Source organism: Acipenser ruthenus, chromosome 1 (assembly GCF_902713425.1).
Source record: "Acipenser ruthenus chromosome 1, fAciRut3.2 maternal haplotype, whole genome shotgun sequence".
Taxonomy (NCBI): Eukaryota; Metazoa; Chordata; class Actinopteri; order Acipenseriformes; family Acipenseridae; genus Acipenser; species Acipenser ruthenus.
Genome location: NC_081189.1, coordinates 111273481 through 111341194, shown reverse-complemented (window position 1 = coordinate 111341194; position 67714 = coordinate 111273481). Strand labels below are relative to the sequence as shown.

At 39.3% G+C, this 67714-nt stretch overlaps 1 protein-coding gene across 2 annotated transcripts; it reads left to right on the top strand.

The window, feature by feature from the left end:
• Positions 1 to 12882: 12882 nt before the first annotated feature.
• On the top strand, positions 12883 to 54032 carry npm1b (nucleophosmin 1b). Of its 2 annotated transcripts, none has more exons than XM_059034059.1 (11): positions 12883 to 12986; positions 14381 to 14463; positions 14790 to 14909; positions 16069 to 16162; positions 16289 to 16404; positions 18492 to 18547; positions 18760 to 18850; positions 36503 to 36604; positions 50242 to 50331; positions 50929 to 51003; positions 52358 to 54032. In XM_059034059.1, the coding sequence occupies exons 1-11, from the start codon at positions 12929 to 12931 to the stop codon at positions 52409 to 52411; spliced, it is 939 nt and encodes a 312-aa protein (XP_058890042.1). In that variant the 5' UTR covers positions 12883 to 12928; the 3' UTR covers positions 52412 to 54032. The 2 variants fall into 2 exon arrangements, with proteins under 2 accessions (XP_058890042.1, XP_034774159.2); XM_034918268.2 differs by having other exon boundaries at positions 18489 to 18547.
• The last annotated feature ends 13682 nt before the right edge of the window (positions 54033 to 67714 follow it).

Below are 67714 nucleotides of genomic sequence, written 5' to 3'. Positions count from 1 at the left end.
CCACTCCTTCACCAGTACCTGTGCTACTGTGCTGGCCCTTTGGTCCTTGGTTGGAATGGCCTGAGTGTACTTAGAAAAGACATTAGTTAGTACAAGAATGTTCTCTTTCCCATCCCGAGAAGGTTCCAACACAGTAAAATCAATTGCCAAAATCTCAAATGGCTGTGAAGCTAACAAGTTCCCCATAAAAGTTCGTACCTGGACTGCTTTAGATCAAATACAACGCTCACACTCCTTACACCTTTGTGCCACACCCTTTCCCATACCCGACCAATAGCAGTATCTTCGCACTAATTGCAATGTTCGCTCTATTCCCTGATGGCTGTGCTCATCATGGAGACTTGTAAGGACCTGAGCCTGTAAGGTTTTAGGCAATACTAGCTGTTCAATTTCCTTATCTCCATCAACCTTGGTTCTACGATACAATATGCCATCATTCATGGCGAGGCCATTCCATTGATGCAGCAACTCCAAGGTCTCTTGGCAACAGAGGTGCAATCACTGGATACAGTGCCTGCAGAGTACTTAAGTCTGCCTTAGGCCGGGTAGGGAAAGCAACAATAGCACACTGACTTGCCTCCCTCTGCTCCAAGCACTGTAGTTGACGTTCCAGTGCTGGCCATAGCAGGTCATCAGGTGCCCTTGATCCATGAGCGATGCTCTCACCATCTCCCCATGCCTCCATATACTGTCTGGACAGCGCATCAGCATTGCCGTTAACTCTACCGGGCTTATACTTAATCTAAATGAAGCCAGTTGAGCTGCCCAACACTGCTCTACCACCCCAAGCTTGGTTTATGCAAGTGGCTAAGGGGATTGTTGTCTGTATAAACAGTACAATAATTCCCCAGCAAGTAGCCCCGAAATTTCCCCATGAGAGCCCATTTAAGAGCTAAACACCCCAACTTCATCGAACTATAATTAGTCATATTATGCTCTTTGGGTCTCAACCCTCGACTTGCATAGGTCACTGGGCGTAACTTTCCCTCATGCAACTGGGACAAAACTGCTCCTAGACCGCAATAACTTGCATCTGTTTCCAAGGTGAGAGGGAGAAGCTCTGCCAGTCTCCAGCGAGAGAGGGAGCGGCCCTGCTCTCTTCAGCAAGACAGGAAGAAGCGCCACGGGTGTGGAGTCTACAGGACAACAGCCGGGCAAACCTCAGCAGGCTGCTAGCATTTCCGCTGCCAGGATTGTCCCAGCTGAACGAGCCAGCCTGTGCGCTGTTAGCATGGTCACTGCCAGCCTGGCCACCGATAACACTGTCACCCGTCAGCCCCTTGATGCCTCCACTCATGGCCCAGGACTATGGGCAAGACTTTTTGAAAGGGGGAGACGGCCATGGAGGCCATGTGTGCTATGTATATGAGGGGAGGTGTGCGAGAGGGATAGGGTTAATGTCTCTGCCAACAACCACAGGTGTGGTCACTCTCTGGTGCTAATTGGGGAGTGTCCACCTGCATAAAAGTAGGCAGAAATCCTGTGTCTGTGAGAGGGAGTGGGTGAGTTACACTGTTTGTGTTGGTATCTGTGTTTTGGTCTGTGAAGGCAAATACCCAGCCAGCCTGATATTAGTGTTTTGTTTAACTATTTATTTTAGCCCTTGTGCCTGCTCCTTTGTTCCGGTTTTTGTGTTATTTTGTGTATTGAAGTGCGCGTTTGCACTTTAAACCCCAGCATCCTTGCCTCCAAGTCTTTCTTGTTGCAACCCTGTACAGTGTATAATACTTATTTTTGTATATTAAACATGTTAATAGACTTCTTTGTTTTAATTAGACTTAGTCTAACTTACAAATCTTTGAAATAAAATTAATTAACTTAATATGGTGTGTACATATTTAATGAATACATACTTCTACATAGAGCTGTGAGTCTGGTACCAGCCTGTTCAGGTGTAACTGATCTAACTCTAGAACTTAAATGGATCATGACACAAAAAAAAACATGATCTTCCAAAACAAGTAAGTATAAGGTGTTAAAAGTGCCAAACAAAAATAAAATAAAAAAACATTATAAAAACTTTGTCATGCAGAGAGAGCAACTTTAACACACAAAGGAGTGGAACGGTTAAATACAGTATTGCGGTCTTCTGGAAAAAATAAATCTGTTCTTAGCACAGGATGCTTTGTAGAATGCTCTAATTGATGCGGATCATTGCCTTCTAAAGTGCCATCGGTTTTAGTGTTTTGTCAGCCTAGAACGGACGTGAAAGGTCCACACCCGCTCTCAGTCCAGCAGGGGGCCATCACTCGTAGAGAGTACTGTAATCCATGAAATCTCCCAATGTAGAATCGTCTCTAACTCCTCCGTGGTCCTCGGTCCCGGGTGCCTGTAGAGAATCGAATAGCAAAAACCCGAATTACCACACGTAACAGCCATGTTAAAGCATAGCGTTAAGACATTCTTTGAATTGTAATTGGAAGGGTTTTCATACAATCCATGTATACTTTAAGCATAAACAAATGCTGTACCGTCCCTGTAACCTCCTGCTTCACACTTTACCTGGCACGTCCAACAGCAACGAAAGTTAAATGCTTCTAACAGTAACTTTGTTTTAAATCACTGTTTACACAAATTTAATAAAGCCTTTACTTGCCTCTGCGTAACAACAGCTCCCGCTGTTTAATCAGTCTGTTTCTCCTTTCGCTCAGTCTCATCCCGAGTCTGCTGAGCCTAGCTTCCCAGTTCCTTTCTTCGGTCTCTGGCTTCTCGTCCAGCTGCAGCTTCTGTCTTGCTTCAGCCTTAAGAACATAAGAACATAAGAAAGTTTACAAAGGAGAGGAGGCCATTCAGCCCATCTTGTTCATTTGGTTGTTAGTAGCTTATTGATCCCAGAATCTCATCAAGCAGCTTCAACAACATTACTGGGGAGTTGGTGCCAGACCCACACAATTCTCTGTGTAAAAAAGTGCCTTCTATTTTCTGTTCTGAATGCCCCTTTATCTAATCTCCATTTGTGACCCCTGGTCCTTGTTTCTTTTTACAGGTCAAAAAAGTCCCCTGGGTTGACATTGTCAATACCTTTTAGGATTTTGAATGTTTGAATGAGATCGCCACATAGTCTTCTTTGTTCAAGACTGAATAGATTCAATTCTTTTAGCCTGTCTGCATACGACATGCCTTTTAAACCCGGGATAATTCTGGTTGCTCTTCTTTGCACTCTTTCTAGAGCAGCAATATCCTTTTTGTAACGAGGTGACCAGAACTGAACACAATATTCTAGGTGAGGTCTTACTAATGCATTGTAAAGTTTTAACATTACTTCCTTGATTTAAATTCAACACTTCTTATAATATATCCAAGCATCTTGTTGGCCTTTTTATAGCTTCCCCACATTGTCTAGATGAAGACATTTCTGAGTCAACATAAACTCCTAGGTCTTTTTCATAGATTCCTTCTTCAATTTCAGTATCTCCCATATGATATTTATAATGCACATTTTTATTCCCTGCATGCAATACTTTACACTTTTCTCTATTAAATGTAATTTGCCATGTGTCTGCCCAGTTCTGAATGCTGTCTAGATCATTTTAAATGACCTTTGCTGCTGCAACAGTGTTTGCAACTCCTCCTATTTTTGTGTCGTCTGCAAATTTAACAAGCTTGCTTACTATACCAGAATCTAAATCATTAATGTAGATCAGGAATATCAGAGGACCTAATACTGATCCCTGTGGTACACCACTGGTTACCTCACTCCATTTTGAGGTTTTTCCTCTAATCAGTACTTTCTGTTTTCTACATGTTAACCACTCCCTAATCCATGTGCATGCATTTCCTTGAATCCCTACTGCGTTCAGTTTGAGAATTAATCTTTTATGCAAGACTTTGTCAAAAGCTTTCTGGAAATCTAAATAAACCATGTCGTATGCTTTGCAATTATCCATTGTCAATGTTGCATCCTCAAAAAAGTCAAGCAGGTTAGTTAGACACGATCTCCCTTTCCTAAAACCATGCTGACTGTCTCCCAGGATATTGTAAACATATAGGTAATTTTCCATTTTAGATCTTATTATAGTTTCCATAAGTTTACATATAAGAAGTCAGGCTTATTGGTCTGTAGTTACCTGGTTTGGTTTTGTCTCCCTTTTTGTGGATCGGTATTACGTTTGCAATTTTCCAGTCTTTCAGTACAACCCCTGTGTCAAGAGACTGTTGCATGATCTTGGTTAGCGGTTTGTAAATAACTTCTTTCATTTCTTTGAGTACTATTGGGAGGATCACATCCGGCCCAGGGGATTTGTTTATTTTAAGAGCTCCTAGTCCCTTTAACACTTCTGCCTCTGTTATGCTAAAGTTATTTAAAACTGGATAGGAACAGGTCGACATGTCGGACATGTTGTCCGTGTCCTCCTTTGTAAAAACCTGTGAAAAGTAATCATTTAATATATTTGCTATTTTTTTTTCTTCGTCTATGATTTTGCCATTTGTGCCTCTTAAGCCCGCCGCACACAGCCCGACTCAAGCCGTCCCGACTCATCTCATCTCAACTGGCCGTACAGAGTCTGGATGAATCGTAGCAGTGTGCGTGTCTTTAAAACCAAGATTATGCAGATTTCAGTCGGGATGTCTTCAGATTTGAGTGAACATCTTGAATCTTTTTCAAACGCAGTTTCGTTCAGATGTGATCAGTCTGTCTGTGTGCGGCGGTTGCCGACCGAGATTGACTGAGACCGATTAGTCATAAGGGTGTCAACCAATGGTGAAGCAGGTTTAAGTGACGTAGCTTGTTATGTAACTTGTCATACAAGATGGCGGAATATTGACAGCTTTAGTTCCACAGGTAAAAATACATTAGTCTTGAATTGCTCCGGGTGTCCCGAATTCAAAAATACCAGATATGTGCACATTTGAATAGTTTTTTTTTAGCGTTTACTAATCAAAGGTAAATTATCAATTTTCCTTGTTATTATCAATCTACTGGCAGCCTATATTTTCTTACTGCGCTAAAACAGAAGTAACTGGTGCGTCGATCTCCAGGTCACAAACCACAAGCCCCAAGATCCACACGCTGAGAAAAAAACGCCAAAGTCAAATAAAAAAAATCAACAGGTTGGATTTTATTTACTACAGGCTAAAGTGTAGTAGACAAGCTATACAAAAAGTCAAATACTGCCTGAAACGTTTGCACGGTGTACATAGTCAATTAATTAATAGGCTAATAAGCGCTTTTTTTGGTTGCCTCGCGGCGCTGTCTCCGCTGTCTAATCAGCATACGATGCCATGCATAATATGAGGGTCGCTATGTTGAGCTAAGTTAATACAAAAATGTGTACAGGGCAGTATTAATTAAATCAGCATACATAGTAATCACCAGGATCTAGATGTGGTCAGTCTAAGTCTTAGCAGTGTGCGACACCCAGTTGGGAAAAACTCAATTGTGACGTCAAACCAAAAACTGAGCGCAACTGATCGCAGAATCTGTGCAAACTCAGATGAGATGAGTTGGGACGGCTTGAGTCGGGCTGTGTGCAGCGGGCTTTAGACATTTAACCTCCTCTTTGAATGTTCTCTTGCTGTTATAATATTGGAAAAATATTTTGGAATTGGTTTTAGCCCCCTTAGCAATATTGATTTCTATCTTTCTCTTGGCCTTTCTAACTTCCTTTTTGACTTGTGTTTGCAGTTCCAAGTACTCTTTCTGAGTACTTTGTTTTTTGTCCCTTTTAAACGCTCTGTAAAGTGCCTTTTTTCACTGAATATTTTTTCAATTGATCTATTAAACCATTTTGGCCATTTTGTTTTAGATTTAGATTTGTCTACTTTTGGGATGTAATTGTTTTGCGCCTCTAGTACTACATTTTTAAAAAACAGCCACCCTTTTTCTGTGGATGTTTTCTCTATTTTACTCCAATCTACTTCTGTTAGTCTCTGTTTCATACCTTCATAGTTTGCTTTGGAGGCAGCACACTGTTGTAGTAAGGGGGTCCAAACTGTGAACTGAACTTGCTGTGTTTCTCAATATGGAGTCCCCAACAATCATGACCTCCCTTCTTTTTGCTGCCTGGCCATCACTGTTTATAGGGTCCTGGATGTTGTTTCTTTCATTCTCTTGATGTTGGTTTTGGTCATCTAAATGTTGAAGTGGCTCAAATTTGTTGAATGTTTGGATTTCTGGTGGTTGTGTTTGTCAAAGTTTCTTTTTTCCCCTGCTTCTGCCTATCTGAACCCAGCTGTTTCGACTCTCTTCCATCTCCCTGGTGGCTTTCAGTCTGCTAGGGGTGCAGACTTCCATGAATTGTGGGTGTGTCAGCTCCTCAAGCTCCTGTTGCTGTCTCATTTCCTTCAGCTCCATTTCTAACAGACTTACTTGTTGAAGCAAGTCCTGGATCGTGCGGCACTTTACACACACTTGGTTGAGCTCTGTTGGGTTTTCTCGGATTTCCCACATCATGCAGTTGTCACAGATTACTGGCTTGGAATTTCAGTTTAGCTTCTGCAGCTGTCAACCTGCTTTCAAACTGCTGCTAACTGTGATGTACTTGTCCACTTGTACTTCTCACACACTGTCACAGTGAACACTGGCTGCCTTTTGTTTGTTTGTGCGTTGTGCTGCGGGCTCCGCCCCTCCCTCGTGTCTCAGAACGGCGTGGAATTTCAATCAGCTGCTCCGAGTTTCAGCTCGTTATCAGAAAAAGACACGCAGCTGTTAGACTCTAAGCTGCAATGTTTTCTGATTAAAGCAATTCAAGATGTCATTTAAAGATGTAATTCCTCCTTACTGATTCTAACTGTGATGTTCTTGTCCACTCGTACTTCTGCCACGCTGTCGCAGTGAACACTGGCTGCCTTTTGTTTGTTTGTGCGTTGTGCTGCTGGATCCTCCCTGCTTACTGGTTACTCGTCCCGAGGAATCTCTATAACTTTACTCTAGATACCTGGCTGGAGTGTAGCCTTTGACATGATCAGAGAAAGTTTCCATCTTGAACTCTGTTATTTGATGTCCAGGCCAGGTGTTTAATGCACTTACTGGTGCTTCTTTCCTGTGTAATTCCTCTTATGTGACAGTGTTGTGTTTGTATATTCATGCTTCAAGGGTTACGTTATTGTGCACTGTATCTACTGAATTAGTATGTTGCACTCTTGCGACAGGGAATGTGTGCATCATAATGTATGTTTGAGTTCCTGCAGTTGTATGTTTGTATGCTACAAGGCTACCAATTAAACACTTGTCAAATAATGTGAGCCATGGCCAATGCTAATAATAGGTAAAAAAAAAAAAGAATGTATCTTAGAACCTGGTTAGCTTGGTTAGAAACACAGGCAGAGGTTAGAAAAACAATAATGTAACTACATACTGTACATAAAATACATACTCCAATTCTATTATCATTCGAGTGTGGCCTTCAGAAAGGGTGAGGACGTCAATTGTGCGCAGGTTGTCTGATTGTTACAGTGGTGTGACAGCGCCATCTAATGTTCATCTTAAGAAATGTCACAGATCATTTAGTAACTGGAACAGACACAGTTTAACTCTCAGTTAATATGCCATGCAGGTATCCTGTAGACAACATCTGTGATAATGCTAATGCTAACACAAGAAAAAGGATCTTCATCATAACTCTTTTAAAAAAGTGTGTTAATGGTTCTTTTTTTAAACTGCAATACTGAATTGAGGTAAACCGTGTGTGTAGCAGTCTATGGTTTGTTAAAAACTGAGTAGACCTCAATTAAATTAGGTGCACGTGTCTTTATTTATCGCACAATTATTTGTCCCGTTGCTCAAATTCTGTCTCTTTTTTTGTGAAGTATTAAGTAATGAAAGAAATCCAGTCTTTTAAAGTTCAATGCAGTATACCATGTTGAAAGCATAGCAAGTTCTAGTAAAACTCAAGCGTAACAGGGTGAAATCAGCAATTGTGCACATCACAAGCAAGCATCTTCTCCAAAATGCAAAGAGCAAGACTGCATGTGTGGTTATAGTGCTTTTACCCTCAACGACAGGGGTCCGAATCTGTTAAATCTGGTAAATCACAGAAAACCAGTTGTATTTGTTAACCCTGAGGTCCCCAAAGAATCTTATCTCACATAGAGTGTTTTAAATGCCAGTTCCTAAAGTTAAAAAGGTCACAGATTTTAATGGAAGTCGGTTGCATGCTGCTTTCACTCTGCGTGCGACTTCATCTTAATCAGCTATCTGGCGACTGGTTGCTGTGCTGTGCTGTCAATGGGAGCATTTCTGATGTCCCTGTATACCTATTTGGAATCCTAATGAAAGCCACTTGTTATATACTGCAGCATGCCACAGTTTTTATTTCCAACTCTGTCCAACGGCAGAAACCCTACTCTTCAAATTACTCTTTAAGAAAGACTGATTAAGGCTGTAATTGCCCAACTACTTCCAGAAGTTTTTATTTTATTATAGTCTTGCCCACATCTTGGAAAGGGTGAGAAGGGAGAGCTTATTGGGAAAAGGGACTCTCCCCTGGGAAATCAGCTGTGCCCACAGAAATTCCCACATTTTTCATATCTGCTTGTTTTAATCAGATCCTGCAGAAAACACATTTATTGGCTGATAGCTGTTCTGGTATGGTAATGTTGTTGTTTTCCTTTCCCCCTGCAGTGTTAAAATATCAGGTTTCCATGAAAAAACTATAACAAATGTGTGGGACTTAATCAAAAAATATTAAAATACCACATAATTCTAAGATGTAACTTGTTAAACTCCTTCATGAATCTGTTCAATAGTTTCCAAATCCTCCAGCTGATTTGTGAAGGCCTGCTTAAGAAATTAAGTAAAATAAGAAGGCTTTATTTAGAAACGTGTGTTAGTGTTACCTCCTTAGCTATCTCTAGGGCAAAAGTGATTGACTCCTACACCATTGTGAATGTGACTGGTGAATGGTGGGTGTGTGTCCATGTGTTACCAGTTTTGTAAGCATGCAAAAAAGAAGATTGTTCTTTAAAAAGTATTGCAGTCAATTAGGCCCGATGAGTGGCATTACCAGATTTCTGGAGTGAAAAAATTGACTTCAATTAATTGAAGCTGTAGCACCTCTGAAGCAGTACAAGAAGTATATAATAACACAATCATAATTAAAAAAAAAAAAAAAAAAAACATTGGGTGTACTGTACATATTTTTTAAATCAGTTATAAAAATGGCTGTGTTACTCAAGACACAAATAGGGACTAACTTAAAAAAGGTTAACTGGTGGCATTTCCAAGATACAAAAAAAAAAAAAAAAAAATACTATCCATGGTCCAGGAAGTTAAACAGAATATTAATTATTAAACACATAATCAGAATGATTAAACAAGTAATCCATACATTTATTTTTTATTTTTGTAAAATATATTATTGTGCTGTCAACTTGCTGAGCACACTGCTTCAGTTTAGTACTTATACGAATGTGAATACAAAATAGGAAAACTGGGACGGTTTAACAATTTTACTATTTCTGAAGGCTGAAAACCAGGACAATCACAGTTTTTACAGGACGTCTGGTAACCCTACCGATGAGTCCAGCTGAAGAAATCCCAGGAAGGGCCTGCCTGTGCCTACAGGGTGCAGAGGCTTGATAACATCCATTACTATGGTTTGAAAATATGCAATTAGCAGCAGGAGTAAAATTGATTAAAACCATTATCAAAATAAATAAATAAATAAATAAAAATCCCCAAAAGCCCTAACTGAGGCTGCAAGTACTTTGCTGACAAGTTTAAGAGCTCAAATTCAAACAAGGCAGGGTTTTATTTTATATACTACTACTACTACTAACCATCTACAAGACCAGGAAGCGTAAGATGATCGGGGAGGGTCTCTTTGACTGTTGGGCCATGTTCAGGGTCCTTATCCGATCCCGGATTCAGTTAGAGCACGCCCACGCGGAGTCCGCTGGCGACATGACATCTTTTGTCGACCAGTGGGCTCTAGGGGGCGTGCTCTGTACCACCCCCCCCATTTGTTTTGAACATTTAATTTACAGTCCTTTTACATTTTTTTAGTTAAAATTAGTTAAGGTAGATCTTTTTTAGCATCCTCAAGGGTGCTAAGTAGAATTTTTTTCCAAATGTACCTTAAATAGGACTACAACTACTACTACTACTAATAATAATAATAATGATACAATTTAAAAAGAATACTTTAAACTATAAAAACATAGAAAAAATGGCAAGGGAAACACAACACAAGAACTTACTTGGTTATTAAAAATTAAGGACATAGTAAGATGTCCCTTTTTATACAGTGTAAGGTTTGTTTACTTCTTAAAAATAATAAGTCAGTCTTTTTCCGGTAATCTGCAATAAAAACAGTTTAATTCAGGAACAAAGCAAATCTAAAAGACAGTACAGAACACAATCACATGCAGAAGCTGCAAGTAAAATCTTGAACAAACAAAGCTGTAGGATTCCAAAACAACCCCCCCCCCCCCCCTCCCCCCTCGGAGGCGTGCCAGCTGGCACCCCATGACAACACCTTTAGCCAAAGCTTTGTATGTTAGAACCAGTTTCAGTGGGCTTGATTGTGGTTTGTACCTGTGATTAAAATCAGCATTTTAAGTAGAAACAAAAAATTCTAAACAAAGATCAAAAGGGCTTTTTTGAACCATAAAAAGAACCGGTTTGTTATCATATCTCCTAGACAAGAAGGCGCATTTGTCTGGGTGCAAATTTACATAACTATAAGAATATCTCACTTCTCTGCCATTTAAAGGAGTATAACATTATTACAATTTCTATAAAACCTTACAACAGATATAGCCATTTTTTTAACTACTCTATTTTATATTTTGCTCATTTTTTTTGTAGATATAACCTTATTTACGGCAGATCCTTTTGGTGTAATTAGCTATTCCTGAGGCTAATTCCTGAGGCTGTGGTGCTTTTGTGCAATGCTTTGGTCAGATAAACTGTTTAACAGAGTAACTGCTTTACAGAAATCTCAATAAAATCAAGAAATGGCTGCATACCTAAACTCAACCTGTTTTCAGCGTTGTCAAAAGATCAAGCAACTACAACAATTCAACTTCCTTTTCTGCCGTGCTTCACTCTTGGCCGGTGCTGGATGTCCAGCTCATAGGACTGGAGCATTTCGAGCCAGCGGGCTACCTGTCCCTCGGGTTCCCTGAACCGTAGCAACCACTGCAGTGCGGCGTGATCAGTGTGAAGCACAAACTGGTGACCATAGAGGTAGGGGTGGTGATGTTTGATGACTTTTATTATTGCCAATAGCTCCCTCCGGGTCACACAGTAATTGCACTCCACTTTGTTCAGAGCATGGCTGAAGTACGCCACGACTCTCTCCGTCTTCAGGGCTGCCTTGGGACAGCACCGCGCTGATACCCTCGTTGCTGGCATCGATGTCCAGGATGAAGGAGCTGTTGTGGACGGGGCTGCGAGCACAGGAGCGCTGGTCAGGGCATGGCGCAGTTGGGAGAAAGCTGCCTCGTGTTCGGGGGCCCACTGGAAGTGATGATTTTTGTTCACGAGGCGGTGAATGGGGCTGGTGATGGTGGCGAACCCTTGGATGGCTCAATCACCCCCACCTCCTGCATCTCCTGGATGATCTCCGCAGCCGCCTCATGTCGGAACAGGGGCAGCTGGTGGGGTGGTTCCCGACTGGGTGGGGATGATGTGGTGTTGAACCATCCCAGTCCGTCCCCCATCCTCCGGCCTGACTGCAAAGAGTTGCTCAAACTCCTGCAGTAAGGCGCGGAGTTGGTCACTCTCTGGCTCCTGGTACACCCCTCCATGCCTTCACTAAGGCGGCTTCCTGACGCTTCCAGGCGGGGAGCGGCTGCTGTGGTTTCTTTTACCCCCCGATGCTCTGCTCTTGGCTCGCGCCCGTTGCAGGAGCCCTTGGAAGGGCTGGAGCTTGCTGGGATCCGGGGGGAGGTACTGGGGGCTGTTGCTGCTCTTTCGCTCTGCTTGCGCCCTTTGCAGAAGCCTTTGAAAGGGCTGGTGCTTACCAGGTTTCCCGCGAAGACTGTCGGGTGGGGGGGGGGGGGGGGGGGGTGGTAGGTGGTTGGTGCTTCTAGAAGGAGTGCGGTCCTGCTCCAAAGGTGACTGTAACTTTCGCCAGATCTAGCTGCCCTCTTACCTGTTGAAGGAAGAATGCACTGGTCCTGGATGTCCGCGACCCAGACCTGGTTGAAGGCAGTCACCCCCAGGCGCATCTGCAGTAGCCCTCTCCTTGGCATTGAAGATAGTTGTCCCGTCACCGTCTGCAGTTGCACTGCCATGGGTGCCACTTTAGCCTGGCTGGTCTTACCGGCCTGCTGGAGGATGTCGGGCCTGACGATATAACACTAGTCCGGTCCCATTTGTGAATGAGTTTCTATTGAGGGGTTGCACAAAACATCCATGTTGGCTAATGCAAAAACAGTATCTTCCACACAAAAATGTAATGTATTTGCAACCACTGAGCACACTTCTCACCTCGTCACAGGAATTATATACATAATGACATGTGCCAGATACTTGGAATTTGTGACCTGTACTGTATATATTTGTGAATACATCAATTTTAGTCAGTTACATCAGTTTTATTATTTATTTTTAATTAATGTTTATACAGAAATTAAATTAATTCGTTCATTATATTATACTAAATCATTGCTATAATGCATTTTTACATTTTGCATTTGAGTGTTATTAATGGTCTTTAGCCCTGTTATCAAAAAACAATATTTCATAAAACTTTCTCGTCATCAGTTTCTTCTTGGATTCACTATCTGATATACCCATTAACTTAATTATTATTATTATTATTATTATTCGCATTGTCGATTACAGCATATAGCGGACCTTGTAAAGAGTTCACCAAACCGTCGTGAACTTTCTTCAGCCCGCCCCTGAACTGATCCAACAGGAGAACATCAACGTCAAAATCTCAATTCCGTCTTCCCATTCGCCAGCACATCTCGCGCACGCCCATTGAGCTCATTTCCTTTCCCCGTTGCACTTTCTAGAAATCCGTGAGTGAACATGGCCGAGGATCAGGAAAACGCGTATGGGCTGTACAGACCCCAAATATACCTGTTTGGTAAGCGCTGTACTTATAGTACCATTCATAGGAAACGCTGTTCAGTGTTATACAGTGCATCATAGGTGGTGTTTGGTCCCACTGTGGATGTAAATTACTCCTTAAAACTCAGTTGTACCTGCGCACTGCATTTATTGTGCTAAGCATTGCTGTGCTGAGTACGAATACAAAAAAAAGCTTATATCAATAAGCATGGTATTTAAAAAAAATAAAGAAATGTTGATTTCCCCCTCGAGTTACTAACTAATGAAACTGCACAATGAGACCTCATCATTATATACACAGAACGAGGTAACAAACACGCTTTAAAAAGTATTTTTTAACAATGGTTGCAATACACCATCTGTATGATACGTATAGAAACATGCATCTACAAAATATATAATTACATTTTAAATATACGGTGTGTTTAATAGTTATTGTAAACACGTGACCGTGATTGTATGTGATTTGTGGTATGTCAGTTATGATTGTACACTACAGCATTGTTTTAGTAATGTAGTACTGTATTTACTATCCTGCTCTTAACAACAATAACAAGTTAAAAAAAAATGTTAAAATGTTGCTGGTTTGTTTACAAGGTGAGCAGCATGACATGCGACCTGCTGTATTACTGGGGAATATCTATCTATCTATCTATCTATCTATCTATCTATCTATCAATCATTCTGCATTCCTCCATATGAAAATGCACATTTTGTTTCATCACAGTGTTACTTTTTCATAGTAATCTTAGTAGCAGAGACAGGTTTGATCAGTTGCATAAAGTTTCTACGTGTTAAAGTTGTTATATTGTAAGTGCATGCCAGCACTCTTGTGCACAGCAGTATATTGCCAGAGAAATGCAAGAAAATGTACGTGGCAGATCACTGGATGACACGGGCCCTTACTCTACTTATATGAAGACACTTTGTCGGATCTAGCTTATGTTACAGATATCTGTGGCAGTGTCTAGAACTGAAAATTAGCTGCAGCTTAACACACATTTAAATAAATACATTTGAATTTAACTTGTTAACTATATAACATATAGGGCAGCAGTGTGGAGTAGTGGTTAGGACTCTGGACTCTTGACCGGAGGGTTGTGGGTTAAATCCCAGGTGGGGGACACTGCTGCTGTACCCTTGAGCAATGTACTTTACCTAGATTGCTCCAGTAAAAAACCCAACTGTGTAAATGGGTAATTGTATGTAAAATAATGTGTAAAAAACAATGTAATTGTATGTAAAAATAATGTGATATCTTGTAACAATTGTAAGTCGCCCTGGATAAGGGCGTCTGCTAAGAAATAAATAATAATAATATAACCACTTTGTACCATTGCATGTGATTTTGCACCCAACCTGTTGGATCGTTCTTTAATCTGTCCCTGGATTTGTTTTGTCCATGTCCAGGTTGTGCGCTGAAGCCTGAGAAAAAGGAATACAAATTTGATGTTGTAGATGAGGAAGCAGAACATCAGCTGTGTCTCAAGTCGGTGAGTGCCTTACCAAGGAGATATTATGTTTCCATTTTTTGCCATTATTTGATTGCATTTGCTTTCTCTTTATGACTAGTTAGTTATGCCAAAGTTGGACTAAATACATAAATAAAACTAAAATTAGTTTGGAATCAAATTTGCGGGTCAGTGATACAACGACTAGGAAAAATAAATCAGTTTTCTTGTATTTTGGTTTATACTGGTTTAAGGAATTCATTTACCTAAGAACCCCCCAAAAATACATGCTCCAAACCAAACAATAGCACAATTTGATTAAAGCAGTCCCATATGTTTAAAAAAGAAATGACCCTTTCTTTTTACAGATATGTTTGGGAGCAGAGGCAGCAGATGAGTTTCACACAGTAGAAATTGAAGGCCTGAACTATGAAGGAACAATGATAAAAGTCCAACTTGCAGTTCTTAAACCATCGGTTATTCCAACTGTAAGTACATAAGGGGGTTAGCTTTGGGTATGCAGGAAACAGCATTGATACAGCCCCTGTCTTGGATAAAGGTAATGGGTCAGTGCACATTCAGTCCTTGGGATTTGAATACCCTGGTTTCAAGGACATATGTGTGTTACTGTGTGTAGCTTCTGTTTACTTACTGTTTACTTACTGCTGCAACTTCTAAAGGAATCTTTTTTTTTTTTATGTACATGTTTTAAACCTTTTAGTAATGTGGTTGTTTTTTCTCAATAGGTTTACTACATGTGTATCTGTCTCTCCTTTTCTCTCACCTTTTCCCTCTCCTATATGTCCTGGTATCTGTACACTAAAAAATATATATTAGTGGGTTTGACCAGAATATACACATTTAGTAATGGCACACTAATAAAAAAAATGGTTTACAGTATTAATAAAAGCTACCCACCAAAATGCCAATTCCGTTACCAAAGCCTAATTCCACGATTCCGTCCGTGATTCCGCAATCGTGGAAAATCAGTAGCCCTATTTACAGTATTAACAAAAGCACCAACTACCCACCTTTTTTCCTAGCCCTAAATGTTTTACAGCTGAAATCAAGAGAGGAATTAGTGAAGAATTGTTCTATGCTGATTGACTGGTGAAAGTTGCTGTCCTATCTGTGATAGTCGGAAGGGCAGCCCTGAATGCTATGATATGATTGTGTGCCAATGTTCCAGCAAAATATGTATTTATCTACATGGCCAACTACTCTGAAATTCAGAGAATGTTTAGCATACCGGTCCACTTTGAGCTAGTGCGTGCACACACGCAGGGTCCTAATAATCGCACAGTGCGGGAACTATTAGTTATTTTTTATTTAAAGTCTATAGAGGCTAGGAGTGTATGATGAAAGTTTGGGGAAGATTGGTACAAATAACAGCAGTTCTCCTGATCACCATGTAGAATGTGACAGATGGACAGAAGACCCTAAAAAAAAGTATGACTTTCTTCACCTCATGTTTGATTTAAACACTTCTTTGTTGAGGTTTGGAATGTATTTGTGTCTACTGTCAAAGAAACCAGCTGCATTCTACAACACTTCATTAAGTCTTTAAATGCAAAACAAAAAGTATTGTGGTTCTGTTAAACGCCAGCACCACTGTAATGGCTGTTTCGTGTTGCGTCTGTTTTCCAGATAAGTCTAGGAGGCTTTGAAATCACACCTCCAGTCACATTCCGTCTCAAGTCTGGCTCGGGTCCCGTATTTATCAGTGGCCAGCACTTTATCAGTAAGTGGCCTCTTTTTCCCTATGTTAGTATGTAGTCGGAGCGGTCTGGAGTTTTTAAAAGTCCTACATTTGTTCATAGGGTTATCCAGGGTAACCCTATGACTGTATCTTTGCTGTTTTATGCAGGTGCAAAGGAGGAAGAGGATGATGGAGAAGAGGAAGAGGAGGAGGAGGAGGAGGAGAATAATACATCTCCAGTGAAGAGGCTTTCAAACTCCCCTTCAAACTCCCTTCCTGTATCGGTACTGCATTGATGTGCTCCTTGTTTTCTTCAATTAGGATTAGGGGTGCTAGGCGCTACAGTTCTGGAAGGAGTTTCTAACACTTACAGGAAAATGTAATTGTCAAACTCTGAGTGCTCCACTTTAAAACGTTCCTGTAGAAGCTGTGGAACTATAGTGAAATAGCAAGTATTGCAATGGAAGCTGAAGGGAACCCTGCATTCAGTATCTGTCTGGTTCATAGTTATTCATTATGTTCACATACTGTAGATTATTTTCAAAATATTTAAATATGTCTTTTACATAAGTGAATTACAATTGCACCACCTTAATTAGTGGTATAGTTACATAGCCTATATATAGGGCTTATGTAAATGTAGGTTAAGGCACTGGTTTAATTTTATAAGTAATGACCAGGACACACACCCTTTAATCAAAATGTAACTTTTATAACACTTCAAACAAGTAAAGCAATTATTTTTTTTATTATACCTGAACTAAGCTCCTTTTCCCAAGCTTGCATTAATTAAGTCTATTTATACCAATGTGTGTACAGTCATATTCCTGTAACTCAATAGGACTCATGCCAAATACAGTGCAACATCGCATATCCGACTGTCGCATATCCGTCCTGATCAATTAACCGCCTCACTAAATAAATACTAAATAAAGAAACGGGCTTGCAACCAGAAGGTCCCCGGTTCAAATCCCACCTCAACCACTGACTCATTGTGTGACCCTGAGCAAGTCACTTAACCTCCTTGTGCTCCGTCTTTCGGGTGAGATGTAATTGTAAGTGACTCTGCAGCTGATGCATAGTTCACACACCCTAGTCTCTGTAAGTCGCCTTGGATAAAGGTGTCTGCTAAATAAACAAATAATTAATTATAAATACATATTAAAAGTAGGCTACGAGAGTAATGGCACTTGCAGCAAATGCAGCTTCCACAATGGAAACAGAAAGAAAGCGTTACAGCAATCAGCCTTTTGGTGCGTTCCCCTTTAAGAGAGGCGGGCTGTGTGCGTGTGTCAGTCAGCTGTGTGTAGCAGTGACGTTTCAATACACCAGTCGAGAAAGCTTTTTTTTTTTGTAGTACAATGTGTTTATATGATGGACGCTTGCAGATATTGACAGCGTGTTGTAGCTTTTAAACGCATTTGAATTAAACAAAGCAAGCTTCATAAACGCAATGCTTACCGGCCGTTTGTTTAAAATACCCGAAGCAGTATTCAGACCGAGCTGCTTATTGACTGTTGGCAATATCAAGAAAGAGCGCAAAGTACTGTGACAGTGATATTAAGAAAGCAGAACCAGGGTGGCAGGGACTTCTAGAGTTAAGAAAGAAGCCATCAGTCGCAGGTTACTGTACATTTACCATTTGTACATTCACCTTTTAAAAAAAATAAAAAATAAAATAAAAGCTTTGTGTGGAGATGGCTTATGATAAACCGCATAGCAACACTGTATTTGTAGCCTAATTGATCTCGTTTACGTTTGCTTACTTTTAAAGCAAAAGAAAATTCCCCATGTTTAAAGCAGTTTGCGTGTTGTTTTTGTTCACTAACCTGTTTATGGATGTGTAAATGCTTTTTCTATAGATATTCGCAAATCCGACTTTTTCATATATCCGCCTATACCCCAATCCACAGGGGGGCGGATATGCTACGTTGTACTATGTAAAAAAAATAAAAATAAAATAAAAATCTGTACCCTGTTGTAAGCACTTTGCGACGGTATCAATTGTCTGCCCCTAGGTTTGCTTTAAGAATCCTAGTTTAACATGAAGAGTGTGGCTGCAGTGATGCAGGAGATGATTTGTTATTATTTATTTCTTAGCAGATGCCCTTATCCAGGGCGACTTACAATTGTTACAAGATATCACATTACTTTTACATACAGTTACATTATTTTTTACACATTATTTTTACATACATTTACCCATTTATACAGTTGGGTTTTTACTGGAGCAATCTAGGTAAAGTACCTTGCTCAAGGGTACAGCAGCAGTGTCCCCCATCTGGGATTGAACCCACGACCCTCCGGTCAAGAGTCCAGAGCCCTAACCACTAATCCACACTCGTAACGTTTCTCTGGTTTCTTGCAGAAGAAGCTGAAGTTTGATAAAGAGGTAGAAGATGAGGATAATGAAGAGGATGATGATGAGTAAGAACATTTTATCAAAATATATTTTATATCTTAATAGCTTATCCTGGTAGGGGGCTGTGTAAGATATCTTATGTTCTTAACTTTCTCTTTCCAGCAAATAAGACAATACTACAGTAGAGACATATGGACGAAATGTGTTTATTTGGTAAGTGCTAGATTATAGAAACGTACAAAGACACACAATACAATTTCAATTACTTTTTATTCAGGGATGAAGATGATGAGGAATACGACGATGATGATGAGGAGGAAGAAAAGGCGGAAAAGGAGAAGGGTTCCCCACCAAAAACACCACAGAAAGTAAGCTTCCCTTTTTTTTATTTTTTTTTTATTGATTGCCAGTTGGCGACTGGGAGACAAAACTACTAGATTCCTAAACTGTTACTTGTTGCCAGAAATGTGAACACTTATTTTCTTCACAAAAGGGAGAACACTTTCATAAATCTGTCCCAGTGTGTTAATAATCATTTCTAAGAAATCAACCAATTGCTGAGTTCCAGTAAATCATATCCTGTGCATAGAACATGCAACAAAAAAAACACCTTCTTATGATTTATAATAAGCTAATACATTGCGTGTGTAGGGTGTCTCTTCTTATTATAACATAAATACCTTTCCACAGCTTGAGCAGACAGAAACTTGTTCCTAAACTGCGCGAGGTGACATCTGTTAAAATAGTACGACACCCTAAATATCTGTTATATACCTAACTATGTACCTTTTTGGTAAGCTGTAGATGTTGGATCCAGGTTTTGTAAATGCTCTGTTTTTAAGGTGTCAAGTGTTGGCTAACATGTTTTTATATATGCTGGCATTTCCATTGTTCACGTGTAGGGATTCAATAGAGATGCCAACAGCTACGATTTGGCCGTAGCAGCTACTATTTTGGAGGTTCTGCTCAGCGCTACGTCAAAGGGGTATAATATTACGATTTTTATTAAAAAAAATAAATGATGGATACTCCCTGAACATTTATTAACTATTATTTCAATACCATGTTTGTTTTCCATGTTGTAATTAATTAATTGATCTTAATACTGTATTTCACTGACTGTTTATTGTGGCATTATAACTGATTTACTAAAAGCTCTGAGCTGGGTTGCTTAGTAACCAGTTTGAGGTTACTACAGAAACTGCTGCGCAAATTTTGCCTTGCTATCATCAATCGCACAATTACTTGGTTGCGTATCTGTAAGGCTGGGATTAAGTCAGGGTGGTCACGGGTGTCACGGATTCCCTGATTTTACTTGCGAACATTGAACTGTACCAACACAACTTGAAATTCTACCTTAACCACAAAACGGTTTAGCTAATGATGTTGAACTAGCTTGGTTGTCTTACTTTGCAAGGTAGTCGTTTACACTTTTAAATGAGTGACACACCTGGTCAAGGGAACAGCCAGCACCTGCCAGAGTGACATAGCTGGTCAGGGGAACAGCCAGCAGCTCTGAGCTTAAAGAGCTAAGCTGACGCCTAGAGATAAAGGGATGCAGCAAGTCTGATAAATATTTAGGGTCAGTTCCCCAGACAGCCTTGAAGGTTAACAGAAGAATCTTAAAAATAACAAGGTATTTGAAAGGTATCCAATGCATAGTTTCTAAGACAGATGTAATATGTTCAGTTTGTTTTGTACTTGTCAGGACCAGTTGCACTATCCAGGTTATTTTATTGATGATAATTATTTGTTAGAATTAAACAAATGTAGAATATTTAGGTTGCTATTTGGTGTGTTATTTTATTCTGAATACAGCAAAATCTCTATGGAACAATCTCTCTCTTTCTTTTTCTTGCTCGTTCTCTCTATTTTTATTTATTATTATTTTAATTGTTCAACACATAGAGTGATTCTTACTTTGCACATACAGTGATTCATGCTTTGACTTCACTGTCTAGGTTCAGAGATTATTTTCTTCAGTGTAAACAAGTACACATTGTGGCTGGATTTAAAATCTGGTATCAGGTGCATTATAGGTAGGGGGCTTTGTTAATTTTCAATACAGTGTGATTACACACAAGGACCACTAGGTGTCAGGTTGTAGCTGGGAAAGACCATTGAGTTTCTCTGAGTTTTGCCTGTGGCAATGAATAGAGGGGATATCTTGAAGATCCCTTATCTATAGATTATATGGGACCATCCTCCCCTAAATTTGACCAAAGGAGTATGCTAGTCTCAAATGAATTGGGAACCCCAATAATGTAGCCCCAGATGATGTAATGTGAATACAACATCTCTTGCGCAACGGGAAGGACACATTAATTACAATTAACTATGCTTATTTAACCTAACCCCAGTACTTAAAAAGTTACAAATATATGATGAAGGTTTATCAAAAACAACTCTGGTAAAGTAAAGCAGTGGATAGATTGGTAAATGAAGAAGCAAGTCAGTTATGCAGTTCAAAGTTACAGAATGCCATCAGTTGGTGAAAATAATCAAAGGGTTAAATCAAACAATTAATCAGTATAATGCTTAGAGTTCCCCAGATGATGCTAATGGTTTGTGAGCCTTTTTATACACATCAAACCAGTTCCTTAGAATTTGTCTGAGGATTGGGTCTTCCATAGTAGAACACGTAAGAGTGGCGAGGTTATCTGTCACCTCTGTATGCTTTTCAGACAACGTCATTGACTGTTATTCTGAGTGGTAACAAGCAACCTTTGTCTGTTTAAAAAAATAAAAATAAAAAAAAACAGTAGCAGGGTGGGGGGGGGGGGGGGAATGTAACATAAATATGACGTTGAATAAAGTGATAACATTACTTATAAGTTTGAAATGGAGGGGAGAAGTACAAATGGGAGTAATTTGCACTTATGCAGCAAATAAATAAACTAGCTGATCGTGGGAATTGTGCATTTTAAAATATTATTTTTATAATGGAGAACTTTTGATGGAAAGAATATATAGATTTCCATTACACGAGAGTAGATGTTAAAACTTCATGCTGATTTGAACTCGGCTCTCGCCAAGATAAGCACCAACTAAGACGTAGCTTTACAGTAAACTAATGTGATCCATATGTGTCTCCCTCCATTTACGTTTCCTTCCATATGATGATGTAGATATCCTTCTGTCTGGTGTTAATGGCTGAAGTGTAATGCTGGCTCCAGGGATCAGCTTATTTTGCCTCCCTGGCGCATCAGCACACACAACGGCTGCGATGCTGGCTCCGGGGATCAACCAAAGTGCGGCCTCCCCAGCGCATCAGCATGACAACCGTCTGGATTGAGCTAAGTAGGGTACATCTCTGGGGTTTTCAAGTGGGCACCTTCCATCCTCAGTGTTTCGTCGACTAGCCCACGACACCTCAAGAGGGCTCGATGGTGATTCTGGCGTCCCAGCATCACCCCCCTCCGTCCCCCACTCAACTCAGCCCAGCTTACTTACCTGTCCCCAGCCAGAATCTTTCCGTCTCAACCACAGCCAGTTGCTGCTCCTCTCTGCTGCTTCAGATAAGTTCTTCACTGTGCGACGCAACTCTTGGCCACTGAATCCGACGTCTCTGAGAAACCGGGTTGTAGAGTGTGCCACAAATCCTCGACAACCCACTTCCACTGGGTAAACCCGAACTCTCCATCCTCGCTGTTCCGCTTCAGTGGCTAGTTGAGCATACCGCAGTTTCTTCCTCTCATACGCCTCATCTGCAGCATCCTCCCATGGCACTGTTAACTCTACCAGGTGAACAAGGCATGCTGATCCAGACCACAAGACAATATCTGGTCGAAGGTTAGTGGTGGCAATCTCAGGTGGAAAAATAAGCCGTTGACCAACATCTGCCAGCATATTCCAGTCTCTAGCAGCTTCCAGTTGTCCTGGGCGAGGATTGGTTTTAACACCTTTTCTTGGTGGTTGCTCTCCTGGGCGGAGGAATGTTGTCTTTTGTGTGTAATGTTTTGATGGAACAGGTGGCAACTTATTGGTCATGTTACGCTTGTCTTCCAATGCTAAGGCCAAACATCGCAGCACCTGGTCATGGCGCCAAGTAAACCGTCCTTGGCTAAGAGCCACCTTACATCCTGTCAAAATGTGCCTTAATGTTGCAGGTGATGAACACAAAGGACATGAGGGATCCTCTCCTACCCAGAGGTTTAGGTTCTGTGGTGATGGGAGAACATCATATGTTGACCTGATGAGGAAACTGATCCTGCTCTGTTCCATTGACCATAGGTCTTGCCAGCCAATCTTGCGTTGTTCCACACTCTCCCATCTCATCCATTCTCCCTGTTTGGCCTGGGAAATGGCCTTTATACACCTCATCCTCTCCTCCTGCTTTTGCACCTCGTTGACTACCAGCTTCCTCCTTTGAGCTGGGGCCGCCTTGTGCCATGTAGGAGGAGTTGAACTGAAACCAAGACCCCCTCTTCCATGCTGAACTTGCCCCATGATATCACCAATTCGAAGGGCAGCCTTTGCATCTTCCACAGCTTTCTTTGCCGCCCACTTTCTTCCAGTTTTCAACACAGGTGCTGCCTCCCTTACGCATTTATCGCGTGACTCTACTAATGTCATTTCCAGTCTGACCTTGGCGCACTTAAACTCCTCGGTTAGAGCAGAGACTGGTAGCTGCAGTATTCCTTTACCATAAAGTCCCACTCTGCTGAGGCAGCGTGGAACTCCCAACCATTTCCTGATGTATGAACTGATTAAAGCTTCCAGCTTCTCTACTGTTGTCAAAGAAACCTCGTACACAGTCAGTGGCCACAGCAACCTCGGCAGTAGACCAAACTGAAAGCACCAAAGTTTTAGTTTACCTGGTAGAGCGCAGCTGTCTATGCTCTTCAACCCTTCCACTACTTGTTGTCTAACTTCTCCCACACGAACTGTGTCCTTTAGATCCCCGTCGTACCATCTCCCAAGACTCTTCGCTGGCTTCTCAGACACTGTTGGTATTGCCTCACCATTAATGAAGAATGTTTTATCTACTACTTTGCCTTTAATTATAGAGATGCTCCTTGATTTAGTGGGCTTGAATTGCATTCGTGCCCATTCAATGTTATTGGTTAATTTGCCCAATAATCGATTAGTGCAGGCTACTGTTGTAGTCATGGTTGTCATGTCATCCATGTATGCTCGAATTGGTGGTAGTCGCATTCCAGAAGCCAAGCGCTCTCCTCCTACTACCCATTTTGATGCCCTAATGATTACTTCCATTGCCATGGTAAAAGCCAGTGGAGAAATGGTGCATCCTGCCATTATTCCAACCTCTAGGCATTGCCATGTAGTGCTGAATTCTGAAGTTGAAAAACTGAATTGCAAATCTCCAAAATAGGCTTTCACTAAATTTGTTATTGTCATCGGTACACTGAAAAAATCAAATGCTGCCCAAAGTAGTTCATGTGGCACTGAACCATATGCATTAGCCAAATCCAGGAATGTCACATGGAGCTCCTTCCTCTCCTTTTTAGCTGATTGAATTTGTTGCCAGATCACATTGATGTGTTCTAAGCAACCTGGGAAACCTGGAATGCCCGCTTTTTGTATTGAAGTGTCAATGAAGCAGTTCTTTAATAGGTAAGCTGACAATCTCTGAGCAATAATGCTGAAGAAAATCTTGCCTTCTACGTTTAATAGGGAAATGGGACGAAACTGACTGATGCTTGTAGAATCTTTTTCTTTAGGTATAAAGACTCCACCTGCTCGGCGCCATGCTCTTGGTACAACCTGTTTTTCCCATGCCACTTTCATCAATTTCCACAGAATTCGTAGAACTCCTGAAGCACTCTTGTACACTCTGTACGGAACTCCATTAGGCCCTGGAGATGATGAAGCCCTTGCTTTTTTCACAGCTTGCTCTATTTCTCTCCACTTAGGTGCACAATCCTCCATTTGGTATTCTGGTGGATTGATAGGTGGGATGTCTGACGGAACTGACATAGGCTCCTGCCTTTTTGAATCTGTATGTGTTTCCTCCAAATATCTCTCCAGCTCAACCTTAGATGCTTTTAGTGTGCCATTCTTCTCACTGGTGAATAACTTCTTTACAAATTTGAATGGGTCTTTATAAAAGTTCGCTCTCGCACGCTCCTTCTTTTTGTAGCGTTTCCGTAGGCGCTCAGCTCTGCGCAATGTTGCAAGCTTATCTTTTATGACCCTTTGTAAGAGATTGAGTCCCTCCTTCTGACTTTGTTCTGCTCTTCTCCATTGGTTCCTCAGCTGTCTCCTTTCTCTAACTAAGCGTTCAATCTCCTGCTGCCGTCTAGACTTTCCAGGAATAGTTTGTACTTTTTCCTTCCTTTTTTCAACTCCAAACCTCTCACTTCCATATGCGTAGATGATGTCCCCAAATTTATCCAGCTTCTTTTCAACTGTTCCACTTAATCTTTCCAATGCAACGCAGAGATCTGTGTTTACTGTGTCCCATGCAGTTTTCTCACAAGCTCTTGGCCATTTAACTCCAGGCTTGTGCCCGTTGAGGTTCTTTTCTCTCTTATGCTGGTTTGTCTGACCGGGTTCACAAGGATCATTAGGTTCATCACTAACTGTGTCCATGCAAGTCCTCCTCACATCTATGACAGGGGTGCTGATATTCTGCGAACTGTGGTTTAAAACTGCGAAAGGTATAGTTTAACCAAATACCCACCTTTCGGATACTAGTAAATACAACCCTAAGTCTCTAATGCAATGTTTTGTGAAGGGGGAGGAGGCGGGGGGGAGGGCGTAAATCTTCGGCGCCCTGCAAACGCTGTCAGTTTCTTTTCACGTATTTGTTAACATAGGCTCAAAATCATTCTTTAAGCTTTAATCATTACTTTTAATTTCTTAATGGAGGGTCCTTGCTTTTATCCCTGGAGGTAACTTTATTGTCCATTAAAGTTACAGGTTTCCATGTGGTGATTTACACAGTCACTGTAACGCTTAATATTCACGATACTGAACTTGATAGTTGAAAATAATGTTTCTTACAAATCCTTTGTTTGTCAAAACATGGTCCCAGGTAGATAAAGCAGCTCCAACTGTCAACATCTTCATCGTGAAAAACATGGTTGCTTTAATACACGTCTAAAGGAGCTTGCCACAGAAGACACAGATGGCTTCAAATCCGTACTTCGAATGGATAATTACACTTTCCATGCTCTTCTCTCCATTGTTCAAGGTGAAATACAAAAAAAAAGAATAAGTAATGCTGATGTTGGTACAAATGGGAGAATGAGTGATGGTGGGGTTTGGGCCAAATGTGGTCTCAGTTCAGCTCTCGAGAGCAATCAGTTAAACCTTCTGCCTCCAGAATGCCTGCCAGGGGAGAATAGTAAGGTGCCATATGTGGTGGTGCTAGATGAGGCCTTTGCACTTAAACCTTACCTGATGAAGTCCCACTCATGAGCAAACCTGGACGAACAGATGAGGATCTTTTACCTGTCGTCTCTCTAGGGCAAGGCCCTGCATGGAGAGTGCCTTTCGAATACTGGCAAGCCGCTGGTGGATTTTCCGGAGATCAATTGGACTTGCTCCAGAAAAAGTTGAAATATTAACACTGGCTGCATATGCTTTGCACAATTACTTGAGGAGCAACTCCACCAGAAGTGTGCTTTACACTCCACCTGGAAGCACTGACCAAGAAGATGCAGTGACAGCTCAAATAATTTCAAATTCATGGAGAGAAGATGGTGCCTTAAATTATTTTCTGCCTCTACAAGCAAACCCAAAGCAAACATGCATCATCTAATGCAAAGGAAATTAGAGAAAAATACAAACATTATTTCAGTTCTACTGGAGCTGTGAGCTGGCAGCTTAGAGCAATCACTTAAGTTATTAAAAAGATAGTTATTATAATTAGGTGTATTATTTTGTTGTAAATATACACACCTTCAAAAGAAAACTCCAACCAACTCCCTTGTGTATAATAGATATTTCAATTAAAAAACAGAAAATCCTTTCATTTATAATCAAATACAGTACATTCATAAACAAAATATAAACATTAAGTGAAATACAATATAAAGACTAAATAGATTAATTTGATTAAATACAATATATGAATTAATAGAATAAATACATGGATTACAGTTATCGTAATAATAAAATTAAATATTAATAGTAGTTGGTATTTTTTTTATTTAATAAACAATAATTAAAAAAATGTGATAGTAGTGTTTTTTTTAAAAAAAAATTATAACATTTCTTTACTCATACTGTGTAGCACACTATGCAACTGAAATTGAGCCTCTGCCTGTTTTTCAGCTGACAGTTCTTTTAGTGCTGATGTTACATATTTTCCAAATGTTTCATCTGGGTCCAATTCTTTTGCCGTTTCTCCTTCACTAAGGTACGTCATAGCCACTTTCAAAAGATCATCTTCATTGTTGTCTTTCTCTGTTTTGGATCTTTTTGTCTGCCTGCTCTTGCTGAGCTCCAAAGGTGGTGAAAGAGAAAGCTGGCTGTCAGATATAGTAGGAAGGACAGATTCAAGAAGAAAAGATGGGGATTCAGGGGAAGGTTGCACACTGACATTTGCAACGAGTCAGGCACCTGTAAAACTAAAGGATATTTCTTCAGAATATCACTGACAAAAACATCCATCCATAAGTACACTACATTGAGTTAATATTGAATAGAGCTTCGTAATTCACTAACCATATGTCCTAAACCAATGAAAATACACCGTAATGCACTCTAGTCTAAATATTCTACATGTAAATACTAAACGTGTTACACAAAAGGGGTGTTCAACTACCTAAAAAGATACAGTTGTCATCAAAAGTTTACATGCATCAATGTACCATACATTGGGGTATGTAAACTATTGATGACAACAGCACATACGATATTTAAGTAGGCCATACAAACATACTGATATGATATGACAGTCTTTTAAGTAACTATTTACACTAGCTCATTTATAGCTATAGAATAGTGTATGTATGCAATATTACCAGGGGTAGGCTGAGGCTGTCTTGACTGGTCCTGGGTTGCACTGCATCACGCATGTATGTTAAGAGTTCATAGTGCTGCCATTTTGGAATATGTACGTCATCAGCACTAGTGCCTGATCTCTTGGTGTTTTCTGCTTTTTTATGTTCTCGGGTGGGGGGGAATGGTCCTGAGAAATATTTTATTTCTTCCTCTGTTTAAAATCAATTATATGTTTTCAAAACTTTGTTTTAAACAATTCATGTCCAGTTAAATTAAAAATAGGTTTCCCTTGATGTACTTATGTTAAGACATTTCAAATTATCCTTAGCTAACATAGGACACTACAAAAACATTTTCAAACAATGAATACATTTTTATAGAATGGTAATGTATCTCATAATGTAGGTGCATAACCGGTTTGGAGCCATGCTCTTACAAGAATAAAAGTTAAGTGAATAAAATACTTAAGTATGTGAGACTGTGTATGCAATTCAAAAAGACAAATGATTTTGTTCATACACCTTCAGTTGTAGTTTTAAGTAGTTATTTACCATACCTTAATTTGGGGTGCTTATATCAATGAATTCAATATTAAGCTGTACACTTTAAGTCATATATATATGTACATACGTAAATACAGACCTGTAAAACAAAAACCATTCAGTTTGCCCAAATGTTCAGACAATTCCTTCAGGGATTGTCTTTTTATCCTGTTTGAAATATTCTTCATTTGAAGAATCCCATAGAAACCTGTGACCTGTAACAAAAGTGTATTACTGTAGAAATTGAAATAAGTATTTATTTATTTATTTATATATATATACATACATACACACACAGTTTAGTTTATACACATATATTTAGAAAAGTAAGCTGTGGTCACAGGCATTACGAGTCCTAACTGGAGTTCTTTAAGCTTGTTTTAAATGGTTACTTTGATTTTGTAGCCAACGAAATACCTGTAATCAGGCCACTTTTATCAAGTCTGATGCACTGCAACAACTTATTTCAGAGATTTGTTTTTGAATATTATAATATAACTTTCAACAAGCAGTCTACAGTCTTTTCGTTGTATGGTTGCGTGGTTCAGAGTTTTGGAAACTCACTCAATTTGGACATACTTTTACCCAACCTGTGTCATTAGAATATGATGTAAATAAATGATGTAAACCCTGCCAGTCGCCTTGGATAAACAAAATACACAAATAACATTTTTTTTTATTTTTTATTGTAATCAACAGTAATCACTAATGCCTAATAGGGATCAAGGAGAGGAGAAAAGTCGGACGAAAACCAGAAACCTTAACTGTAAAGCTATCTCGTACTAATCAAGTCGTCATTTTTCAACTGTCGCGTAAGGCAACTTTAAAAACCTGTCTTATTATTTAGTAGTTATTTAGTAATTTAGCAGACACCTTTAAACACTGCGATTTACATGGTTTGTCAAACATAAGAATACATTTTACTACATAAAATACATTGTGTAACATTGTACACATTCAACTAGGTGGCACTAAGTTGCCTCAATTGTACCCGCTTCACTCTCCGCTAATACGGGGGCTCCACGCATACTGTACCCCCAGGCTTTATGGTACAGACTAGACCTTACCATTTTTTTAACTCTCTGAAATAATTCAACTAAGCTATAACATGATTTAACATAAAAAAATATACAAAACATGTATGTAACTTACTTTCAAACCATTCAATGCAATATCTTCGTTTGTTCCCCACTGCGGTCTCTTTTCGGTCGCCATGGATTTTCTTTTGTCTAGAGGTCACATAACATAAATCTGGATCGTGATTGGTTGTTTCACCGAAGTTGCCAGGAACGTTGCAACAAAATCAAAATGATCTAGTTTTGAGCAACTTGGAGGAAAGTGCTTGATAATGTCGCAGGCAACTAGTCGCTGCAACCGTTGCCTGAAACAGTTACTTGAAAGTTACCTTGTGTTACATCGGCTTAAGTGCTTGCAAATGTTACTCTTAGAAATTAAGTGATTCACCCATAACCTCAGCTGCTTAAACCACCTGGCTAAGGTATTTTTATGAAGGTATTTTGCACTGATCTGGCTTCTTTAACTCTACTGTATGTTTCAGGAATGTGTAAAGTTGCAATACAAGGTTGAATCTTTGTTAGCTGTAATTCTAACCTGTAAATTGGTACCTTTTCCATGTACCCCAGCTCTCAAACTATATTATTCCACAAAACACAAATTACAGTTGTTGGCATTTTTCTGGATATACCCACCCAGTGGATCTTTTGACCATAGTATACAAGTATGGTATACATTCATATAGCCTGAATATACAGTATAGTCGGTGCTTGTAATTCGTTGAGCATTCCCCTTGTGGTATTGCATCTAATAGTGAATATACAGTATAGTCAGCGCTTGTAATTTGTTGAGCATTCCCCTTGTGGTATTGCAGCTGATAGTTGTAGGTTACTGTTTGTACTGGTAACATTCACGGGATTGCACATGTTTGCAACAGTTCAGTGGTATTTAAAGATGTTACTTCTAGCTAGGATGAGAACACCCTATCCATGAAACCCAGTGTGTACAATGCCTCAAGTCCTCAACACAACACCTTGCAGTGCTGTATGTTGTATGCACTCACAGAACCTCTGCTGTGGAGTTGTACTGGACAGGATGGTACACTGACAAACCCGAGGAAAACACGCTCTAGATCAGGGGTGTCAAACTCATGTGGCAGCAAGGGCCAGTTAAGTTAAGACTTCACTTGGTGGGCCGCACCGTAAAAAAATAAAAAAGTTATACATAGTACCTGAAAATGTATAGAAATTGTATGTAGGCCAATATAGTACTTTACACAAAACACATTCCCCTCCACTGCACGATTCCTAGGAACGGTTTCAATCACTTAATCAACATATTACTTGATGGATTTTATACTACAAAAATAGGCAGATATAATAGCGCTTTAATTAAATTGTACCAAATCACATTTTTATTTACAATGAAGGGAAAACATAATACCTGTTTTCATTATAAGCGTTTGGGCAACACAGTGTGTTCCCTTCATTTTAAATAAAAATGTAATTTGGTATAATTTAATTAAAACACAATTAATAATAAATGAATCATGGTTATAGCACCAGTTTTTAAGTACTGTATTCTGTAAATAGTTTGTCTGATAGTTAAAAAGTACAATGCTTATGGGGCTGTCGGCTTGTTTTCAAAAGATGTCAGCACGGACATTATATACAAACCAATGTAGCTAATGACGTAACAATCTGCTGTTCCTTTCTATTTAAACCTTCAGGCATCATGTCATCTAGTCTCTTTATCCATTTATTTTCTTTTATTCTTCTATACTGTACATTATCTAATTTTATTTTTTCTAAAACCACAAACTTTAGGTCACAAGGAACAGACACGCTATGGATGAAGTGCTGAACTACTGGGGGGGTGAGGGGGATACTGTGTATTCTACACCAAGCAGCAAAATGAGTGACGTTTCTCCTTTACTGTATCCAAACATTATCATAGCTGTTTTATAATCGCCCGCCTATGCATTATATTGTAGCAGCTGTATCCTTATTGACAACGATTTTCTGTTTGTCGTAACAATGCTGTAAGAATTTTCAAAGTCCTTCTTAAGATCTAATGCATCCCATTTTAGCATAATAATATTATTATTATTATTATTATTATTATTATTATTATTATTATTATTATTAATTCATAATAATTACTTGGAAGGTATTTTCATACTATACAGACAAAAGGACTTCACATTAAGTTTTAGATCTTGATTATGCCATTTAAGAAAGTCTGGATTAAACACTGGGTGAAGACAATTTTTATTTACCGTCTGCTGTGTTTTTATAGTATACATTTTCAAGCGCTTTTAAAAAGCAGGGCTCGTTGAATCTCTTAATCTTTTTCTTTCACACCCCATCTGGTTTTGGTGCTGCTAAAACACAGGGTATGGAGTATAATGATCGGATTTCTGCTCTGTAATCTCCCCGCAAGTTTGGTTATTCATGAGCTGCTCTCTGTGCCAGAAATATGCTCCCAGAGCTCATACACGTTCCTCTCATGAAGAATGTGAGGCAGGTACTTTGAATTCTCCTTCTCCCTCTCCTCCCTCCCCTGCCACTCAGTCTGTCATTGCACCTGGCCTTTGTGCTAAACAGTAGAGACTGTGTGTGTGTGTTTGTGTTCGTATGGTGTGTGTGTGACTTACAGATTCGATCCAAGTTGAAATCATGCCAAGCAAAGATCAAAGCTGGCCAATGCACATAGCTGATATTTATCATTGATTTTAGCTCGGGGGTGGGGTGGGGTGGGGTGGGGTGGGGGGGGGGGGCGAATAGCAGCTGAGCATTTGTGTCATTATGTGATTTATTGTGTACAGTTTTCCCATTTAATTTTTTTGTATTATTCTCCCTGGATTCCTCCCTGTTCTGGTGCACTGAGTAAATTTGAGATAGTCGGCTTCGTGGATTGCTGAGGTGCCTTTGGGCTGGAGGCCGCGGGCTCAGTCTACAAGTGGGGTGGCTGGAGACCCGAGGCTAGCATGCATTGTCTGAAGGAAGCTTTGATTTGTTTTACCGGTGATTGGATTTCATAGTTAAGTGAATAAGGTTTTATTTTTATTTTATTTTTTTAATTAATAATTTAAATGTCTGAAGAGTTTGGGTTAGTAGTTGAAAGCTCTAGAAAGAGTGCAAAGAAGAGCAACCACAATTATCCCGGGTTTAAAAGGCATGTTGTATGCAGACAGGCTAAAAGAATTGAATCTATTCAGTCTTGAACAAAGAAGACTACGCGGTGATCTGATTCAAGCATTCAAAATCCTAAAAGGTATAGACAATGTCAACCCAGGGGACTTCTTTGACCTGAAAAAAGAAACAAGGAACAGAGGTCATAAATGGAGATTCGATAAAGGGGCATTCAGAACAGAAAATAGGAGGCACTTTTCTACACAGAGAATTGTGAGGGTGGAACCAACTCCTCAGTAATGTTGGTGAAGCTCATTGATTCTGGGATCAATAAGCTGCTAACAACCAAACGAGCAAGATGGGCAGAATGGCCTCCTCTCGTTTGTAAACTTTATGTTCTTATGTTCTTAAATGAGTTGAGCAATGTGTGTATTTGCAAAAAAATGACGTAAAGAAAACTTTTTGAATTCCGAAATGTATCAGATGCTTCAGAATTAATTGGATGGTTTAAAAATATATCTATACCGACGCCATCACTTAGAATGGGCGTGTTTGTGTTAACGTGATTCACCCGCAGTAAGCGATGGACGGTATTTCCCACACAATAATTTGACATTCAAAATGTCCCCCAATCACCAGTACAGTAATCAAAACAAACAAGTGTATATGTGGTTAAATCTTTAAGACACTCATTACACTAATAAAAAATGTATTAAAACCTATGAATGTAATAAAAAGTAAGTGCAAAAAAGTAATGCAAGTGCAGAAATGTACAGGACAGGTAGGCTGCAAATTGTTTCCAGTGAAGAACTCTGTGATATCTGGACGGTCTTATTTTGCAAGTATGGATGGCTTTTTCTAAAAAAATCCCAATTCGGCTTTATATCCAGATGCTGCTCCATAGCACACCGCAGTGTTACAAGCACAGCACTTGCGCTTACATCAACAGTGTCTGTTTCAGGCAGAGCGTCCAGGTCGCTAAGGTAACAGTCAGAGTTTAAGTTTTGGTTGTATTTTCGTCTGCACTACCCTTCTCGCCTACAAAAAATCCAGCTTTTTTGAAGGAACGGTGCATTGTTTGCAGACTGACAGAGTTCAAGTATAATTTAGCAAGCACACAGCATCTAACGGAGACATTTTATTTACACTGAATTTTCGTGCTGATGCTCATCGCTTTTCTCTTTCTAGCCATGCTTGCTTGCTGTTGCAGTCAGTGCTGTTTTTTCAAACTATAAACCTGACATTGCATACAGGGATTAAATAGCCAAGGTACAGTATAGGGGTAATCGCTCAGTAACTAGATGCAAACAGCTGATTGCCTCAAGCTTACTACAGTAAAGTGTTGCCTTTTTTATTGAAATATGTGAATGGCAAGGTAACGAGGTGAAAACATCTGATTTGTGGATTAGTAAGAGCGATTCCTACAGCAATAAACAGTACGTTTGTTATTTAAATCTATGTGAATGGCACATAACGAGATCCAAACTGCTGAGTTTGCCCAAAATATATGGTGTGTTTAACACAGTATAAACAATGCCTTTGTTATTGAAGCCAATGGGAATGGCAAATGGCAAACTCTATTAGCCGGATAAACAGCTGCCCGAAATAACCCTGGATGGTGTAAGTGGTGAATACTATATATATATCGCATATCTCTTCGTAGTCGTGCATACTGATAATCATCTCCTGATCACTCGTTATATCACCAGACTCCTCAATAATGCGATCCAAGTCATTATTACTATAGCATCTCCAAAAGCTTGACAAATGTCTCCGATATTCTTTGAGCGCTGGATGCGGAAGCAGCTATCTTGTTTGTTTATGTCTGTGTTATGTCTGTGGTGAAGGGACTATGTGTATTGCTCAGATCCGCCTTCGTTTTATTTGTTTTTTTCCAGCTCACTCGGCCATTGAAAGCTTTTCTCTGCATTTTCCGGAGAAAAAACGATTAGAGACCTGTGCTTGACGTCTTTTTGATGATGTTGGACAGGAAAGCAATAATTGTAAAGTCGGACCTGGTCCAACATAGGACCGCAAAGGGTTAACATTTTGTCTTCGGTCACTGTGACCTGCGGATTGGTAGACGAATAGGGCTGCGCATAGGCATTGTCTTCACAATACAATACGTGGGTCATATGATACTGTAAATTAAGTGCGAGACATAAAAATTACACATTTATTTTTCCATTTGATAGTTTAAGTGTAGAGACGCAAATTACATGCAGGGAGGCCTTCACATGCGGGGAGAAAAAGTGTGTCTATATTGTAGTTCATGGGCTTGTGCCTTACCTTAAGCACCAGTTAGTGAATCGAGTATGTGGACTTAGAAAATATGTGATACTTTTTGATGAAAGCCTGAACCAGTATACATACCTACAACAAGCAAATGCATCTGCATGTCAGGTTTTATGATGACTATACCAAGCAAGTCATGACACGGTATTTTACAAGTGCATTTATGGGACATGCATATGCCAATGTGATGGTCTCAGAATTTTTAGAAAAATTGTACTAACTTGAATCTCTCAAAAATTATTCAGTTATCAGTGGATGCCCCAAATGTGAACTGGTCATTTTGTAGCAAACTGGTTTCTGAAGTGCATATTGTCCACAATGCCTTCAAAGCAGGGTTTGAGTCTTGGGATGTCAAATCCTTTCTGTATGCCATGTATCATCTTTTTGAGAATACCCCTGCTAGATGTGAGGATTTTGTTGCAATTACTGGTAGTAACATATTTCCATTAAATTTCTGTGCCCATCACTGGATTGAGAATGAAAAAGTGGCTTTTGATATGTTAGTATTTGCCGACATCAAGAAATATACTGAAACAGTGCAGAAAGAACCTGAAAAGTACAATGTGCCACAATGCAAGTCATTTGCAACCATGAAGCAAGGATGCTCAGATGTCATGTCAGCAAAGTTATTATTTTTTAATCAACGGCCCGCAAGTTTAACCAATTTCTTCTGCGATGTCAAACTGACAAGCCAATGGTTTCCTTCATCAGGATCCTGAAAAGCTTGTTCGTGGTTTGCTGAGTCGTTTCATGAAAATAGAAATCTTGGATGAGGTTACATCACACATATGAAAAAGTAGATGTTGGCTTTTCAGCCTCAAAGCAGTTGAAGGAAATGGTAGCTTTGAAGAAAATATCAGAGAAAAAGGTGCTAGAATTTCACATGGAATGCAAGAAGTGCCTAGTAACCGCTACCTCAAAGCTTTTGGACTAATGTCCTTTAAAGTATGTGATGGCACGAAACCTCTCTTGCTTTGACCCCACTGCTATGGCCAGTGACAAAGAGGATTGCATAGCAAACTTCAAGAGAGTCTGGCATAAACTGGCTGATCTTAAACAAGTAAGTGAAAGGGACTGTGACTGTAGTCAATGGCAGAACCAAGCTTTTCTCAATGAAATTGTTAGCCATCAACTGTCAATGTTCAGGAGTTTAACATTTACACGGAGAGGCTTGATGTCTTCCTTGCTTATCGTAAGAATGGAAAAAGTGAGTTTGAGAAGGTTTGGACAGTCATCAAGATGTTTTAGATTGTTTTCACTTGGACAGGAAAGGGGGAACTGGGCTTCTCTATCAACAACCAGCTCATTGTTGAAAACATGAAGGAAGAGTCGGTTGTGGCACAAAGAATGGTGTGTGATGCTGTTGGTGGTGTACTTAAAGTATTGATAACAAAGCCAATGCTGTCCAATGCCCGTGGTGCCAGACAAAAATATATGCAACACTTGCCCTAAGTTCTTGCATAAGTGTACGAACCCTGTGCTAAACTAGTGTATTGTCGGTCTGATGGTGGTGTTTAAAATTAGTTTTGTTTGTATTCCCTGAGTACCGGTACTTGATTTGTGCCTCCTTGTTTAGACTCTTAGTAACATGACTATTAGCAGCAACTTAAGGCAAGTCCTTGATGCGAGGAAAACTGGATTTTATACATGAAGGCACAGATCAAATTTTGTTGTGTTGCCTTCCGTTGTTAAATGTGATGATCAATAATAACACACCTGCACTTAGCTCTCTGGCTCGCTTCCAGCGGGCGTGACAAAAACATGCTTTACACAGGGATTGAAAAGTTAGTAATACATTTTATTCTTGGATTTTCAATACAGACACAATACAGGTCACCTGTATCAATAATCGTATCATTAAGAAAACTATCATGGTTCACTGTGCGAATCAATAAATCTGCACAGCCCTGTAGATGAAGGACTAAACCCCCAGCTGAAACTCAAGATTTTTAAGGGAAATAAAAATAAGTCCCAGATTAGAGCTGTCAAAGCAAGCACCTGGCCTTTAGAAAGTATGGAAGAAAGTGAAGTAATTTCACTTTGATTGTTTATTTATACATTTATGTTTTGAATGTCTATTTATTTATTTATTTATTTATTTATTTATTTATTCTTCCAGAATGAGACTCCGGGGAAGAAAAAATCTGAGCCAAAATCTGTGTCAAAACAAAACTGCGCGCCTGGGAAAACAGGATCTCCTGCAGTCAAGCCTCAGCCCAAGGTAATGGAGCGCTTCGCTCCCCTGCACTAGCAGCTCCAGCAAACCTGCACAGGTTCCGCAGGGCGCACTGCCTCGGGGGTGACACCACCACATGTTAGTTTTTGCGAATGATTCACATGTTAGTTGCCGATTTGAAGAATGCATTCTCGGCACAGCTGAGCCCTTCAGAAAGACTGACAGGAGAAGATTCAGTGAAAATGTAAAGTTAAGTCGTCAGTTATCAGACTACTGACAAGGCCAAGACTTTTCTGATGATGAAACTTCTGCGTATCAATGATAGACCAGACCTGTTGCCACAAAAATCTTGGGCCTACCATTAAATAGATAATACATCAAAATTCTCCCTTTTTGTATTACACTATGTAACACAATTTTTGTTCCTGGGTAGTAAGTGTTATTTCCTAATTGCTTATGCCTCAAAAGTATAGAAAATGGCTATTATTCCCCACAAACTTTGCTTTTGTGACCAGGACAGTGATATTTTGAAATGTACCTATTTCCAATGAGAAAACGGGCGAATTTTCGTTCACATAAAGTCAGAAAAAAACAACATATGAATCCAAATTAACATGTATTTATACTAAAGTAATACAAAAATGACTACAAAAGATTTAGAAGTGAGTAGTTTTTCGAGATTTACGATTATACTGTAAATCACTTTCACGAATCAGCCCCCAAATGTAGTCTCCCATCATGTTCTCGTTATATTGTCCTTGGTAGCGGCGTTCAAAGTCCAGTATATCCTGGTGGGAGTGCTCGCCTTGCTCTTCTGAGTACGCTCCCATGTTCTCCTTGAATTTATCAAGATGAGCATCAAGGATATGGACTTTGAGGGACATCCTACAGCCCATTGTGCCGTAGTTCTTCACCAGAGTCTCAACCAGCTCCACATAGTTTTCGGCCTTGTGATTGCCCAGGAAGCCCCGAACCACTGCGACAAAGCTGTTCCAAGCCACTTTATCCTTACTAGTGAGCTTCTTGGGGAATTCATTGCACTCCAGGATCTTCTTTATCTGTGGTCCGATGAAGACACCGGCTTTGACCTTTGCCTCAGACAGCTTAGGGAAGAAGTCTTGAAGGTACTTGAAGGCTGCCGACTCCTTATCTAGAGCTCTGACAAATTGTTTCATAAGGCCCAATTTGATGTGCAGTGGTGGCATCAGCACCTTCCGGGGGTCCACCAGTGGCTCCCACTTGACGTTGTTCCTCCCCACAGAGAACTCGGTCCGCTGTGGCCAGTCCTGCCTGTGGTAGTGCGCCTTGGTGTCCCTGCTGTCCCAAAGGCAAAGATAGCAGGGAAACTTGGTAAAACCGCCTTGGAGACCCAGCAGGAATGCCACCATTTTGAAGTCTCCTATGACCTCCCAGCCGTACTCCTCATACTTCAAGGCGTCCAGCAAGGTCTTGATGCTGTTGTAATCCTCTTTGAGGTGCACCGAGTGAGTCAGGGGAAGAGACGGGTACTTGTTACCATTATGGAGCAGCACGGCTTTGAGGCTCCTGGATGAGCTGTCAATGAAGAGGCGCCACTCATTCTGGTTACAGGCGATTCCGATTGCCTCGAACAGACTGGTCACATTGTGGCAGAAGCAGAGCCCATCTTGACGGGTGAAGAAGCTGGAAAAAGGTTGGTGACGCTTCCTCTGATCTACGACTTGCACACTTTCATCCAACAAGTTCCACTGCTTGAGCCTAGACGTCAAAAGCTCGGCATTGGACTTGGTGAGACCAATATCTCTAATCAAGTCATTGAGGTCTTTTTGGATCACTGTCCTGGTCACAAAAGCAAAGTTTGTGGGGAATAATAGCCATTTTCTATTCTTTTGAGGCATAAGGAATTAGGAAATAACTCTTACTACCCAGGAACAAAAAAAAAAAAAAAATTGTTACACGGTGTTATCATTCATTGTATAGCGATATATTTCAGTTCATGAGATTTAAAGAAATAAAGCAAGTTTCCTATATTACAGTTCAGAAACGTGTAGCTGCTTCATAAAACCGTGTTGATGTGGAGTGGATACCAAGATTAAAATAGACTTAAAACAATACGATTTAGGTACCGTTTCTTCCTTGCGAACTGGAATTTGACACGAAACAAACATTAAGGGTAAATTTGTATTGATTTATTTGCAGAGTGTCAATAACTTGAATGAATTCTCGTTGAAACATACCTACAGTTTCCATGGATTGGCCCAACATGCTGCTGTGGTAGTATTTCTGGTAAAGAAATACACTGCATGGCCTAGGGGGTATTGGGCATGCAGCAACAATTTGACCTTCATCAAGGAAAAAAAGTCTTGGACCCCAATGCCAGCTCTTGTCTAACATGTGTTTCTATTTACAAAGATTTCATTCAGCATTTTAGAGGTGTTCCTCTGAAGTAGCATTAATTACAGTGTATGACCACGGGTTGTTCTATAGTTACATTGTAGGCGGTGAGGAATTACTGGTGTAATTATAGTGTAAAAATCTGTTTCTTTCCATTACATTTGTTTACTTAACATACATTTTAACTATGTATCTATCCTGTTAGTGAACTTACATTTATGAAGTAACAGAACCGCTTAAGACTATAGTGCATGTCCTTAAAATAAATTGTGATGTTTTTAAAACTGAATAATGACGTAACCTCTGCAGCCATTAAACAAGTACAAGCACAGTGAAATCCCTCAGCCAAAACATGATTCCTCTGCCAATATAGAATTTCCAGGTGCATTGGGACGCATCATCCAATAAATTAAATGTCAGGAGACAAACACAGGATAATGGAAAGCATGCTAAATACAGTAACTCGGATAAAAAAAAAAAAATGATAAAAGTACCGTCAAACTTTATATGCCAGTGATCGTCGAGGAAATATATACAGGCATTCATCCATCCATATGTTCAAAATGCAAATGAGTATTTAGTAAGACCAGAACTTATAACCACATCACTCGCAGGATGCAGTTTTTTCCACCTTATAAGTTTCGATATGCATACAATGGGTGAAAGGACATTCTCCTACCTAAACCCTTGTCTTTGAAATGACGTTCCACCCTTGTTCATGCAAACAGAGTTGTCCTTCTCGTTTGCACGTAGCTAGCCCCAGTGCTGTGTGGATTTTGAAATAGCTGAATAATAATAATAATTCTGATGTTAAACTACTGTTACAGTTTGTTCACCGCTTAGGTAGGACGTGGTCTTAAATGGCACTTTATAAATGAAATGCTGTTGTTTTTCAGTGTGGTCACTATAGACAGAAGATTCTTCTCCAGTGATGTTCATAAAGAGAGGTTTGACTGTATGTAACGTGACACACAAGTTTCAAAAGTCAGTATTCATTCATATCCCAGAGATCTGGTTTGTCACCCATGTTATCTTTTATAAGTAAACGCTCCCATCACTGCACTATATGTAAAAAGTTCAAGTCACTCGCTTGCTGCAAAAACATGTTGAGAATAAAATCTTTGAATCATAGCAACAACAGACTATGATGCAAACATGTTAATATACATTACAACAAGCATGCCATTTATCTTTGTGTCCTTAAAAGTATGGAAAACTCCAGGTTGGGCCCTAATTTCATTTTTTAGGGAGGTAGGTAGGAGCGGCTGGCAGAGCCTTGTTGAAACTCGATTTTGAGGCGTATGTTTTCTCGGTCGTTTCAAAAGGGATCGAGACGGCATTTCATATGCTCCGTGTCTGTGTGACGGAGATTTCTTTTTGTCCAAGTCTTGTGAAAATCCGTGCTGTAGTTTATAAGTTACAAAATCTCGAAGAATTTAATTTTGACAAATTAGTCAGATGTTTTTTTTTGCGCTAAAATAACTCAAAAACGGCTGCGTGTTTAATAAGCACCATATCTGGCAGGTGGCTAGTACTCATTGGCTAGGAGTGCCTTTTTTGGAACTGAACAAATGTATAATGTATTTAGCGAGCTATTTTAAATTATTCTTCACACGTGCAGTTTATTTTTTGCTAACTGATAAGTTATGCATGTGCAGTCGGGCTCCGCCACCAATAGTAAGTTAGTGGGTATTCATCAGTTTAGTAATTCTCTGTGGGTAATTTAATTTGAATTCCTTAGGTCACTTATGTCTTGTGGATCGTGACTATCCATTTCATTTTTTTACGACTTATTTTAAAAAAAATGTAACGTTTCCGACCTTAACTCAGTCTGTGAAGCTAAACCCCGGATACACTACTATGATTGACAGCGCTGACTCCAAAGGGGACTCCAGAAATTGATGTTGCATCGAATGAAATTGTACCACTTTTTAAAACATTAACAGCCGAGATATTTGTCAATATATATTTAGTTTATATGCATTATATACACTTTAACACATAAGCATAAAATATCTATATTGTTAATACTAATATATTGTGTACGATAACGTATTACAAAACAATATAATGTGCATAAGAATGAATATTACCAAATGTTTGAGGGTTTGTTTCTGAACACAACAATTACGTAATAAATTGATCACAAACAATTATGGATTTGCAGCATCTGACTGATCATTTATGTTCAGAACCCTCCTGTGTGAACTGACGCACGATACATACAGTATAGCTGTGAATACACGAGGGGAGCTGTATTTTGGGGGGGGGGGGGGGGGAATAAAGCGTTTTTCTATTTATTTATTAATTTTTATTTGTGATTTACCGCAGCGTTTTGTTTACTTGTTGAAATCCCTAGTTAACAGAGTTACAAGTATCAGGGAGGTCCTGTTGTTTATGATTATTAGGCTATTATTAGGCTATTATCTTGCTTATACTAAGCAATAAAATGGTTGAATCGATAGTGTGGAAATGTGCCGTTCTCTTCCTAATGATGCCATTTGAATGAAATTTACATTTTTAAAGGTATAAATATAAAGACATTTATGAATATATTAATGTTATTAATAATCACAGATAGCTAGCCTAATATAAACGTAACTAAAGTATTCATGTTTTAAAAAATTGTTAAATGTAATAGCCTAATAATAATAGCTTGTTTTATGTATGAGAAGTCTATGGATCTACAATCTAAATGGAGGGATCTACTTTCCATTGCATAAAAATAACATGTTTTAAAAAAGAATGGATATTAAACAAAAAAAAAATAATAAGTTTTACTTGATGGTAAGAGCTGACAATTCCGAAAAAGAAAGGAAATTGTCATGTGAGGCCTCCACTGCACCCTTACCTGACCCAAGTTCTGACAAGGCTTTCCAGCACACACTGCTTCACTGGTACAGCAGGTGGGTTCACTTCACACAACATGTGTAGTCACCAGTGGGTTGCTGAGGATTCAAAAGTTCTCTGAAACAGCCTAATAGATATCCTTTAGAAGTTTAGAAGAGTCACTATCATAAATGGATAAGAAAGATCTATAAAGTTCATGGGTTGATTGGTTGGAAAATGCTTGTGTAACATATTATTTATCTCCTTTCAATGATCTCATTACTACGGAACCCCTAAAGGGACATGGTGTAAATTAAAAAGGGAGGCTACTGTCTCATGCACACGACTTACTATCTCATCAGCACGAGATAGTAGAGTAAGTCGTCTGCCCTACAAAGTACCCTCCCATTTTAATTTTTACACCATGTACCTTTAGGGGTTTCATACATTACTATGCCACGCATACATCAGATTTGTTTTCTAGCATATCAAACACATGTTTTTATGTCCTTCATAAACAAAACCAAAATAAAAAAGAGAGAAAAGCTGAAATGGTTGACAGTTGTAAATCTGTGTATACTTGGAAAAGTACACAATAAATAACTTGTCTCACTCCTCATGTGTTAATATTCCAACTATTCTAATTAGCTATTCCAAGTCACATATAATTCTATGACATCATGAAATCAACCATGGTTGTTCTGGTTTTAGACCTGACCTCACCTGCCCACTGGTGACTACACAAGTTGTCTGAAGTGAATCCACCTACTGTACCAGTTAAGCAGTGTGTGCTGGAAAGCCTTGTCTGAACACTGGTCAGATAAGGGTGCAGTGGTGGCCTTACCTGACCATTTTTGGGGGAATTGTCAGCTCTTACCATCAAGCAAAACTTATTTTTTTGTGTTTAATATACTTTAAGTATTTAGATCTGTCAACTGTAAATCAGTCGCCTACACAGTGGCAAGATGTATAGATACAGATATATAGATAAACCGCTTTGTCCATTCTTCCAAATGTGCACAGTTATATATACGTCTTGAGAGCTGTATAGCCAATGAGTGCCTTTGTTCAAGATGTCCCCACCCTTAGCTGGTGGGGTCGGAAACATGTAGGTCATGGACATCTTCAGTACTTTTAATGATGCTGATAGTGACGTCGTCGTGGATGTGATTCAGAGCATGTACCAGTGCTATAAAACACACACACAATAAATGAGATGAGTTTAAAAAAAAAATAAAAAAAATAATCTGCTTACACTTTTTTTAAATTCCAAACCTTCTGTACACTGAAAGAGATCATTTACATGTTCCAGCAATAACATTTGCAAGTGATGCAAGTACTGAAACATTTCCCAGACTCATTGACATTAGGCTACTCCCAAACACCCTAACTAAACGTCTGGTTCGCATAACATACTGTTCTAAAACACCGCCTTATGTTTCATGTTTTAATGTCAAATGTGGTTTACAGCAGCATCATAAACATCTTTTTTTTATGTGATCACGGAAACATTTTCAATAAGGAGAATGTTGGAAAACAAGTATAACACGCATACTATACTGTAGTACATTCGTTATCCATGACATCTTTATAAAGATATCAGATATTTGGGGATATGAGGACACAGGAACAAAACAAAGGTTTAAACAAAACCCTAGCCACAAAACAAACTCTTCAAAATAAACAAAATAGCACCCAAGCTATAGCTATCGCTGTGCCACCTTTGTACCTCTCTCTTTCTCTGTCCAACACTCATCCACACTCACCAGCAAACACTCAAAACCATGTGGCTGTGTAAACAGTGGCCATCTTGGTTCCAGACTGTCCCTTCACCAAGATGGCCACCAAACACTCACTCACTCACACACCCACACCCGTGCACCTCCATGTGCAGAGCCTGTGCTCTGTCACAGGGACTTCATGATTTTAAAGTAAGCATGTCTTTATCATGCAGCCCCCTCCACAGTTGTAATTATAGGATGAGTGTCCGTATGAAAAGTGTACCAGAATAGAAGTGTACCGAGGTCACATGGGCAGGCTCCTCCGTTGTATTTATCCCGATTCTGATACTAAATAAATAATTGTGCTTTTTCCCACTTGGAGAGGCGGTTCTTCCTGATGTAAAACTCTAAACATACGAAAAGGGTTTATTCCAATTCGAGACCTAATGTAGAGCCAGGAATTGTATTGAATGTAGTTTGGAATATGATATTTGAATTGTTTATACACGGTAGACATTACAATTACAGGTTCCGTAGCTGCTGGATAAGGATACACTTGGGTTAGGATACACTGATTAATACCTTGCTTTTCAATATCATTGAATCTTTCAACATTCACAAAGCTGAAGAGACCTCTTCCAAAGGAGAACCAGACACAAGAATGTAAAACTTGTATGTCTAGTAATTACCCCCAAAAAATACAAGCAGCAAATTATCACTCATTGAGTGAATCATCCATTGCAAAAAACATTGCCATGCTTGCCTCCACAAAGAGGATCTGGGAGACACTGTAGCTGAAGATGGTCTGCCACCCCATGGCGCCACACTGCACAATGATGCTACTGTTTGGGTATTGGCATTGTATGAATTATACATTGTGCAGAATGACGCTACGTTTTTGTTATATTGACTGTATTAGTAGTCGTATCAGCTTTTATTTGGCCAAGAAAATAAAAATGTAGAGGAATATATGAGAGTCCAGCGCAAGTTGTGTTTATACATTCTTACAGTAATGCTAAGTACAAGTTCATGGGTTTTGCAGGTGAACTAAAAATGTATAATTAAACTAATCAAAATAATAATAAATATGAATTCTATTCACGTGACCATTTTAACCAACAAAAAGCTTATTGTTTAGGTGTACATAAACAAAATGTTTAAGAATCTTTAACAATACTCGCATTAAGCAGTGCAGAATGGCCCTGGAAGGAATGCCGGAAAAAAACCCTACAAAATTCATTTTTGCACAATTTGGCCGCGTTGTATATTAAAAAAAAAAAAAAAAGGTAAATACATTGAACTGCTGTATACGTAATTTAAGACAAAAGTACTGTAATATCTAGAATCCTCATGAACTTCTAATGAAGATAGACACCTCCCCCACTGAACTTGGCTCAAGTAAAGTGGGTACCTGAGGGAACTAAAGATACAATGCCCTGTTACAGTGCCACCGCCTGTCATTCTAAGCCCGCTGCATACAAATGAATGAAAACTTGGTAACGCGAATTTATACATTTACTTTCAAACTAGTACCATAGCTTTCAGGGCCAATCTCCATAGTTTAATGCCAGTCCTATCCTCTGCCTTCTTTTAACACTTTAATTTGGACAAACTGTGCAACAATATTGCTTTCCTGTGATGATAACACAAGTCCTTCACTTACAATACTGGGTAGAGTTCGTCCTGGTTATTCTATCCCCAGGCAAGATTCAAACCTGTGACCTTTGGTTTACAGAACCTCTTTAAACTGTGATGCATTCGGCAAAGCCCCTTTTCTTTATAGTGATAAAGCAGCAAGTTTAACTAGCTTCAAATACCTCAACAGGTAGCCATCATTACAGTTTAAACCATGCTAGACAAATTCCTGCTTTTAGCAACATGTAATTGGGAATAGCTAGACTGTGCAAAACAAGTTGGACGATAATTGTTTTCTGTTTTAATCCTCTGGCCAATCTTCAGATTTGGTAATTCTGTAATAAGTATGCTGCAGTTTAACTGCAGGGTTAGTTCAGCTACAGGAGATCAGAGCTCAGGGAGCGCAAAACCTTATCCGACTGCACCCACCCCCACCTCCATGCCGACTTTGAAATTGCTGTTATCTTCTTGTTTGATGTCGGGTTAGACTATATATTAAATGGAGCAAAATAGTAGTCTTTGAAAGATGAGTTGTCCTGACCGATTTCAAATTACCTGGAAATGATCGCATTGCTTTATAATTGCATTTTTTTCCCTGCCCCTCCTGAGGTCTGCTTCTAAGTTAACCAGTACACATGACCCTCACCCATGTCTCTGTGCGAGTGATCCAGATGACAAAAATGGGGATCCCCAGATATCTAAGGTGATTTGGGGCACACATGTTTTCAGGGTGAGGATGCATTTTCCACTGATATTATGGCACGGATATGGCTTGAGAATGTAATGGATTCTGAAATGGTCATGGTATTAAATGATAGCGTGCCAGTGAATGTCAGGCCCTTCATATCTATAATCACTACTTGCAGTATCTGTCTGTCAGCTGTTTCAGGTACACAGCTGTCCTTTTGCAGAAAAAAGAGGCTCTTTTGGAAAAAGGCACAAAACTGGCCTGTTTGGCATTCGGCCAAAGCCATATGTTTTGGCGGACGTGTGCAAGGCTGTGTCCTCTAATTTGATTCTCTTTGATCTCTGATGAACATGTCAATTTGTAAACGGGTAAAAAAAAAAAAAAATATTATAGCCATTTAAAGCACCAACTAAAAAAAAAAATTCTTTAGTTTTCTATATATATGTATTTAGTGTTTGTGATGACTGGAAGTGGCAGCTTAATGCAGCGGTGAAGGTACTGACCATCCAGAGACTTCTGGGCTTGATGGCAGCAGCATCCAAGTCTGGTTCAACCACAGGGTCCGGCACCCTGTCTTTAGACCGCCACCGCATACTCGCAGTATCTTGTCGCTGTATGCAGGCTTTCTCGTGGTGGAAACAACCAGCTCATCTGTGCTTGGGCACAGGTCTTGGCTGTGTCACACAGAGAGAAGTGGTGACTACTGTTGCTTCCAACCTAGGTTGGGGCACTGCAGTGGCTTGGGGGTACAGGGAGTGTGGGAACCCCCATGGGAGGGTGTGGCAAAGTGGTTTGCAATACACAGGTTTAGAAGTGATGCAATGCTTAAACAGATGACAAACAACAATGTTCACGGTCCAAACAATTCTTTATTTGTTTTTAATCCAGGTCGTTTTGGCAATCGAATCTTGGTTATAAGGTATAAGGGAGACATTGATCAGTACAGACAACATCACAGTGGTGGCTTACGTCAACCACCAGGGGGGGTCTCCGGTCTCTCGGTCTCAATCGTGTTGCCCGGGAGCTTTTGCTATTGGCTCACAAGCACTTGCTTTCAGTAAAAGCAGTGCACTTGCCAGGGGTGAGGAACTGGGCGGCAGACCTCCTTTCCAGAGGGGGCCCCCACAGTTCGGAATGGCGACTTCACCCAGAGGCTGTGATTCGGGTGTGCAGAGATAGATCTCTTTGCGACTCAGTTCACCCATTGTCCCCACTGGTATTCCCTAGTGCAGAGCGGTCACCCGCTAAGCATAGATGTGCTGGCCCACAGATGGCCCAGGACTCTGCTCTACGCTCTCCCAAGTATTCTCAACAGCGAAATCCTGTTTGTTTTTTGCAGAGGCTAGAACTAAGGTTACTTGCCACACTAATCCTGCTCTTCTCTCTAAAAGCATTTCTGCTTTCCATATCAACCAGTCAGTGGAATTGGGGGCCTTCCATCCACCTCCTTTCCAGTCTGACAGGGAGAGAAAGTTCCATACGCTCTGTCCGGTTAGGACACTGGTGTATTATGTTGACCGCATCCAGAGTTGGTGGCAATCAGAGCAATTGTTTATTTGCTTCAGGTCTAAGTTCCACGGACAAGCCCTGTCTAAACAGCAGCTGTCAAGGTGGATTGCAGACACGGTAAGGATTTCATGCGATCTAGCCAACCTGTCCCAATCAGAAAAGGTCACTGGTCACTCCACAAGAGGCCTTGCAACCTCTTGGGTGTTATTCCAGGGCGCATCTGTCGCAGACATTTGCAACATTGCAGTATGGGCCACGCCTCATACTATTAACAGGTTCTACTGACCTGAATGTCATAGATCAGCCGAACCCTGGTTTTGGAACCAGAGTGTTAAGAGCAGCCACTCATTCTTCTCGTTAACACATTTTTTTTTAAAAATTATTTTTCCACTTTAAATCCTGGTGTAGTTAGTCACACAACCTTGCAGCATATACACTGCATGAGGGTCCTGCCTCACTGTACTGTGGCTATATGCCATGGATCCTCATCGGTTCTCAGCCAGAATGCTAAGGGCAGTTATCTTCCTTTTTAGTACATCTGCCGGTGCTGCAAGTCCTTCACTTGCGACAGCTTGGGTATTCTGTCCCATTAAGTAATGGTTACATTTCATGTAACAGCAGTGTGGAGTAGTGGTTACTTTACCTAGATTGCTCTAGTTAAAAAAAAAAAAAAAACTGTATAAAATGGGTAATTGTATGTAAAAATAATGTGATATCTTGTAAGAATTGCAAGTCGCCTTGGATAAGGGCGTCTGCTAATAAATAAATAATAATAATAATAATAATAATAATAATAATAATAATACTTGAAAGGGAACGTTAGGCTATTATCATAACCCTGGTTCCCTGGAATAGAAATGTAACCATTAACCTTCAAGGTCGCTGTGTTCACTCCAGTACAGCAGGCCTGGAAATAAAATGTCGCTGAGCCTTATGCGTAGGGGTCTACTTCAATCGCAGTAAATTTACGTATTTTTCATGGGTATGTTGCAGAATAAAATTAGGATTCCGCGGACATTTCACGGACCTGTTTAAACATTAAATAAACCTAAGTTGACAGTATTTCAGAGCACTGTAAAGCCTAAAAATAGTGGTACTTGCTTCCTTACTAAAACAGAGTGCTGTCATTTGTTAAAGGCAAGCATGCAGCATCCCCCTGCAGTTGACTTGCCCATACATTGAGACTGCACGTTCTGCATCCACTGAATTGGTTGGAAGTTAAGGCAAAGCTTTGCCAAGTTATACAGATGTGGAAATCGATTAGAAACAGCCCCAAAACTCGGTTACACAAGGGCATCTGGCATACTTTTAATAAAGGCAATTTATGCAGCACGTTAGTTGTCATATTATTTGTCCCATCCAATAATTTATTGTATCAGTACAGAGTCAAAACATAGAGAACGTGGCTATTCAGGTCTACAATTCCAACCTCGAAAAAGTAAGCAGCAGGTTAAAGCGAGGTGACTGTGGTGGATCATTTTAGTACTGATTTAACTTGCATACAGGAATACTTTTTGTCTGGGCTGACTTTCCAGTTTGTTTTCTGAAAGCTGTTTATTTTACGTTCTGTTCAGCAGCCTCTGTAGTAGCCTTTTGTTTAATGTGTGATTCTGAAGCTAAATTGCGATTGATCGTATTTTCTCCAAAGACACATTAAGATATGCAAAACAATTACCTCAGTCTGCATGTACAGTTTCTTTGGGAAATATCTTGAAACGATCATCAGCCGAAATATACTTTGCTTTTTTTGTCGTACATTTCTGCTATTTTACCTCCAATGCTGAAAACTAGATTTTAGCAACCTAAATCAAAACAGCACCAACTTTGTCCCACCCCCTACTGCACAGTACAGATCACATAAAAGCAGTAAAGACGCACTGATAGGCTGATTAAAACTGTCATTTGAATTGTAAACAAGAACGTTAACCGCTTTGGAGATTTTTTTTGTGTAAATGTTATTTGTGGACGTTTTTTGTTTGTTTGTTTTTTGTTTAAGTGCAATGTACACAGGACGGTGAAGGAATAAAAAAGAGTTATCTACAGAAGGAAGATCCGTAGTTTGCTACGTAGTTGATACGGTGTGCAGTAGTTCATTTAAACAAGGTTTCTTTTTTTTCCCTCTCCGTACTTGTTTGCATGCATTGGCCCCTAAGAGGTGAATTTCGCGGTGACACCTCAATTTCACGATTTCCGCGAAATCGCGATTTAGGTAGATCCCTACTTATGCGTCACTCATATTTATCTCCTGGGGGTGGAGATGACGTCTGACGCATACGGGGCTCTTAAAGGAACAGCTTTGACGTAAGTGCTCAGGTGATTCAGGCTATCAGAGATTATATTCCATTTGGTAATAGTTACATTTCTATTTCAGGGAACCAGGGTCATTGCAATAACCTAACGTTATCAATACATACAGCACATTACTCAGAAGTATTTTCAACACCTGGATTTTCTCATTTGTCTAGGGGACTTTTTGCTGTGGGATGTCATGTGCACAGACTTTGAGCTGCCAAACCCTGTACCACCATGTTGTTGGAAATGCATCAAACTGAATAAACTAAATTAAAGAGTGAGAGGTTGACAGTATCTGGAGTGAAGTCTCATATTTGCAAGCAGTGTATCTCGAGAATAAAAATTGCAGCGGTTTCATTTACGGCTAATAGGCACTTTCATCCTCATTTAGTTGTTACCGGTCTAGACTCATGTCATGCAGCTAAAATAAGACTGACCTCAAGGCGAAAAAACATTAAAGCTTCCAGCCCTGTGTAGATGAAAACCTGGTCTTGGGGACAATGAACTGCTATATATCCCTTCAATGGGATGTTTCATGTTCATAGAGCTGATGGATAATCCTGGCGCTGCTTCATGTGGGCCAGTGGACTCCCAGTGCCCTGACCATATTTACTCTCTTGTTTTGTTTTTTTTAGACTCCATGTGAGAAAAAAGAAAAGTCTGGAGCAACTACGAGCCTCAGTGTGAATGAAGTCAAGGACAAACTAAAAACCATGGTTAGCAAGGTAAATACTAAATATATGTATTTATTTGTTTGTTGAATTATGTATTTATTTATTCCCCCTATGCATACATTTTTTATTTTCATATTCTTACAACCAAAAAACAGAGTATACATTCCAGACATGGTAATGAGCCACTGCCTGTAAAACGAAAGTACAATAATGTATTTTATTATCTAAATGTTGTTGTTGTTGTAGTGCCATCTGGTCTTCTGTGTTAACTACAGTTAAGGTACAGTTCTGACCTGTTCATGATCTAAAAAGAGCAGCCTTCATTCAAAAATAAAGCCCCACACAACAGTGGTTGTACACTGAGACAGCTGTGAGGATGAAAACGCCCACCTTTTGTGGTCTCATCTTTTGGTAAACATTATCTCATCTGCTACATGATAAAAGAAACACAAAATTACTGTACTGTTTGTTTTTAAAGGGTGTTCTGACTTGTGTATATTTACAGTTTATCATGAATAATCATTTATTAAGCTTTTTTATTCTGTAAATTGCATCCATGTTGGCTTTTAAAAACAATAAAAGTAAGTATTTTAGAAAGTCTAAAAAAAAAAAATTGCTGCTTGTTTACGTTTGTGTTTTTCCAAACAGGGACATGCCCTACCAAAATCACAGATGAAATTTGCAAACTTTGCAAAATACACATACAAGATTGTAGATCAGAAGGTAAGTGTTTTTGAAAAAATGCCAGGCAACAGTGATAATTTAGCGTTTGATCATATTTGATAGCCAGAAGCATATCTCAGTGACAAGATCTTATTTTAAGATCACATATGCTTTTTAAATTCATATTACAGACATCTGTATGTATTTGCCCTGAACTTGATCTCTGACCTAATATGGCTTCCATATTTGCAGTAATGTAACCTTTTCAAATATACACATATTTTACATAGTGCCCTGATGGTCCATGTAAATCTGTCTACTGCAGTTCTTTTGATCTGGAGCAGGGGTGGCCAAGCCTGGTCCTGGAGAGGTACAGGTTCTGATTTATGTCCGTTCCCCCAGAGTTCTCAATTACTTAATTGAAACAATTGTTTTCTTAAATAGTTAGCACTAACATTTTTCCAGGTCTTTAGCCATTAATGATTTAAAGATACCCAGAAAACCTGCAGGATTGTGTCTCTTCAGGACCAGGGTTAGCCACCCCTGGAGTAGAGTCAATGTATATAGTCCAGTATTATTAACATCCAAACATTACTGAACTGACAGCACCCAATTGTTGCAGTGTGACATGTTCTAATGCTTGTTGTCTCACTTGAGATGGAGTGACTATAAAGATGTATCAAGCTGCTGTCTTCCTTATCCTGTAACTTTAAATATGTAAAGCTCCAAATGCATAATGTGCTCAGAACAATATAAGTGCCATCTTTAATTGTAAAATCAAGTAATTGAAATGCCTGATTTTTATTACTTGGCAATACAGCATCAGTCATGAGGTGTTTGGGGTATCCAAGACACCTCCAGTAGAAACTGACAAAACCAGTCTGTCCCACAATTATTATTATTATTATTATTATTATTATTATTATTATTATTTATTTCTTAGCTGACACCCTTATCCAGGGCGACTTACAATTGTTACAAGGTATCACATTATTTTTTACATACAACTACATTGTTTTTTACACTTTATTTTTACATACAATTCCCCATTTATACAGTTGGGTTTTTACTGGAGCAGTCTAGGTAAAGTACCTTGTTCAAGGGTACAGCAGCATTGTCCCCCACCTGGGATTGAACCCAAGATCTTCCGGTCAAGAGTCCAGAAGCCTAACCACTACTCCACACTGCTGGATGGAAATATTCTGTGAAACTAATTCTCAGCAGTTGTCAGACTTGGAGTGTAACCAATTTGCATCTTATCCCCCCATTTCCACTGGCCCATCGCTAGCTAAATAGGCACAGACAACAGGACTGACTTGTTAAATTAGGAAGAAAAAAACATTATGTACAAAGCAACGTCATGGCATCACAGATCTGTGCTCTGTTGGTAATACTTCTCTAACTTTCCTCCTAGGTAGTAGAAGAACTCTGGAACCATCTGCAAAAATTGAAAGCGGAGAAGAAATAATTATCTTGTTTTCTGTAACAAGAATTGTTTTGTTTATGTTTTTATTTGACTTTTTTAATGAGTTGTCATTATATGCCCTCGTAGACATGCATAACTGTATGTTTCCTCAAAGGAATTGAAAGTGACCGTGCACAACAGTAATACTTGTGGTCATTTTAACGAGGGTGTGCATAAACAAGTTATATAGATGTGTAGTATTCACTATTCACGCATACATATGTACATACATACATATAGAATTAATTCTACAGAAAAATTGATATGAATGGAAAATGTGATTTACATACATGGTCTCACAGGAATATACAACATGAATTTTTACCCACCCACCTTTCTAGTTGTTGCCATTTGGTCATGATAGTGAATAGGACCCGCCCCACCCGGGACAAATTCTTATTTCTTAATGTCACTTTTGCCCACGACTCTTAAAACAGATTTGGATATCCTAATCCCATTTGTTTTGCTGAGTGTTGTTCTTCAAGCCAGGATTGAGCCCTGACGGATAAGCAGGTGCTGTGGGCCGAGTGTATAGTATGGTTCTTTTTTTTCGGACTTGGTGCCCTACTTAACAAGTGAATAAAGAAAACCACTTTAATGTATTTGGCCACTGTGCTGGCTTGGATTTTGCATTTTGTTTGCTGCAAGTTTATTTTGTTTTGGCAGAGCATCCTACATGTCACAAACTATTCTAACGGCTCATATTGTACATTCATGGCAGCTTCACCACAGAGCAGGAGAAAATAGAAGATATTTTTGTATCCTATTCACTGGGCTAAAACTCGGAAACTGTAAAAGGTGATTGTAGTTTGTATGTTGTGCTACATTGCTGTTAAGAACAATTCTTGGGTATGTATTTGTTTCCCTTTTTATTTTATTGTATTTGTTTATGGTTTTGTAAAAATGTGAATGTATTAAGCAGTACATAATTACATATGGCTAATCCACTAACAAAGCCCAGTCATTTAGCATTATATCATGCAGTAGTAACAGTAATGTCTTGCAGAAGTATATTGCATGGTTTTACTAACTGCTAAGAACCTTGTAAAGGGTTTTTTTTTTTTTATTAAATTATAAAGGCATGCTGAAAAAAATAGGGTGACTTATTCTTTTAAGTGACAAACATAGTTTCATTTTATTTATTTACTCTTCTTTAAAATCAAAGCACCTTTTTTTTTTGGCTATTACTGAAATGTAATATTTGTGATTCGTAAACCCTTACTGCTGCATGTAATAGCAGGAGCATACCTGTTTGACTCACCGAGTGATAAAGTGGGGAGGAAGATTGTTCCCGTTCAGCTGCCATTGGGTAATGAAAACAAACAGACTGGTCTATTCGATAAAAAAGGATCTAGAGTTGAACATGGTAAAACTGGACAATGGAAACTTAGTGTTCGCTTTTTCCTAAATGGTAAGCAGAAACGAAACCTTAGCATTGATACTGTTCATGTTTACTCAACCGTTTTGTCTGAATGTTACAAAAAAAAAGTAATCAAAATATTCCAAACTACTGTACTCCTTAACTTTACTTTTGCAACTGTTTTTCAATTGATGAACCATTCAAAACTGATCATGTGTTTATTTTTATTTTTTTCTTGTAAACTAAAAGAAACAAAATGTCAAAGGTTGTGCTGTCCTTATTTTAATAACTTACCTTTCACATGTTTTTAGGAGTGACATCTATAATTGACATTTATTTATTTATTTTTTGGTTAAGTTTAGGAACAATTCTAAACATTTAGCACTTGGAAAACATTTAATCTGTTAACATCCCAGCTTCAGTTGTGGGCTTTTATGAGCTAATACAAAACACAAAGGAAGACATGATGTTTATCAGAACGATGCAATACAGCGAGGGCCAAAATTTTTGCATTACCTTGTATAATTAATTAACTTTGCTTCAAAAAGTTGAATGAAACCTTCAGGATAATGTTACGTTAACACATTGAATTACATACCGCTTTGTAGTTTTCCATATACTTTAATAAGAAACTGACAAAAATGAAAAAAATGTGACATTTCGAAATCAAACATGAAATACTGTACTACTATTATGGCTTCCGGTAGACACTTGCAATATCATTTTGTAGTCTCTTTGATTACATGATGTTAAATAAATAAAATAATTATGTTCATATAGTTGTTTTATTTTTTATTTTGTCTCAATGATAAACTTCTAGGCAATACAAAACTTTTGGCCATAGCTGTAGTTCCATTTATGAGCAATGCTGCTCAATGAATGTGGCAGCATTTCACCTCATTCTTGTCCGTCCGTATATCCTCTGTTTCTCTTCCTCTTAATTATGTGGCACGAGACAGTAACTGGGTTGTGGCTTAATCCCCACAGCGAGTCCCTTGTGAGAGAAGGACTAATATAAATAATGTGCTTCTTTGGAATAAAGAAAACGCCTGAGTAAAGATGTGGACACTAGCTGTCCCTTGTCAGATCACTTCGTCAGTGTGCTGCTTTTACTTAGCTCAGATCCTTGTAAAATTAAGTTTAATATTTGCACCAAAATGTACAAACCTTTGTGCATATTTTTGTATTTTTTATTTTAATGTTAAAACCACTGCAGAGATTGTATGTACAATAAGCAAAAGGATGCCCTGTGTATGACAAATCAATTGTAGCCTATGCAATAGAGCTTGTAAAACAGAAGTCTTTCAAGGTCTAGGATGTGTTTGTAAATACATGGACTAAGCGATTTTAAACTCATTTAATCTCCACATATACAGAACACTGACAGATTTTGTAAGTCTTTTATGCACAAGTGGACTTGCTGCTGGAATTTATTATTATTATTATTATTATTATTATTTGAGCCATTTTAATGGGAAAAGGGAGTAGCTCTGCATCTGGATTTAAAAGGTTTGGTTTCAATGGATTTGCCACCAGATGGCAGTAATGTTAAAGTCAGTGAACACTATTTTCAAAACAAACAAATACAGATGAGGGTTTTGCTCATATGCTGTTATGTTTATATGAACAATTGTGAGGTTTCTGAACATTTTGTTTACTGCTTCATTATGCTGGCGTAACAGGCACAGTTAGGGTAGATCTGTGAGATTTGCTAAACACTCTTCTAGTTAGTTGTTGAGTAGCTGACTAGATTGTTTAAACTTGTCTCATTTATCATAAACAATATTAGATATTATGACCACCATTGGAGAATATTTCACTTTCAAAAATATAACTATACCATTGTATTAATAGTATTCTAAGAACCACTGAAAGTATTAGTACCAAAATAAGGGATGAGCAACACATTTGAAGGGCTTTATCAATTTGGTGGTTGAATGTTGTAATAGCTGCAAGGTTCTTAAAAGGAATGTCCAATTAGAAGACCAAAGTCACTGTAAATGTCTCTGAGTTCACAGTGATAATACAGAGTATTTAGCCATTTGCAAATGTACATACCCATAAAGTCATAATAGGACACTAGTTTATATATTTATGTATTTATTTATCTTATATGTAATGCCACAGAGGCTTTGTAGAAACATCATTTAAAGAGACTGTGTATTTAGTATGTACTACAAGTACTACTTTATTAATGTGTGAAGCCAGTAAATATGTGGGTGATGCAATACACAGCCTTGTGCTGACTGCATTAAAGACCTGGGCTGTGTTACTGAGAAACTGAGATCAAAACCTTCCAATAAACACCTGGAAAACCTTCCCTTGTAGATCATAGTCATCATGCTTTCAAAAAAAAAAAAAGTAAAGCAAAGCTGGGGTTTTTTTGGATAGTTACCAATCAGTTTTTGCAATGAATGGATTATGTTTGTCAGCTATTAACTGGAGGCAAAGGAGTGGTGGAAATCTATGAAGTTTCTCTGCCAAATACTGTAATAATTGAAATATCAAGATGTCTACAGTCTACATAGATAAATGGTTAGGATTTGCTTGTGTATGTGCAGTACTGCCACATGTACTACCTAGGACATTGCTCAATGTGCTTAAAAATTCCAATCCCACGTATTATTATGCTGTTCTTAAAACTAAATTAGTCATGTGCCAGACACCTTGAATATAGTTTTACCCCAGAATTCTGATGTGCTTTGAAGTTACGGATGATTAACCATGATGTACAAACTTAGATGTTCTTTACCATGCTTGCACAAGCCAAATTAGCATTCAGAGATATCTCAAATTTCATTTTGAGATATCTAAAAATGAAATAAAGATAAACTCAGATTGATTTACAGATATATTTAATGTTTGTTAGCATGGTACGCCAAACTGTCACTTGGAGATATTTCGAAATAACTTTACGTTCATTTAAAGACATCTCTAAATCATTTTAAGATATCTTGAAATAACTTCCTGTTCATTTAGCGATATCTCAAATGAACAGGAAGTCATTTTAAGATATCTCTAAATGACTTCCTGTGAAAATGCTCTATGTTTTGAATGGACTTCCTGTCCATTTAGCGAGATCTCTAAATAAACATGAAGTTATTTGGAGTTCTCAAAAACATTGAGATATCTGAACACGATTTGAAGATTATAAAAACATTTTGTGATATCTTTAAATTATTTGAAGATATCTCAAAATGCATTTTAGATATCTTAATTTATAGCACCATTTAAAGATATCCAGAAATAATTTTGAGATATCGGTAAATTTATTTTAGATATCTTAAAATGATTTAGAGATATCTTCATATATTTAGAGATATCTATAAAATAATTTGAGATATCTATAAATGATCATATGGCTTGCCTTACTGCTCTACATACTATTATTGTGCCTTACAATCATTTATTTGGTTTATTTTTATTTTTTTGTATTAAACCGTGTCTGCACAAATCCATACGTAAATGTACCTATTAACAATATTACATTTCAGTACACAAAACAATGTTTCCTTCAAAATAAATAGATTTTAAGTGGTTCTCATGATTTACATGGAATTATGTATTATGTACAGTTGGATGTACATTAGTAGTAGTATTAGGGTTTTAATCAAATACATTCAATGGTATAACAGGAAAAGTGTTATTTCAATGTATTTTTATTGAACACATTCAGGTTTTCTGTGTTTTTTTTTTTAATTTAAAAGGGGCACAGAATTGATTGAGTACTTTGTCACACATGATGGCTATATGGCTCATCAACAAGAGCAGAGATATTCAGAGTTAACACTTCTTAATGTACACTGGAGAAGGCACCAGATTAACCATGATCTTTACCAAGCTTACATCCTGCTTTACTTACTGTTAGGGTTAATGTGCCTTCCAATCATATCTTACAATGCATTTGTATAAAGATACTAATGGTAACTGCAAATCACAGATTAACAGAAACTGCTGGGAAAGTATAAAAAAAATGTGCTGAGGGCTGATCAATTCCTTCCGTGCTAAAAAAAGAAAAAACTTTGAAAGGTTTCCCCAAATCTTGTTTGTAAGACATGTAACAGGAGGCATCATTTAAAAAGTGTGCACACATGTAAATTACAGGAACAAATGCATATAAATTACAGGAAAAACAACATGTGTTAACAAACGATTGAGATATAAAAGCTGAGGCCGGCCACAGCTTAGTAGGTGTTAGCGGCTTCTAAGAATGCAGACTTCTGGGTTTAATCAAGTATTCTAGGATGGAAAAGGCTAATTGGAAGACCTGAGGCGGCTGTTCTGACGGGTTTCTGAGTGGCATTTGCCAAATACAAAATGTGAATGTAAAGGCCATGAGAAACATTTTAAGGTTTCCTGCAATGGTCGCCAGTAACGGTAGTCATTATATCTTGTTTTAGAAGTTGCCAAAAAGTACCGCCTTTCTGGGTGATGGGGGATGGCATTGTCCGATCACAGCCCATCTATAAATCTCTGTTGGCTTGTGCTTGGCCAAGCCTTATCGAGAGGAACGGTAGGTCCTTGTGCCAAGTTACAGCGAAGCGCGAGAACTACCAGTGACTATAATCTATCTCTATATACATTCTCTCTATTGTCTCTATAATTCTCTGTACAGCACAGATAGTTTATGTGTTTTCAGGGTATTGGCACAGCAAAAGAAAATCAGCCAAAAGCACCATTCCACATTTAATTTGTAGTTCCCAACACTTACGTGAAATGTTGAAAAAAAAGTAAATACCTGTCATACAGTAAGAGAAATTAGTCGCCAAAGGAAGGTAAAAATGTGGATATTACAGGACATCAGAGTTTAATGACAATTAACGTATTTTGTCAACATGGAAATATACTGGGGAACGCACTTATTTTGACGTCTGTATCATGTATATTGTAACGATCTGTGCATTTGTATTGTGCTGTACTTCTGTGTATCAGTAACGTGCGGTGAGGTCAGTGGTTGGGTAGGCACTGGCCAGTCTCACACCCCAATTTACATAGATTCGATTGACAGGCTTATAGAGAGCAGAATTAGAATTATGCACGGTTGGGAACGAGACAGTTATTGACGCAGCTCAACGAAAACCCTGATGTAATTACACGATTCAATCGACAGATGGCACTGAATTTCAATAACTACTTTATTATCATCTGACCTCAATGTCAAATTGATAGTTATTATTGTCCACAAAAGAATGTACTGTGACGCGTATACGCTGATTTAATTCATACTAGTGTTTTTATATAAATCCTCAAATCTACAGTTAACCTGTTACCGTTCTTTAAACATTGGCTCACCATTACCCGACAATTAAAATTAAAATAAATACTTGCACTTACATATCTGCTTGTATATGAAGTTCATCCTTCTCTCCTTCTGCACGAAGATGTCCGTGACATCATTGTAGAATTGCTCTCTCTTGGCCTGAAGTTTTTATATATACATAAATCGCTACACTTTCTAACATTTTCACTGTTTAAGGCACTGTTTAAGAGAGACATTTCAGAATGACGTGCTTACCTTTTTTCTGTCCCATGAGATTCTGGCTCGCTCTAAAGCACAATGCGTTTTTTGTCCCAGATGGTTTTCCATAGAGATCACTAAGGGTGCGTGCGCATCTGATTTGTTTACTTTTTGCTGCCTAAAACTTTTAAATTGAGGTTCAAGAGCTGCTGTGTGGATTCTGTGTTCCCTATCAAGACGACCACCAAAACATACTTATGGGATATGCCTGCCTATTGGTAGGTATTCACTGAGCTCTTTATATCACAGCTGCTGATTGGCCCCTTCCTGGGTGACGTCCTCGGCCCTGCCTACCGAGGGATTAAACAGTTAACCCACTGGAAACCATGTTCTATTTTTGCCTTTCAAAATGATAAGACCTCTGTGTTTACAACTGAGCGTATTTTGAAAGAGCTTTTCCGAGTCGACTGCATTTCCCCTGCATTTGTGCTGAAAGCTAGCTTGCTGCTTTCGTGGAATCAGCGGCTCTAAAATAAAGCCTCTTTTCTTCTCCTTTCTTCAGCAGCCTGCCTCGCTTGCATCTTTTTACTGTCTGTCATATGTGTGCGACTGCCAGTGCAGTATTGATTTAAAGGAGTGTGTGTGTGTGTGTGTGTGTTATCTTTTCAAGCTTACACTCTTGGGGAGAACGGAGTTCCTCCGCCGGAGCTAGCCTTTGCTGTACCCCCGCCGTTGAATCTGCCGGCTGCCATGCATGCTGATGGGCGAAACATAAATAAATAAAAATGTGTACCACGGTTGTTGCGTGTCCACTTGTGTGTTGACCCAATTGCACAAACCAGCTTTGCCTGCATTGTGCTGTAGATTTAGCTGCAGTGCAGTTAAAAAAAAAACCACACAGCCAGTCAGCCGTGTAATTTCTCCACCGGGGCTGCATTTTTACCTGCCCGCACAGCCCGGTGTGTCAGGCCTTCAAAAAAAAAAAAGTGTTCCCCCCAGTTGTTTTTCAATTCGCCCACCGCGACTTTAGCCTGTGTGTCTCCCTGGTGTATGCTACGCACTGAGCCTTGGTGTGCACGGTGCTTGGTGCACTCGGTGCACACAGTGTTCCTTCCTCGCGATGGCTCTGGTATACTTTCCCATAAGTATGTTTTAGTGGTTGTCTTCAAATTGAAAGGGAATGTTAAGTTATTTACTGTAACCCTGGTTCCCTGAAAGAGAAGACGACCGCCAACCAGCGAGGTCGCATTGGTCGCCCTCACGGGTTCGATGCAAAAGGAGAACATGGTTTCCGTGGGTTGACTGTTTAATCCCTCAGTAGGCGGGACCTCAGAAAGAGGCCTATCGGCAGCTCATATAAAGAGCTCAGTGAATACCTACCAGTAGGAAGGCATATCCCATAAGTATGTGGTCGTCTTCTCTTATTCAGGGAACCAGGGTTACGGTAAGTAACCTAACTCTTTAATATATATATATATTAATCTCACATATTACACTGAGCTATTTTTCATTTGCCAAAATGGTGAGACGGTAAGTAAGTGCAAGGTATTTTTGTCATTGGTACTGAATACGAACACCTGATTTACATGTCAAAAAATATTTGTTCGAATATTCTGATATTTGTCCCAGCACTAATATATATATATATATATATATATATATATATATATATATATATATATATATATATATAATCATCATCTTCAGCCTTTTTCAATCCACTGCTGGACAAAGGACAAAAGCCTGTCTGCTGCGTCTCTCATCCACATTGCTTCAGCGTGTTTCCTAATTTCATCTTGCCATCTTCCTGGAGGTCTTCTTCTTGGTCGCTTTATATCTCTTGGGATCCAGTCTAGTATCTCCTTGGTCCAGCGATGGTCTGTTCTTCTTGCTACATAACATTGCATATTTTTGTTTGCGCGCTTATCCATTCCTTCCTTTTCCTGTCTCTTCTTGTTATTTCCAGCATGCATCTTTCCATAATCCATTGAGTCATTTGCAATTTCTGAGTCATTTTTGCATTGAGGGTCCAGGTTTCGCATCTGTAAGTTAGCACTGGTAGCACGCATTGGCCAAAGACTTTCCTCTTGAGGCATAAGGGTAGTTTCCCTTTCAGAACCATGCTTAATCTTCCAAAGGCATTCCAGCCCATTTTTGCTCTTCTGCTGATTTCGCACATTTGGTTCTCCGTTGCTGAAACTAACTGTCCTAAGTATACGTAGTTACTGGCTGCTTCAAGCTTGATCCCATTTATTTCAATTGCCTGTGGAATGGTGTATTTATTGAACATGACTTGAATCTTTTTCAGGTTCATTTTCAAACTCGCTTTGATGCTAGCCTTCTGTATAACTTGTTTGTAATACTGGGCATGTTATAAATCGTAGGTGATTCAAGCAGGCTACATTGATCTTCAGCCCCTTATTTTCCTGATCCAGGGTTTTGAAAATGTCTTCTAGGGTGGCTTTGGGGAAATTGTATCTCCTGACGAACTCCTTTTTCAATCTTGATTTTGTTGCTGTTTTTATGGAGTCATACTGTGGATTTTTCATTCTTGTATATGGTGCTGATCAAGTCTGTATGTTTTCTCAATTCCTTGTTTTTACAGAGAGCTTAATACAGATCTTGTGTAAACAGAGTCAAAGACTTTTTCATAGTCGATGAATCACAAGCAAAGTGGTAGTTCGTACTTGTTGCTGGTTTGAATCACTTGCCGTACAACTTGAAGATGATCCATTGTGCTAAATCCACTCCTGAATACTGCTTGCTCATTTGATTGTGTGAATCAAATTTAACTTGAAGTCTGTTGGTGAGTATCTTGGTAAAACATTTGTAGATTATAGGAAGTAAGCTAATAGGTCTGCAGTTCTTGAGGTCTTCTTTATCTCCTTTCTTATGTAGAAGTATCACTGATGCGTTGTTCCAGTCATTTGGCACTTTCTTTTGCTTTATACAATCTGTAAAAATACATGACAGTATTTTTGTCAGTTATTCACCTCCTTCTTTCAAGATTTCTGTGTTGCATTTCAATGTTGATTGTGTTGGATTTCGTCATCACGAGTTTCGCTCTCTCCAGTGCTGTGTTTAGGTGTATTTTGCATCTTAAAAGTCTGTGGTCACTTCCTGTGTTAAAATTAAGACATCTTGTATGGTGTGTATGTAGTCAATTTCATTCTTCACTTTGTTGGGTCCTCTCCTTGTCCATTTCCTGATGGGTTTCTTCTGGAAGAAGGTGTTCATGATGAATAAGTTCTTGTTCTTTGCAAATTTGACTTGTCTGTCTCCCCTCTCATTCCTGTCGCCATGACCAAATTTACCAACCGAATTCTCGTTTTCTTGCTGGGCACCGATGATTAACTTATAGCTGCTCTTCCCATTTTCATGTAGTTCTTGTACTTCATAAAAATCTTTGACTTCTTCATCCGAATAGCTTGTTGTTGGTGCATATACTTGGATGACCTGAAGTTCATACTTCCTTGAAACTTTCACTATCAGTCTTGCAGACCTCTCTGACACACTGTCAAACTCTACTACGTTATTCTTGATTCTTTTGTGGACAATTAATCCAACACCTCCTGTTCATCCATCTGTAGTGCCTCGGTAGAAGAGATGTCCACTCTTGAGTTCTAGTAGTCTTTCGTCTTTTCGCTGCACTTCGCTTAGTCCTATGATGTCCCACTTGATTCTTCCAAGTTCTACTTCCAATTCTTGAAGTCTTGATTCTTGAATCGTAACCCGGTGATTTTTAGTACGCTCTGCCTTCATGGCTAACCAACCGCTGCCTTGGTCAGCGGCAATCGAGTCTCCGGGGATTGAGGGGCATGTTTTTCTCTGTGCTTTCATCATGGGGTGGCGGGTTGGCCATAACTCACCACACTGGCTGGTATGTTATTCAAGCTTTCCAGCACGGTTGAACCTGACAGTCAGGGGACCCCACTGTACTTTGTCTTGAGAACTCGTTGTCACCCTCCTGCCACTTTGAGGCAGTGGAAGTTGGACTTTACGAGGAATATATATATATATATATATATATATATATATATATATACAGTATATATATAAAAATTCCTGTTTCTAGTGAATCATAATCTTACCTCACTTTATTATTGTGTTCCCAGCTTTGAATGATCAGGGCCCGCAAGTTCACAGTCTGACTGTAATTACTCCTGACTCCCTCTAATACATAGCAACGCTGGGTGTGTTCAAAAGTTAAAGCAAGGGGGCTAAAACTATTAATGCAGTCTGAGGCCACTGAAAGTGCTGTGTGAAATTAGCATTGTAAGTATTACATGGCACAGTAAGTACTGTAGCAGTATGAGCCAAGTTGCTTAACATGTGCTGACTTGTGAACACATAAACTTTGCGGCTGTTTTTGGAAAGATTTTTTTTTTACATTTATGGCATATTTGCCCCAGTCTTAATTTGTCTATTTTACATGCCCTGAATACAATCTCTTTACAAAGCTGGGATGTCATTAAATTAACCACAACGATTTGTTGTGTAATCTGGGGAAAAGCTCTGAAGCCAAAGGCTGAAGAGTTAACCCAGGTGTGCTGTTTAAATACTCCTCTTCGTTATCATTAATACACAGCATTTTGTTTTATATAATTCCATTTGACATCAGTGCTTATCCTGCAGCTGTTTATAGAGGTTTATAGAGCATGTTATTAATGGTTTAATTTGCAGTAGTTTTCTTGTACACAAAGGCACACTGTACAATCTTCATCTGCTAGTTGTGGTTGCAGAGGCAGAAATGTGGCCTTTTTTTGCATTGCCATGGTGAGGCTAGTAGGGAAATTAATTAACATAAACAATTATAAAAATCTGCCTAGCGACTTGTTTGAGTGGTTGTTGTGAAAATGATCTGAAATGTTTCTAATTTCAAACTATATATATATATATATACCACCCACTCGATATATGCTGGTGTCGGGGTCCAAATCCGCTTTATATCGAGGGCCGCGATATAGCGAGAGAGTCATAGAAAAACAAATAGGCTCAACAAATAAATACTGTACTAGCACTCCCTCGTTTTATCGGGTGCATCAGGGTCCAGTATAAATCCTCTACCTGCTTTTTCTCATTTTTTGTATAAAAAGCAGCACACCGTTTTAATTCGTACTGCGGATGGTAATTGCTTCTCATCAATTTCAGTCTCCAATTAATTTCATGAGTGTTCCTCTCCTTTCTCGCTGCATTGAAAGAATCCATTCCCAACATAGGAGGCTTATTGCTAGGGAGCTGACATCACTGCCTTTTGCTAGTGCATTGCTGCCACATGTGAACACCTCGTTGGCTAAACTAAAAGCTGCTTCAGCAAGTAGATATTTAATTTGCTTTGTGTTATTGTGCAATACGTGTGTATTTGATAACAGTACGATATTAACCCTTTGCAGTCCATTTATTCAGCGCGCCAGGTCCAATTTATTTTCATACTCGCAGTTTATTTTAGACTCGCTGTTTAAAAGTTTTTTTTTCACAGTAAAACAGGTTTAAAAGGCACTGCATATCAACAGGACACTCAGTACTGCATCTCCAACCCCGCCCCACCCCTTGTTTGCAGTATTTTTCACATACCTCTTCATAGTTGTGCATACTGATCAATCATCTCCTGATCACTCGTTTTATCACCAAACACCTCAATAATGAGATCCAAGTCATTATTTTATTACTATAACATCTCAAAAAGCGCTGGATGCAGAAGCAGCAATCTTTTGTTTTATGTTTATGTCCGTGTTATCTCTGTGGTGCCGGGGTTATGTGTATTGCTCAGATCCGCCCCCTTTTTTTTAGGCTTCTCTCAGCTCCTATCGCTCTCCCTTGGCCATTGAATGGTTTTCTCGGCTTTTTCCAGAGAAAAAACGACTAGAGACCTGTGTTTTACGTCTTTTTGACCGGAAAGTGAAAATTGTAATGTCGGACCTGGTCCGACATAGGACCGCAAAGGGTTAATGTTTTGTTTTTAATTGTTTTGTATATTGTTGTTTGTGATGTGCAGTACAAAATAAAACGAACAGTAATTCTAAGTGCCTATGTATTGTAGCGTCGTCCCTCTTCTTTACGGCACCAGCAATAAAGTCACAGACAAGGTGAGTGTCATTTAGTCTTCTTTTATTTATTTACCGCCAAACAGAACTGTAACTGTCACACACACTTTTTAAAATCTAATGTCCACCACTTCACACGCGCACCACCAACCCGCGCACACATGCAGTCCTCCACAGCCGTGCAATCTAACTAACCCCATTCACTCCCAGCTACGCATACACACTCGCATGCATACCAGCTTAACAATACACACAACACATACAATACATACAGTGCCTTGCATAAGTATTCACCCCCCTTGGACTTTTCCACATTTTGTAGTGTTACAACCTGGAATTAAAATGGATTTAATTAGGATTTTTTGTCACTGATCTACACAAAATAGTCCATAATGTCGAAGTGGGGAAAGAAATCTACATATTTTTCAAAATTATTTACAAATAAAAAACTGAAAAGTCTTGATTGCATAAATATACACCCCCTTTGCTGTGACACCCCTAAATAAGCTCTGGTGCAACCAATTGCCTTCAGAAGTCACATAATTAGTTGAATGGAGTCCACCTGTGTGCAATTAAAGTGTCACATGATCTCAGATTAAATACACCTGTTTCTGGAAGGCCCCAGAGTTTGTTAGAGAGCATATCTAAACAAACAGCATCATGAAGACCAAGGAGCTATCAAAACAAGTCCGGGATAAAGTTCTGGAGAAGCACCAATCAGGGTTGGGTTATAAAAAAAATATCCCAAACTTTGAACATCCCCGGAGCACCGTTAAATCCATTGTTAAAAAATGGAAAGAATATGGCACAACCGCGACTCTGCCTAGAGAAGGCCGTCCACCAAAACTCAGTGACCAGGTAAGGAGGGCATTAGTCAGAGAAGCAACCAAGAGGCCAATGGTAACTCTGACGGAACTGGAGAGATCCACAGCTGAGATGGGAGAAACCGTACATGCGACAACTATAACCCGGACTCTCCACAAAGCTGGGCTTTATGAAAGAGTGGCGAGAAGAAAGCCATTGCTGAAACAAACCCATATCAAATCCTGTTTGGATTTTGCCAAAAGGCATGTGGGAGACACAGCAAACATGTGGAAAAAGGTTCTCTGGTCTGATGAGACCAAAATTGAACTTTTTGGCCTTAGTGCAAAACGCTATGTGTGGCACAAAGCCAAAACTGCTCATCGCCCTGAGAACACCATCCCCACCGTGAAGCATGGTGGTGGCAGCATCATGTTATGGGGATGTTTTTCATCGGCAGGGACTGGGAAACTGGTCAGGATTGAGGGCAAGATGGATGGAGCCAAATACAGAGAAATTCTAGAGGAAAACCTGTTTCACCTTCCAGCAGGACAATGACCCTAAACACACTGCCAAAGCTACACTGGAGTGGTTTAAAAACAAGAACCTGAATGTCTTAGAAATGGCACAGTCAAAGCCCAGACCTCAATCCGATTGAGAATCTGTGGCAAGACTTGAAAATTGCTGTTCACCAACGGTCCCCATCCAACTTGACAGAGCTTGAGCAATTTTGCCAAGAAGAATGGGCAAAAATTGCAGGATCCAGATGTGCAAAGCTGGCAGAGACTTACCCAAAAAGACTCACAACTGTAATTGCTGCCAAAGGTGCTTCTACCAAGTATTGACTCAGGGGGGTGAATACTTATGCAACCAAAAAATGTCTTTTTTTTTTGTTTAATTAACTTTTGTGTCACAATAAAAAATATTTTGCACCTTCAAAGTGTTAAGTATGTTGTGTAAATCAAATTGTAAAAATCCCAATTAAATCCATTTTAATTCCAGGTTGTAACACTACAAAATGTGGAAAAGTCCAACGGGGGTGAATACTTATGCAAGGCACTGTAACTGGACACCTGGGGGCACAGAAGCAGCGGGTCTTCTGAGCCCCCAGGTGTCCGGATCACTACACAGCCCCCTCCTTAATCCCTCGTCCCCAAGGGAATCACAAAGTCCCGAAAGCAACCCGGCATCTTTCTGTTTCTTGTTGGGCGCGACCGGGGGCTCCATTGTGCCCCCTCCTGGTTTGGGGCAACAGGGTCACTGGTTGTGGAGGTCGGGCTCCTCAGGTCAGCCACATCTATGTCTGGGTTGCGGACTGTGGGAGTCTCTTGCAGCAGGTTGAGATCCGGGGCTGACGACGGTGGTGGGCCCAGTGTTCCAGAAAGGGTGGCAAGTGGTCTGCCCTGCCCCCAGTTCCCATCCCCAAGTACGGTGCCATGTGGTCCCAGTGTATATAAGAACATAAGAACATAAGAAGAACATAAGAACATAAGAAAGTTTACAAACGAGAGGAGGCCATTCAGCCCATCTTGCTCGTTTGGTTGTTAGTAGCTTATTGATCCCAGAATCTCATCAAGCAGCTTCTTGAAGGATCCCAGGGTGTCAGCTTCAACAACATTACTGGGGAGTTGGTTCCAGACCCT

Excerpts from the sequence above, each read along its gene's own strand:
- npm1b (XM_034918268.2), top strand. The coding sequence starts at position 12,929 with ATGGCCGAGGATCAGGAAAACGCGTATGGGCTGTACAGACCCCAAATA. Across the intron at positions 12,987-14,380 it reads ACCCCAAATATACCTGTTTG|GTTGTGCGCTGAAGCCTGAG; the intron begins GTAAGCGCTGTA and ends GTCCATGTCCAG. Across the intron at positions 36,605-50,241 it reads CAGTCAAGCCTCAGCCCAAG|ACTCCATGTGAGAAAAAAGA; the intron begins GTAATGGAGCGC and ends TGTTTTTTTTAG.